The sequence below is a fragment of the Callithrix jacchus genome, chromosome 5, assembly GCF_049354715.1.
Source record: "Callithrix jacchus isolate 240 chromosome 5, calJac240_pri, whole genome shotgun sequence".
NCBI classification, from domain to species: Eukaryota; Metazoa; Chordata; class Mammalia; order Primates; family Cebidae; genus Callithrix; species Callithrix jacchus.
The window spans coordinates 92,982,245-93,053,168 of record NC_133506.1 but is presented as its reverse complement, the minus strand read 5'-3'; the positions used below and the strand labels follow the sequence as shown (position 1 = coordinate 93,053,168).

General features: G+C 44.9%; 1 protein-coding gene across 8 annotated transcripts; it reads left to right on the top strand.

The window, feature by feature from the left end:
- Nucleotides 1-13,637: 13,637 nt before the first annotated feature.
- Nucleotides 13,638-70,136, top strand: WIPF2 (WAS/WASL interacting protein family member 2). Of its 8 annotated transcripts, XM_078373652.1 has the most exons (11): nucleotides 13,638-13,768; nucleotides 15,173-15,265; nucleotides 30,769-30,876; nucleotides 30,977-31,122; nucleotides 42,264-42,395; nucleotides 48,668-48,800; nucleotides 50,298-50,414; nucleotides 51,936-52,592; nucleotides 61,471-61,680; nucleotides 64,660-64,761; nucleotides 65,689-70,136. In XM_078373652.1, the coding sequence occupies exons 5-11, from the start codon at nucleotides 42,333-42,335 to the stop codon at nucleotides 65,727-65,729; spliced, it is 1,323 nt and encodes a 440-aa protein (XP_078229778.1). In that variant the 5' UTR covers nucleotides 13,638-13,768; nucleotides 15,173-15,265; nucleotides 30,769-30,876; nucleotides 30,977-31,122; nucleotides 42,264-42,332; the 3' UTR covers nucleotides 65,730-70,136. The 8 variants fall into 8 exon arrangements, with proteins under 8 accessions (XP_078229778.1, XP_035156494.1, XP_054112048.1 ...); XM_035300603.2 differs by lacking the exons at nucleotides 30,769-30,876; nucleotides 30,977-31,122; XM_054256073.2 differs by lacking the exons at nucleotides 30,769-30,876; nucleotides 30,977-31,122 and having other exon boundaries at nucleotides 13,638-13,793.
- The last annotated feature ends 788 nt before the right edge of the window (nucleotides 70,137-70,924 follow it).

The window sequence follows — 70,924 nt, the reverse complement described above, 5'->3', positions numbered from 1 at the left end:
GAGTGAGACTCTTTCTTAAAAAAAAAAAAAAAAAAGAGAGAAAAGAAAAAAGAAAAAGTTCAAGGACAAAGTTCAAGGCTAAGTTAATCTATGGGGACCGAAGTAAAAATAGTGCCTACTCAATAGGGTAGCAGAAAAGTATTGACCAGAGAGGGGCATAAAGAAGCCCTGTGGGGTGACGGAAACGTTCCATGTCATGATCTGGGGTGGGTACCCAAGTGTGTGTATTTGGCTTGTTGAGTTTATCATGTAAAAATTATACGTTATTCTTTTTTTTTTTTTTCACTTAAATGGAATGATACAGTATGTACTTTTAAGTGTCTGTCTTCTTTCACTTATTGTTATGTCTGTGACTCATCCACATGGTTGGATGCGATGGGAATTTGTTCTTTTTTTTTTATTTTTTTGAGGGAAAAAGAGAAAAAGAAGGGGAAAAAAAGAAAAAGAGGGAAAAAGGAATATTACTTCATTCCTAAAATGGGTTTCAATAATGGCCGATCAATATTTTGAGTGTTTAAAGTGGTTAATGCATATTTTATGTGTTTAAAATGGAGACCTCTATTGTGTTTATTTGTTCTGGCTCTGAGTTCAAGTCCTAGATATCATTATCAATTTGTTGTCTCTTGAATCTAAATCTCATTATGTGTCTTATGTATCTGGGTGTTAAGATCTCTTATTGTTACATTAATCCTTTTACCCTTGTATCCTTGTAGCTTTGAGATCTATTTTATTAAGTGTGAGAATTGCAACTCCTGCTTTTTATTTATTTATTTTTGCTCTCCATTTAGTTGGTGAGTTTTTTTCCATCCCCTTGTCTTGAGTCTTTGTATATCTTTAGATATATCGTTAGATTTTGTGGATAATGTATATTTTGTGTGTTTAAAATGGCGAGCTCTATTGAGTTTATTTGTTCTGGATCTTAGTTCCAGTCCCGGATATCGTTATCAATTTTCTGTCTCGTTGAATCTAAATCTCATTCTGGGTCTTATGTATCTGGGCGTTAAGATCTCTTATTATTACATTAATCCTTTTACCCTTGTATCCTTGTAGCTTTGAAATCTATTTTGTCAAATATGAAAATTGCAACTCCTGCTTTTTATTTATTTATTTTTGCTCTCCATTTGGTTGGTACGTTTTTTTTTTCCAACCCTTTATTTTGAGTCTATGTATATCTTTGGATATACCGTTAGATTTTGTCTGTATCTTTTGATTGGGAGATTTGGTCGATTTAAATTTAGGGTTGCTGCCATTTGATATTAACTGGCTATAAAAATTATACATGTTATTGCAGCTACATTACACTTTAAAGCAATTCAGATTCTGATAGTCCTGTTTTTTTGTTTTTATTTATTTATTTATTTATTTATTTTGAGAGAGTTTTGCTCTTGTTGCCCAGGCTGGAGTGCAATGGCATGATCTCGGCTCATCACAACCTCCACCTCCCAGGTTCAAGCTATTCTCCTGCCTCAGCCTCCCAAGTAGCTGGGATTACAGGCATGCACCACCACACCTGGATAATTTTATATTTTTAGTAGAGATGACATTTCTCCATGTTGGTCAGGCCAGTCTCAAACTCCTGACCTCAGGCAATCCATCTGCCTCAGCCTCCCAAAGTGCTGGGATTACAGGCGTGAGCCACCGTGCCCAGCCAGTCTCCTGCTTTTACTAACAGATTTAAAATAAAAAATTCTTTCTTCCTGGCCAGGCACAGTGGCTCAAGCCTGTAATCCCAGCACTTTGGGAGGCTGAGGCAGGCAGATCACTTGAGGTCAGGAATTCAAGACAAGCCTGACCAACATGGTGAAACCCTGTCTCTACTAAAAATACAAAAATGAGTCGGGCGTGGTGATCGACACCTGTAGTCTCAGCTACTTGGGAGGCTAAAGTAGGAGAATCGCTTAAACCTGGGAGGCAGAGGTGCAATGAGCCAAGATCGTGCCACTGCACTCCAGCCTGGGCAACAGGGCGAGACTCCATCTAAAAAAAATATGATCCCTTCCTGATCCCATCTCCTATTCCTTTTACCCTCACTCACTCCACTCCAGTCATATCTTTTTACTGTTCACATGACACTCATTCTTGTCTCTGAGATTTTTTTTTTTTTTTTGAGACAGAGTTTTGCTGTTGTTACCCAGGCTGGAGGGCAATGGCGCGACCTCGGCTCACCGCAACCTCCGCCTCCTGGGTTCAGGCAATTCTCCTGCCTCAGCCTCCTGAGTAGCTGGGACTACAGGCACATGCCACCATGCCCAACTAATTTTTTTTGCATTTTTAGTAGAGACGGGGTTTCACCATGTTGACAAGGATGGTCTCGATCTCTTGACCTCGTGATCCACCCGCCTTGGCCTCCCAAAGTGCTGGGATTACAGGCTTGAGCCACCCTGCCCGGCCGTCTCTGAGATTTTAAAACCTTTGCTATTCACTGAGCCTTTCCTGACCACTCTGCTGAGAAGACCCCCCCAACCCATACCCCATCCCTCACTCTCTATGGACCATTTCTTCCTTTCTGCCTTCACTTTCTTTCTTTTTTTTTTTAAATTTTTTTTGAGACAGTCTTGCTCTGTTGCCAAGCCTGGAGTGCAGTGGTGAGATCTTGGCTCACCACAACCTCCGTACCCCAGGTTCAAGCGATTCTCCTGCCTCAGCCTCTGATTATAGGCATGTGCCACCATGCCCGGCTAATTTTGTATTTTTAGTAGAGACAGGGTTTCTCCATGTTGGTCAAGCTGATTTCGAATTCCCAACCTCAGGTGATTCCACCTACCTCAGCCTCCCAAAGTGTTGGGATTACAGGCATGAGCCATCGTGCCTGGCATCTGATATCACATATATTTATTTGTGTATTTACCTCCTCCTTGAGAATGTTAGCTCCATGAGTCTGTCTTGTTCACTCTCCAGTACCTGGCACAGAGCAGACACTCAATACCTATTTGTTGAATGAATAAATTAGGTTGGCTGAAATAGAAGCCTTAAGAGTGGGACAAGACACAGGATAGTAAGTGCTCCAGGGATTAATCCAAGGAGATTTACTACTAGTCTGGGGATGGGGTGTGTGCAAAAACGTCTTGGAAGAGATGACCCAGGCCTCAAAGTGGGAATAAGATTATTTATTATTATTATTATTATTATTGCTAGATCTTGCTCTTTTGACCAGGCTGGAATGCAGTGGCACAATCAACTTTCACCTTCTGGGCTTAAGTGATCCTCCCACCTCAACCTCCCAAGTAGCTGGACTACAGGTGCATACCACCCACACTCGGCTGATTTTTTTGTATTTTTTTTGTAGAGATGGGTCTTGCCATATTGATCAAGCTGGTCTCGAACTCTTGGTTTCAAGTGATCTGCCCGCCTCGGATTCCCAAGTTCTGGTATTATAGGTGTAGCCACTGGGCCCGGCCAGGAATAAGTGATGGCCAGCCAAAGAGTGGAAGTGGGACGTCAGGGATGAGGCACTGGGAGGTGCTTGGGAAACAGGCCTTTCTCGGCATGCAGAGCTGCCCCTGCCATTCTGGACTGGTCATTAGGGGAACCGAAGTGCAGAAGCTGGACAGGTTCTACCCTCTTCAAAGGGAGCTGGACACCATGCCTTTGAGCAGCCCTTGTCCCCCTGCCCCAGGAGGGCAAAGGAGGTGCTGGGTTACTTCCCCTCATCCTCATCTCAGCAACCTTCAGACCACCAGCCACCTTCTCAGGGGTGATGCTGTGCTGACCCTCCAGGGAGTGCCTCTTGCCACTCACTGTGCTTGGCTTCCCATGCATTCTCACATTTCAGCTTCCAAATGAATCCATGAGGTTGTTCTATCAGATCCGCTTTCCAGATCAGCAAGTGAGGTGTTGAGAGATTTTGTTTCTTTTTCTGAGATAACGTTTTCATTCTTGTTGCCCAGACTGGAGGGCAGTGGTGCAATCTCAGCTCACTGTAATCTCCCCCTGCCAGTTCGAGCGATTCATGTAGCTGAGATTACAGGCATGTGCCACCACATTCAGCTAATTTTTTTTATTTTTAGTAGAGATGAGGTTTTATCATATTGGTTGGGCTGGTCTTGAACTCCTGACCTCAGGTGATCTGCCTGCACTGGCCTCCCAAAGTGCTGAGATTACAGGCATGAGCCACCACACCTGCCCCCCCGACCTTTGTTTTTTTTTTTTTGAGACAGAGTCTCCCTCTGTTACCCAGGCTAGCATGCAGTGATGTGATCTCAGCTCACTTTGTCTCCTGGATTCAAGTGATTCTCCTGCCTCAGCCTCCCGGGTATCCGGGACTACAGGCACGCACCACCATACCTGGCTAATTTTTGTATTTTTAGTAGAGATGGGGTTTCAACATGTTGGCCAGGCTGGTCTTGAAATCCTGTCAAGTGATCCACCCACCTTGGCCTCCCAAAGTGCTGGGATTACAAGCATGAGCCACTGCGAGACGCAGAGAGGCCAAGTTCCCAACCCTAGATTTCACAGCTAGTGAGGACTTCAACACAGTTATTCTGACTCCAGGGCCAACAGTTCAAGCTCTGCAGACCCTAAGAGTTTGCATAGCTGAGAAACAGCTACCTGGTGTCCTCCCAGGTGACCTGGCTGCAAGTCACCTGACTGTGGCTGTGGAGACCACCTTTTCTGATCTTTTCCTTCACCCCACCTGTGTCAGGATAGCGGCCAAGAGACCCCAAGGAGGTAAAAGAGTTTTGTGGACTCTGGGGTAGAGAGGATGAGTGTACTTGGTAGCATCATGCTTCCTAGGCTGATCTAGCCACAAACAAAAGGGCAAAAATAATCTGGAGTTGTCAGAAGACCAACACAAGGTACCCTCTTGGCCAGGTGCAGTGTGGCTCACGCCTGTAATCCAAGCACTTTGGGAGGCCAAGGTGGGTGGGTCACCTGAGGACAGGAGTTCAAGGCCAGCCTGGTCAACAATCTCATCTCTACTAAAAATACAAAAATTAGCCAGGTGTGGTGATAGGCGCGTGTAGTCCCAGCTACTCAGGAGGCCTGAGGCAGGAGAATTACTCGAACCCTGGAGGCGGAGGTTGTAGTGAGCCGAGATCTCAACAATGCACTCCAGCCTGGGTGACAGAGTGAGTCTGTCTCAAAAAATAATAGATAGGTGTCTTCTTGATGAGGTGTGCTGTGTGCAGTGAAGAATGTAGGCAGTGCCCTTTTGATCCACTAGGTGTCACCACCAAGATTGTTTTCTCAACCTGGGGATCGGGGAGGAGGCTACAGATGAGGAGGATAGGGCCTTGCTTGGGGTAATCTTGAATCCCTCTGAGAGGGTCTATCCCCAGATATAAGCCGTATTTGATGAGAAGAACTTGTTTCTTCGGTCTCTCCCTCTCTCTGAGCTCTTTCTTCTTTAGCATTTAAACCCTCTCAAGTCTCCATTTTTAAAAACACTTTCCTTCTGTAGTCCTAGTGGGAGGATCGCTTGAGCCTAAAAGTTTGAGGCTATAGTGAGCTATGATCACACCACTGCATGCCAGCCTGGGAAACACAGCAAGAACCTGTCTCAAAAATCAAATAAATAGGCTGTGCGTGGTGGCTCATGCCTGTAATCCCAGCACTTTGGGAGGCTGAGGCAGGAGGATTGCTTGAGCTCAGGAGCTCAAGACCAGCCTGGGCAACATAGTGAGACCCCGTCTCTAATAAAAATTAAAAAAAAAAGCCAGGTGTGGTGCACACCTGTAATCTCAGCTACTCGGGAGACTGAGGCATGAGAATCACTTGAACCCGGGAGGCAGAGGTTGCAGTGAGCAGAGATTGCACCACTGAACTCTGGCCTGGGTGACAAAGTAAGACTGTCTCAAAAAAAAAAATCCTAATATTTGGGGAAAAAAGAGAAAAAAATTTTAATGTGTTGTGTAATATTTCAATCATACAAAAAGTTTAAAGACTAACATATGAGCACTCATGTCCCCACCTCCCAGATTAAGAAATGAAACTACCCTCCAGCTGAACCTGGTACCTGTCCCCAGTCATGTCCTCTTCCTTTCTTACCAGAGACAGCCACCTTCCTGAGTGTGGTATTATGGCACAAAGTAGCAAACATAAGAAGCCACTTTTGTTAATTCCGCTTGCCAGCAGAATTTCATCAATTCCCTTGGCTGCAGAATTTCACAAAGCCCCTGACTCAGTATGAGCACAGTCCCCAGCTCAGAAGAATGTCCTGGAGATGATAAGCAGGATAGGGCACAGCTTCCTGTGTCTCTTGCCAAACTCACTGCAATTTCCAAAAATTAAGTTCAATGATCCTGGCCCTTGCTTCCTGTACATAAAATAATGTGACAGAATTAATGATTGTGCCCCTGTAATCTATAACCAGATATATCTTTGCACCCAAATTTTGATGAGATTTTGCTCTAACATAACTTCTGAGCACATATTTACACAACCGCTACCACCTGTGTATACAGTGCTCTGGAGCAGTCTAACTGAAACTCTCCGAAAGTCTCCTCCCAGGCTGGGCGCGGTGGCTCATGCCTGTAATCCCAACACTTTGGGAGGCTGAAGCAGGTGGATCACCTGAGGTCAGGAGTTTGAGACCAGCCTGGCCAATATGGTGAAACCTCAACTCTACTAAAAATACAAAAAAATAGGGTGGGCGCCAGTAATCCCAGCTACTTGGGAGGCTGAGGGAGAATTGCTTGAACCTGGGAGGTGGAGGTTGCAGTGAGCTGAGATTGTGCCATTGCACTCCAGCCTGGGCGACAGAGGAGACTCTGTCTCAAAAAAACAAAAAGGGAAAAGAAAAGAAAAGAAAAGAAAAGAAAAGAAAGGTTTTTTTGACTCACAGTTCCACAGGCCATAAGGAGGCATAGCTGGGGAGGCCTCAGGAAACTTCCAATCATGGCAGAAAGGTAAAGGGGAAGCAAGTACATTTTCACATGGTGGCAAGACAGCGAGAGCAAAAGGGGAGGTGCCACACACTTTGTTTATTTGTTTAATTTATTTGTTTCTTGAAACTCACTCTGTCACCCAGAATGGAGTGCAGTGGTGGGATCTCAGCTCACTGCAACCTCCATCTCTCAAGTGCAAGCATTTCTCCTGCCTCAGCCTCCTGAGTAGCTGGGACTATAGGCATGCGTCACCATGTCTAGCTACATTTTTGTATTTTAAAATTATTATTTATTTTTATGTTTTACATGCTGGTCTATCTACTGTTGTAGATTTTTTGTATCTTTTATAGAGACAGGGTTTGGCCATGTTGCCCAGGCTGATCGTGAACTCTCAGCCTCAAGCAATCTGCTTGCCTCCCAAAGTGCTGGGATTACAGGTGTGAGCCACTGTGCCCAGTCTTATTCTCTTCTTTCTTTCTCTCTTTCTTTCTTTTTCTTTTTTTTTTTGAGATGGAGTTTCGCTGTTGTTACCCAGACTGGAGTGCAATGGCACGATCTCGGCTCACCGCAACCTCCACCTTCTGGGTTAAAGCAATTCTCCTGCCTCAGCCTCCCGAGTAGCTGGGACTACAGGCGCGCACCACCATGCCCAGCTAATTTTTGTATTTTTAGTAGAGACAGGGTTTCACCTTGTTGACCAGGATGGTCTGGATCTCTTGACCTCGTGATCTACCCTTGGCCTCCCAAAGTCTTTTTCTTTTCTTTCTCTTTCTTTCTGACAGGGTCTTGCTATGTAACCCAGGCTGGAGTACAGTGTTTCGATCTCAGCTCACTGCAGCCTCCACCTCCTGGACTCAAGTGATCCTCCCACCTCAGCCTACCAAGTAGCTGGGACCATAGGCACACACCACCATGCACAGCTAATTTTCTTAGATTTTTAGTAGAGACGAGGTTTTTGTCATGTTGCCCAGGCTGGTCTCAAACTCGTGGCCTCAAGCAATCTGCCTGCCTCAGTCGGCCTCCCAAAGCGCTGGAATTACAGGCCTGAGCCACCACGCCTGGGCAATTGCATGTTTTTAGATTTTACATAAATATTACCAGATTGGATGTGGTGTTCAGCAACTCCCCACCCACAGTACTCTGCGTGAGGCGCATCCAGGTCAGCATGTGCAGTCTGGTTTGTTTGGTTTTGCTGCTCTATGTTTCTCTTTGATTCTCAACCCAGTACATCTGGCTTTCTCTGTCATCACTCACTGAAACTGTCCAACTGCCTGGGTCAAGAGCACCAATGACTCCCATGTTACCAAATCCAAGGACACTTATCTTCTTGCTGCATTTGGTATTTCTGATCATTCTTCCTTCTAGAACACTTACCACTGCTTCTAGGAGGCTATGTTCTCAGGTTTTCCAAGTGCTCTGTTCCATAGTCTTCCTCACTGGCCTCTCCCTCAGCCTGGTACTTGTATGTGGAGTGCCTCAGCTCTCTCCTGAGTCCTTCTTTCTTCCCTTCATAATCCTGGGCTTAGATTTCATCATTATATTTGTGTTTGGGAATCTACTGCTGCATAACAAATGATTCCAAACTTAGTAGCTTAAAAACGACAATTTTTTTTTTTTACAGAGTGTTACTCTGTCACCCAGGCTGGAGTGTGGTGGCATAATCTCAGCTCACTGCAACTTCCACTTCCTGGGTTCAAGTGATTTGTCTGCCTCAGCCTCCTGAGTAGTTGGAATTACAGGCATGTGCCGCCATGCCCAGCTAATTTTTGTATTTTTAGTAGAGACAAGCTTTCACTGTGTTGCCCAGGCTGGTCTTGAACTCCTGACCTCAGGTGATCTGCTTGCCTCAGCCTCCTAAAGTGCTAGGATTACAGGTGTGAGCCACCGTGCCCAGCCCAAAAACAATAACCATTTTATAACTTTTCATGATCCTCCAGGCTGATGGGAGCTTAGCTGGATAATTCTTCTGCTCTCATTTGGGGTCTCTCTTGCTGCAGTCAGAAGGCCACTGGAGGGCTGGGCACAGTGGCTCACACCTGTAATCCCAGAACTTTAAGAGGCCAAGATGGGTGGATCACCTGAGGTCAGGAGTTTGAGATCAGCCTGGCCAATATGGGAAAACCCCATCTCTACTAAAAATAAAAAATTAGTCGGGCATGGTCAAGGGCCTGTAATCCCAGCTACTCAGGAGGCTGAGGCAGGAGAATTGCTTGAACCAGGGAGGTGGAGATTGCAGTGAGCTGAGATTGTACCACTGCACTCCAGCCTCCTGGCAAAGCAAGACTCAGTCTCAAAAAAAAAAAAAGAGCGCCATTGGAGCTGGCTAGAATGCTAGCTCACATGACCTGAGCCCTGTTAGGAACATACTGACCACAAGGATGCTTGGACCTTTCTCTCCATGTCCAGGCCTCTCCCTCCAGGTGGTCTCTGCAGCAGAGTAGTTGATTTCTCACATGGGAGATGAGTCCCAAAAGCAAAAAGGTAGAAGCTGTTAAGTCTTTTTAAAATTTAGTCCTAAACCTGGTACAGCCTCGCTTGTGCTGCATTCCACCAGTTAAGAGCAGCCACAGGCCAGCCCCACATTCAGTAAATACCAGGACTCCTAGTTCACTGGGAGCCATCTTGGGAAATTAGCTACCACAGTTTATGAGTCCCAGATTCCTAGGATTACTCTTCTAAGTTTCAGACCCAAATATCCAGTGATCTAAGGAATCTCTCTTCTTGGACATTCCACTGGGCTATTCAGGCTCCTTCACTGCCCCCGAGCCCCTTCTCTTGCTCTGCCACTGTTTCCAGCTAAGTGTTAACATCATCTTCATTCAGGAGTTCAAGTCAGACACTTAACATTCATAGTTGGGTCCTCCCACACTTTGGTCCCACATTCCATTTCTTAAATATCTTTAGACTTACTCCTCTCCATCTCTGCTGCTGATACTCTAATAACAATCATGGCTAAGACTGGTCAGTGGTTTCCATGTGTGTAAACACTTAAGATGCATTCCATTTGGGCTTATCTGCTTATTTTGCAGATGAGGAACCTGAGGCTGGTAGGGATTGGATAATTTGCCCAAGGTCTCACCCTACTCAAGAGTGGGGAGATCTAAGAGGTCTTAGGCTCTGTAGATAGATAGCCCTGCCTTCAGGGGCTTTGTGCCAAGCCAGTGCCCAACAGCCACTCAGTGTAGAACACTGTCATCTCTCAGTTGGCTTTTCATAGCAGTCTCCCGACTGGCATTCCTGCCTCCACCCTGGCCCCATGAATCCATCTGCCATGCTGCAGGCAGAAGTATCTTTCTAGAATACCGCCAGGCGCAGTGGCTCAAGCCTGTAATCCCAGCACTTTGGGAGGCCGAGGCGGGTGGATCACGAGGTCAAGAGATCGAGACCATCCTTGTCAACATGGTGAAACCCCGTCTTTACTAAAAATACAAAAAATTAGCTGGGCATGGTGGCGTGTGCCTGTAGTCCCAACTACTCAGGAGGCTAAGGCAGGAGAATTGCCTGAACCCAGGAGGCGGAGGTTGCAGTGAGCCGAGATTGCGCCATTGCACTCCAGTCTGGGTAACACAGCGAAACTCCATCTCAAAAAAAAAAAGAATACCAAGAATATCTTGGTCTTCTCTGCTGAAGCCTTGCAATGGTTTCTGTTGAGAAAAATCTAACTTTTCCCATTACATAATTAAGACCTTCACAAATTGGCCCCTGTCAGCTTGGCAGCATGGCCTGGGGCAGTAGTTCTTCACAGGACCATTTTGGAAATGTGGTTGTCCATCTATCACAATTATAAGAACATGCTAGGCATTTGATGGGCAGTGGTCAGAGATACTGGAGTGCTGCAATACAAGGGGCACCCAACCAAGAATCATCCTTGGGTTCCACATGACTATTTTTTTTTACTTTTTTTCCAGAGTCTTGTTCTGTCGCCCAGGCTAGAGTGCAGTGGCACAATGGTGGCTCACTGCAACCTCTGCCTCCTGGGTTTAAGCAATTCTCCTGCCTCAGCCTCCAATAGCTGGAATTATAGGTGCCCACCACCACGTCCAGATAATTTTTGTTTTTCATATATATATATATATATATATGAGAGAGAGAGAGAGAGAGAGAGAGACAGAGAGAGACAGAGAGAGAGAGAGAGACAGAGAGAGAGAGAGAGACAGAGAGAGATAGAGACAGAGAGAGAGAGAGACAGAGAGAGACAGAGAGAGAGAGAGAGACAGAGAGAGAGAGACAGAGAGAGACAGAGAGAGACAGAGAGACAGAGAGAGAGAGAGAGAGAGAGAGACAAAGTTTTACTCTTGTCACCCAGGCTGGAGTGCAATGGTGCTATCTTGGCTCACTGCAATCTCCACCTCCCGGGTTCAAGCGATTCTCCTGCCTCAGCCTCCTGAGTAGATGGGATTACAGGCACCTGCCACCATGCCTGGCTAACTTTTGTATTTTTAGACGGGGTTTCACAACGTTGGCCAGGCTGCTCTCGAACTCCTGGACTCAAGTGATCCACCCACTTCGGCCTCCCAAAGTGCTGGGATTATAGGCGTGAGCCACTGCGCCTGGCCCCACATGACTTTTTTTTTTTTTGAGACAGTCTCACTCTGTCACCCAGGCTGGAGTGCAGTGGCGCAATCTCAGCTCACTGCAACCTCCACCTCCCAGGTTCAAACGATTCTCCTGCCTCAGCCACCACAGTAGCTGGGATTACAGGTGCCCGCCACCATGCCTTGCTAACTTTTTGTATTTTGGTAGAGATGCGGTTTCACCATACTGGCCAGGCTGGTCTTGAACTCCTAACCTCAGGTGATCCACCCACCTTGGCCTCCCAAAGTGCTGGGATTACAGGTGTGAACCACTGTGCCCGGCCTATTTGTCTTTTTTATAATCAAGACATCATATTGATTTGTTTTATGAAATTTTGTATCCAGGCATATTATATTATCTGTTAATTTCACAGATAGTAGTGTTGCAAAATATGTGTTATAAAAAAGGAACACTGGGGCCTAGAGAGGTGGATAATGAGGTCAAGAGATCGAGACCATCCTGGCCAACATGGTGAAACCTTGTCTCTACTAAAAATACAAAAATTAGCTGGGCGTGATGGCATCAGTCTGTAGTCCCAGCTACTTGGGAGGCTGAGGCAGGAGAATGACTTGAACCCTAGGGGCAGAGGTTGCAGTCAGCCGAGATGGTGCCACTGCACTCCAGCCTGGCAACAGAGGGAGACGCCATTTAAAAAAAAAAAAAGAAAGAAAAATGAGGAAGAGGCAGAGGATAGGAACTGCTGTATGGGGTACATTGCAGTGATAGAAATCAGGTCCTCATAATGTAAAGTGAGTGAGGAGGGAATAGGCAGGAGATGAGGTTGAAGAGCTGGGAGGCTCTGGGAAGGAGTTTAGACCTGCTGTCTCCCTGGCTCCATCGCCCCACCTATGGGCATGCAGGATGTAGACAGTTGAAAATCTTTACCTTGTGTCCCTGATCCCATGCCTGCAATGTGCTCAGTGCCTTCTCTTATTAGTAATAAAATTCCACTCATCCTTCAAGGTCCAGCTCCAAACCATTTAGGAAACCTCCTTCCATTCTTTGGCAGGAATTAGTCACTCCCTTCTCTGATATCCGACAGCACTAGTCACATGCTGACTTGTATGTCAACTAGCTTGTTTATGCACCAGTCTACCCACCAATGTAGTGAGTTCCCTGAGGGCAGAGACTCTGTCTTAGTCACCTCTGCAGCCATTTCTTGGTGTTTAGCAGGTACTAGACGTGACATTTACTTGACTAGTAGTGGGTGGTGCCTAGTACTACTCATGGCAGAACAGAAGGAAAACAAAAATAATAACTTACGGCCTATTACATCTTTTCCCATTCATTACCTGATTTCAGCCTTCCAGCAACTCTATGAGACAGACGGGACAGGCACTATTAGACCCATTTTACAGATAGGGTAGCTGAGGCCCAAGGGCACACAGCTTGTAAGTAATGGTGACTAAGTCCCAGTCCTGTCCCCTTACTTCGGATTCTGTGCTAGGAACGGAATTAAACCAAAGAGTATTTTGAAGCTATAATGGAAAGCGCTTTTCAGGGTGGACTAGGGAGAGATCCTTAGTCAGCTGTCAGGGGTTAACAGCAGCTCCATCAAGGAGGGCACAGGATTTCTCTCCGTGGCCCAAGCAGCTGGAGGAGTCCATAGCACCATCCGACAGCCCTGGAAGCTGGAGGAAACCCCAGCCCGAGAAAGAAGAGACGAGGGTCAGGTGGCTAAGATGACGTAAAGGATGACTTGTGAGCAGAGGCAGCCGGTTGCTATGCCAACCGGAGCTTGACTGCTTGGACTGTGCAAGGTTGGCTGATGCGGGTTCTTGGTTAACTCGAGATTAGGGAAAGATATTTAGCAGGGAGGGTGTGTGTGTGCGGCGGATTAAAGACGAAAGGAGTATATTAAAAAATGACTGTTTCGCTCAGTGGTTCTCCACTTAGACAACACGTTAGAATCACCTGCACAATTTCCTAATGCCTAGACTGCACCCCGAAATTAAATTAGAATTTCCGGGAGTGGGAACCAGGCATCATAGTTATTTAAATCTTGCCAGGTAATTCCAATTGCAGCTAACGTTGCAAACTCTGTTTTTATCTGGTAAGCGGAACCCTTGCGACCTTCCCAAGATGGCAGCCACTCACCCGCTTCCGCCTGTAACTGCGCCGGCAGGGGGCGAGCTTCCCAGGAGCGCATGCGTCTCGCGTCTCCTCACTCCCTGCTCCCTCCTCCTTTTCCCCCCCGCCTCCATTTTGTTCGCGGATGCTGGGGACGGTGGGAGCAGATCCATTTCCGGGTTGGCAAAAGGGGCGGCGGCGGCGGCGAGAGGGAGAGCTTGCCGGGGGGCGAGCTGTACAAGACGAAGCCGGAGTGTAGGCGGTGAAGGATTCGCTCCCAGAGCAGCTGCGGCCAGGTTGGAAAGAGGCCAGGGCAGCTGGGTCCGTCACTGAAATGACCTGCGGACCTGCCTGGGAGGGAAAGCCGGGGAAGGGGGGCTTGGGGCGGGGCGTGAGGAGAGTGGGGCATTGGAGGAGGGGCTGGAGGGGGAGAAGGGTCTTGGGGGCGGGGCTTGAGGGGCGGGGGCCTAGGGGCTGGATCGGAAGAACCTGGAAGAGAGAGGATGTGGGAAGTCTAGGGAGGAATGGTCGGTTATTGGTCTGGGGCTAGCGCATACTGGGAAAATGGGGAGGAAGGATTTTGAGAGACAGGTAATAGGGCTCCTGACGGATTGGGTGAGGTAAGGAGGCAACTCAGGGCGAGGAACGAGATAATCGTGCGCAAAAAGGGAGACGGGAACGGAGGACCTGTTGGAAACAGCTAATTAGTAGGATGCTGTGGGTGAGGAGCCCAGTGTGACATTTTGGGGATTGAGTTAGGTGAAAGGTAGAGGTTTGGAAGATGGCTAGGGAAACTGCTTACACTGGAGGGAATCTTGAGAGCGTTGGTTGAAAAGGAATCACGATAGAGTTAAAGGTTGGATTGAGAATGTTGAGATGCACATTGGAACGTCTAGAGTTGAGGGTTCATGTTGAAGTGGTGCGAAATGAGGGAAGATGGAATTTTTTTTTTTTTTTTTTGAGATGGAGTCTCGCTCTTGTTGCCCAGTTTGGTCTTGAACTCCTGGGCTCAAGCGATCTTCCCACCTTGCCTCCCACAGTGCTGGGATTACAGGTGTGAGCCACTGCGCCACGCCACGATGGAAATCTTAAAGTGTTCAGCATGGCAGTATGTATGGTCGAGTTTTTGATCAGGAAGGAAAGTTCTTTTTTTTTTTTTGAGGTGGAATCTCGCTCTGTTATCCAGGATGAGGGCAGTGGCACAATCTCGGCTCACCACAACCTCCGCTTCATAGGTTCAGGCGATTCTCCTGCCTCAGTCTCCAGAGTAGCTGGGATTACAGGCATGCACCACCATGCCCAGCTAATTGTATTTTTAGTAGAGATGGGGTTTCAGCATGTTGGTCAGGCTGGTCTCGAACTCTTGACCTCAGGTGATCTGCCCGCCTCGGCCTTCCAAGTGTTGGGATTACAGGCTTGAGCCACCTCGCATGGCTGGAAAGTTCTTAGATATCTTAGATAATATTGGGGCAAGGAGCTGGTATGTGATGGAATTATGATGATTATTTTTTAAGTGACGTGGTCTCACCCTGCTACCCAAGCTAGAGTGCAGTGACATCATCATGGCTCCTTGAAGCCTCGATCTCCCGGGGTCAAGTGATCCTCCCACCTCAGCCTTGCCGGTGGCTGGGACCACAGGTGGGCCCACTACTCCTGCCTAACATATACATATATAATTTTTTTTTTTTTTTTTTTTGTAGAGAAGAAGTCTTGCTCTGTTCCCCAGGCTGGTCTGTGACTCCTGGTCTCAAGTGATCCTCCCACCTCAGCCCCCCAAAGTGCTGGGATTATAGGTATGAGCCACCGTGCCTGGCCCAGAATTTGTATTCTTTAAAGGACTTCAGTAATCTGTGACTGCTTTGGGCTCTCCCAGGGTCTCCATTCCTTTTTCATCGTGTTATTTTTGCCTTACAGTTTTGGTTTTTGACTGTCTTACTGAATGTTTTTGGCTATTCTGTTCTCCTTTTACAAATCAGAAGAGAACCTCAGGGAATAAGGAAGGTTTTGGCCTACCTATGGATTTACCTTCAAGGCAAATCATTAAACTTTTTTTTTTTTTTTTTCCCTTTTGAAATACAGGTCTCATCTGTCCCTCCCTCTAAAAGCTTGTGTTAACACATGGGGTCTTTAAGTGGTTGCATAGAAGTGATCTCTGAAAAACGAGATTGAGATATTAATATTTAGAAGATAGACAATGGTGTACCTGCCTGTAATCCCAGCTTCTTGGGAGGCTAAGGCAAGAGGATTGCCTGAGCCTAAGAGTTTGCCCATTCTGGGCAACATAGCAAGACCCTGTCTTTTAAAGAAAAAGAAGGCTGGAGACAGTAGCTCACTCCGGTAATCCCAGCACTTTGGGAGGCCAAGGCGGGTGGATCTCCTGGGGTCAGGAGTTTGAGACCAGCCTGACCAACATGGTGAAACCCTGTCTCTACTAAAATACAAAAATTAGCTGGATGTGTTGGCAGGTCCCTGTAAATCTCAGCCTCTTGGGAGGCTGAGGCAGGAAGATCATTTGAACCCAGGAGGCAGAGGTTGCAGTGAGCCGACATCATGCCATGCAGTCCAGCCTGGGCAACAAGAGTGAAACTCTGCCTCAAACAGAAACAAAAACAAAAAAAGGAAACATGTCTTTCTGTTTCTTCCTCTCAGCCTTGCTCCTTTGTGTGTGTGCTCACGGGCCGACCAGGGAATAATTGGTTTTGACTTGATGCATATTCAGTGAGTTTTGTGCTTGTTGCCCAGGCTGGAGTGCAGTGGCGCAATCTTGGCTCATCGCAACTTCTACCTCCCAGGTTCAAGTGATTCTCCTGCCTCAGCCTCCCAAGTAGCTGGGACTACAGGAACGCACCACCATGCCTGGCTGATTTTTTGTATTAGCAGAGATGCGGTTTCACCATGTTGGTCAGGCTGGTCTTGAACTCCTGACCTCAAGTGATCTGCATACCTTGGCCTCCCAAAGTGCTGGGATTACAGGTGTGAGCCACCACACCCAGCCCTTGTGGTGGCTTGACAGACACTGACTTTCTTCATGGATTCTTTGAGAATTCACTGAAAAATAGTATTTTGGACAGTTGAGCCTTATGCTTAGGTCTAGTTGCTGTGTCCTTGTCAGTTGGTAGAGATCAGTGTGTTTGTGGACAATTTTAAATTATTTTTAATCCTTTGAAACCCCGACTTTTAGCTTTTTCTTTGGGTATAATACGCTGAACACTTTGCTCATAAGTGAACTTGTTTAGCTTAGAAGAAGTGTGCCTGAAAGTCTTGGGAATTTTTTCCTTCTAAGAGATAGATCTCACTCTGTTGCCCAGACGGCAGTGCAGTGGTGCGATCATATCGTAGCTCACTGCAATCTTGAACTCCTGGGCCCAAGTGGTCCTCCCGCCTCAGCCTCTTTGAGTAGCTAGGAGTTTTGGCATTTCTAAGGTTGTGGATTTGCTAAAAAGGGGGCATTTCTAATTCTTTTTTTCCTTGAGACAGAGTCTCGCTCTTGAGTGCAGTGGTGCAATTTTAACTCACTGCAACCTCCGCATCCCAGGTTCAATCGATTCTCTGCCTCAGCCTCCCAAGTAGCTGGGATTGCAGGCACCTGCCACCATGCCTGGCTAATTTTTGTATTTTTAGTGGAGACAGGTTTTACCATGTTGGCCAGGCTGGTCATTTCTAATTCTGTCTCACACTTGATACCAGAGTAGTGTTTACCCTAGCTGGTAGTGATAAGTTACGTGATACTGGTACAAAGGTGAAAGGCAGGGGAGGTGTGAACATTGGAGTTTTCAGGTTTTACTGATGGCTTTTACGAAGGGAAGATTCTAGACCCTCTAGGTGTTTTTAGAAAAAAAAAAAAAAGGGCAAGAGGAAAGTCTTGTTCTGTTGAAGAGGAAATTATTAAATGTTCTTTACTTGGGCTCTCTGATTGGGAGAGTAACCTGGTATACTTCAGTCTGTTTTCCTGCTCAGAATAAAATTCATGAGCTGTTGCTTCAGGCAGTGTCAGCAAATGTCCTTTTACAACCCCGCAGGCTACAAAATATATGTACTATTTGGGAGTAAAAACCTGCTTAATATTATGCTATTTCAACCTACAGCATACCTTTTTGGTTTGTGTTTTAAGGGGATTTTGAGATAACTTATGGAGGCTCAGTGCTCTTGGCTAGGCTTTTGGTACAGCCTGCTTCTTTGATGTAATGATTTTCCATTTTTCCTGTCCTGTTACAGTTTTCCATTGCTCTTCTTGAGCCAGTCCTAAGTAGAAATTGGCAAATTACACATTTTTTCTCTCCTTTTAGTCTGTGGTGGACACCTTGTCTGTGTCACAGTTTGATACTACCAAATTGAAAAGATTCTTCACTGCTTCAGATGGGGAGGGTGACAGAAGCTGAGCTGTTTCCTGGGTCAGAAATGGACTCTGTCAAAGCAAAGAATAGTTGTAGAGACACAAACTGGGCCCTTGAAGCTGTGACTAACATTTTGGCAGCATGCATCTCTTTGCCAAATAACTTCTTTTCTTCTTGAGTGTGATTGTTGATCTCCCTCTCAAAGTAGGCTCTTGTTGCTACTGTTCTTCACACAACTCCCAGGCAAAAGTTGGCAGAGTTCTGGTTGACTGACTGTGTCTTGAGGGAGATGCCCCGGATTAGAGTGGATGGGGCGTTCCATGTCAAAATAAGGTTCATTGGCAGATCCCGAGAGCTGTTCTGCAAAGACATAGAGGCGCAGTACTCTTTACTGAATGTTCTTGCAGTCTTTCATCTTTCTTCTAAATTCAAATCTGTTTCTTATTCATCTGGTGATTAAATGCAGAATCATTGCCTTTGCCTAGCTTTAAAAGTCCAGGGCATCGTAGAAGAGAAGATAGTATTTCCAACATTTTTTTTTCCTTTTATCACTCTCAAGCCATTGAGCCATTGAGCTTATAGTTGCTGAGGAACTATAAGCTAAATGTATGAGCACTTCTTGATATTATCTATGGAGGGCTGCTTAAAAAATGCTAAATAGACCTTTATGAGAAAACAATGTTAATAGGGAAAAAGGGTGATATGTTTGCTAATGTCTGTGTAAGTCTTAACTGTCTAAAGATTTTGGCTTAGTTTGCAGAAAGAGCCTGTGGAAGTATGTAAGTTATCAAATAGGGGAGCCAAGAATTGGTTTCTTCCTTGCCATTTAGGCGTGGCAAACTTAGAGCAATCTGCAATGGCTAACAATGTTCTATTTAGTAAATACTTTCTTTTTCTCAGGGCATAGTTAGCTAAGGTAGGGTTATCTCCAATATGTTTTGGGATGGATTGTGAAGATCATTCCCTGTTTATTTTGAGACAGGGTCGCTCTCTGTTCCCCAGGCTGGAGTGCAGTGGTGCGATCTGTAGCCTTGACCTCCCCCAGCTCAGGCTCAGGTATTCTTCCCACTTTAGCCTCCTGTGTAGCTGGGACTACAGGCGAATGCAACCATGCCTCCCTAATGTTTTTTTTTGGAGAGATGGGGTTTCATCATGTTGCCCAGCCTGGTCTTGAACTTCTGGACTCAAGCAATTTGCCTGCTTCCTCAGCCTCCCAAAGTGCTGGGATTATAGGTGTGAGCCACTGGGCTCAGCCATTGTAATTGATTTTCTTTTTTTTTTTTTTTTTTGAGACGGAGTTTCGTTCTTGTTACCCAGACTGTAGTGCAATGGCACCATCTCGGCTCACCGCAACCTCCACCTCCTGGGTTCAAGCAATTCTCCTGCCTCAGCCTCCCGAGTAGCTGGGATTACAGGCGCGCACCACCATGCCTGGCTAAGTTTTGTATTTTTAGTAGAGACAGGGTTTCACCTTGTTGACCAGGATGGTCTTGATCTCTTGACCTCATGATCCACCCACCTCGGCCTCCCAAAGTGCTGGGATTACAGGCCACCGTGCCCGGCCAATTTTCAAAAAATTTTTAGTTTTTTAAGCCTCATGGATTCAAATTGAGTGCCATTTGGATTTTGAGGCCCCTCAGTGGAAATAATTTGTTTTTTTTGCAAGTATTTATAAATTTTGAAAGTACAAATCCACTGACCTACTTTCTGTGCTTCTGGAAATACTGAATCTAATAATCCTTTTTTTTTTCCTACCAGTAATCTCTCTTACTGTGAAAACATTCTCCATATGTATTGAGATGGGGATAGTTGGTTTAAAAAATAGATTATTCTTCTAAGGTAGTACACTCTAGTATGGGATGCAATGTCTGAGATTTGTGGATAAGTGAGTTTTCCTTCTGCCATTTCTGCCCTCCCAGTGCTCAGCCAGAAGGCAGTATGTTTATCATCTTAAGGGCCAGGTGTGAGACATTTAAACTCTTCCTCTGTCTTAGAAATAAGGACAGAACTGTTTTTAGGAAATTAATAGATAATACAAAATTTAAAATACAGAAAAGCTAATAAGCAGGATGGTGGCCATGGAAGTCAGAATCCACTAAGGAGTATGTATCAACTCACCTGCAAGGAAAAAAATGTACATAGTGAATGCCCTTGGAAACATCTACGTTTGTCTTCCTATCAATCTGGTTCATCTTCCCAGAGGCAACTAATATTACTATTTTCTTAAGATCTGTTCCAGGCTGGACATGGTGGCTCACACCTATAATCCCAGCACTTTGGGAGGCTGAAACATAGGTACATAGTTTATTTGTCTATTAGTATAGGAGAGTACCAAGTATGTTCCAGTGAAGAAGCATGTATATTTGGCTCTTTGCATGTACGACTGTATCTGTAGGGTAAAATCTTAGAAATAGAATTCTTGAAGCTGATTTTCTTTGTTGTTTGTTATTCATTTATTCAACAAGAATTTTTGGACTCCTACTGTGTGCCAAGTACTGTGGTAGGGGATGCAGATAGGGCAGTGAACAAATGGACACGGTCTTTTTTTTTTTTTTTTGAGACAGAGTCTCACTCTGGAATTTAGTGGTGCACACATGGTTCATTGTAGCCTTGATCTTCTGGGCTCAAGCAGTGCTCCCACCTTAGCTTCCTCTGTAGCTGGGACCTCAGGTGTGTGTACCATACTTGACTAATTTTTAAATTTTTGTTTATTTGTTTGTTTGTTTTTGAGATGGAGTCTTAATCTGTTGCCAGCCTGGAGTGCAGTGGCACGATCTCGCCTCACTGCAACGTCTACCTCCCGGGTTCAAGTGATTCTCCTGCTTCAGCCTCCTGAGTAGCTGGGACTAAGGCTTGCACCACCATGCCCGCTAGTTTTTGTATTTTTAATAGAGACGGAGTTTTACCATGTTGGCCCGGATGGTCTCAATCTCTTGACCTTGCGATCCTCCTGCCTTGGCCTCCCAAAGTAGTGGGATTACAGGCATGAGCCACCGTGCCCCGCCACTATTTTTTAAATTTTTTGTAGACATGAGGTCTCACATTGTTGTCCAGGCTGATCTTGAACTCCTGGGCTTAAGCAGCCCTCCCACCTCAAAGTGCTGTAATTACAGGCATGAGCCACCACACCTGGCCCTGACTTGGTCTTGCCCTTATTGCAGTTATGATCTAGTGGGGAAGATTTTTTTTTTTTTTTTTTTGAGATGGAGTTTCGCTCTTGTTGCCCAGGCTGGAGTGCAAAGGCGCGATCTCGGCTCACCGCAACCTCCGCCTCCTGGGTTCAGGCAGTTCTCCTGCCTCAGCCTCCTGAGTAGCTGGGATTACAGGCACGCGCCACCATGCCCAGCTAGTTTTTTGTATTTTTAGTAGAGATGGGGTTTCACCATGTTGACCAGGATGGTCTCGATCTCTTGACCTCGTGATCCACCCGCCTCGGCCTCCCAGAGTGCTGGGATTACAGGCATGAGCCACTGCGCCTGGCCTGACTTTTTTTTTAAGATAGGGTTTCACTCCCATTTCAGCTCACTGAAGCCTCCATCCACCTCCTGGGCTCAAGCAATTCTTCTGCCTTAGCCTCCCAGATAGCTGGGACTACAGGTGCACACTATTGTGCCTGGCTAATTTTTGTATTTTTTGTAGAGGTAGGGCTTTGCCATGTTGCCCAGGGTGGTCTTAAACTCCTGGGCTCAAGTGATCCAGCTGTGTTGGCCTCCCAAAGTGTTGGGACTACAGGTGTGAGCCACTGCACCTGGCCAAAGACTTTTTTTTTTTGAGATGGAATCTAACTCTGTCACCCAGACTGGAGTGCAGTGGCGTGATCTCGGCTCACTGCAACCTCTACTTCCTGTGTTTAAGCCATTCTCCTGGTCTCGGCCTCCCAAGTAGCTGGGACTAACAGGCGCACGCCACCATCACTGGCTAATTTTTTTGTATTTTTAGTAGAGATGGGGGTTTTTCTATGTTGGCCAGGCTAGTCTCAAGCTCCTGACCTCAAATGATCTGCCCACCTTGGCCTCCGAAAGTGCTGGGATTACAGGCATGAGCCACTGCGCCCAGCCCCTAAAGTTTATTAAACAAATAATTATTACCATTGCTGTAAATGCTGTGGAGACAGCAAATGGTTAGCCCAGCCCAGGTAGATTGAGAGGAAGGGCAGTCAGAGAAGATCTTTGAGAAACTGGTTTTTATGTCTGAAACCTAAGAATGAAGGGAGGACAAAAGACTGATCTGGGTAGAGGAGATGGCTTAGGTGAACGTCCTGAGGAGGGAAAGAATGTTTATATTTTGAGGAATTGAAAGAAATTCCAGTGTGACTGGAGCTTAGGGAGTGAAAAGCAGAGAGGTGGGAGGCAAGGCTTCAGAATGTGGGCTGTCCTAAAACATGGGTAAATAGGCTGCGTGGTGGCTTACGCCTGTAATACCAACACTTTGGGAGACCAAGGTTGGAGGGTCACTTGAGCCCAGGAGTTCAAAACCAACCTGGGCAACATAGGGAGACCCCCATCTCTACAGAAAATTAAAAAATTAGGTGGGCGTGTGACGAACACCTGTGGTTCCAGCTATTCAGGAGGCTGAAGTAGGAGGATCACTTGAGACCAGGAGAGGGAGGCTGCATTGAGCCGTTGCAGCACCATGCCACTCTAGCCTTGAGACAGAGTGAGACCCTGTTTCAAAAAAACAACAAAAAAAGCAATAGCATAGGGAATTTTGAGGTCAGCCTCTGAAGCAGAGATTTTTTTTCCTGTCAGTTCTGTAATTTACTGGTGTTGATGATGAGACCATCAGTAAGGTAAAGAAGTCTGATGTTTATGCAGTAACAGGTTTTGCAAGAACTTTTCTGGATAAAACCTATTCTTTTAGTCTTGTTTTCTCATAGTTCCTACAAATCCACCTTGGTTGGCTGGATTAGCTCTTAAAATTTTAGGATCTTAGAAATTGTTTTGGAGATTAGGATTATTGGGGAATAATTCGTATATTATGGGGGATGTTGGAATTGTTAGTTTACCAGACCTACTATTTAGTAAACAGAAAACCAGGGAGGAGTGTTTTTTTTTTAAAAAAAAAAAAAAGAAAAAGAAAAAAGGCCCGGCGCGGTGGCTCACGCCTAAAATCCCAGCACTTTGGGAGGCTGAGGTGGGTGGATCACGAGGTCAAGAGATTGAGACCATTCTGGTCAACAAGGTGAAACCCCGTCTCTACTAAAAATACAAAACTTAGCTGGGCATGGTGGTGTGCGCCTGTAGTCCCAGCTACTCGGGAGGCTGAGGCAGGAGAATTGCTTGAACCCAGGAGGTGGAGGTTGCGGTGAGCTCAGACCGTGCCATTGCACTCCAGTCTGGGTAACAACAGCGAAACTCCGTCTCAAAAAAGAAAAGGAAAAGAAAAAGAAAACCTATTACTGTTAGGGAATGATGGCTGTTTTTAAAATAATCTTCATGGGCTAGGGAGAGAACAGATGTTTTATTTTGAACTGATGAATATAGTATTCTGTCACACTCATCATCTAGACCATATGTCTTAGCATGACACATAAGTCTTGTTGGATGCACAGGGTAGCCCAAGGGCCATTATAATTCTGAATATAAAGAATTTTTATCTGTAAGTATATTGACTTTTGTTCAGAAATCATAGTACTCAAAACCCAAATGGTCCTGTTTGATTGAGTTACCTTTCTTGTTTAATTGTATCAGCTTGCCCTGTTTTTATAACTTAAAGTAGACTCTTGACTTAGCAGCCTATCACTGGTGATCAAGGGACGAAAATGTGCAAATTTTTCCAGCATTTCAGCAAGGAGCATCTGTGTTTCTGATGGCTTAAGGGTATTAGAATGCAAGAGGAGAGACTCCTTGGCAATGAAATTCACAGCTTTGTCATTAGATTATCCGTGGTGAGTTGGGACTTAATATATTATCTTTGAAATGAGGCATGACACTTCTCTCCATGTGAGGTCTGGATCATCATTTTATGGAGCATCTGCTTAAGTCTTCTTTCAGGCCTTTTCTTAGTGGAGACTGTCATCACTGGATTTTCCTTCTGACTGTTCTCTGTCTGTGATTTTCTACTTTTATATATGGAGTGTGCAGATGAATACTGGCTCCTGGAAGTTGGGAGCTAGTAATATGAGATATGGCTAGCTTAAAATCGGAGAAGAGTTGTTTTTTTTGTCATCAATGAATAGGTTGTAGCCTGCCTTGTAATTGCATTTTAAATCTAACAGTTTCTTAGAACATCTAAAGATTCTTTGAAAACAGATGTTTAATTTTTTTTTAAGCAATTAGTGGCATTAAGTTGAAAACAAGACCTAAAAAGAGAGTTAAGGTAATGGATTTACTTTTTTTTTTTGAGATAGGGTCAGGCTGTGTAACCTAGGCTGGAGTGCAGTGGTGCTCACTGCTCACTACAACCTCCGCTTCCTGGGCTCAAGCGATCTTCCCACCTCAGCCTCCTGAATAGCTGGGATTGCAGGCACATGCCACCATATCTGGCTAATTTTTTTTTTTTGAGACAGAATCTTGCTCTCTAGCCCAGACCAGAGTGCAGTGGTACAATCTCAGCTCACTGCAGCCTCTGGCTCCTGGGGTCAAACAATTCTCATGCCTCAGCCTCTGGAGTAGTTGGGATCACAGGTGCATGCCACCATACCCAGCTAATTTTTGTCCTTTTAATAGAGACAGTGTTTCGCCATGTTGGCCAGGCTGGTCTCCAACTCCTGACCTCAAGCAGTCCACCCGCCTTGGCCTCCCAAAGTGCTGGGATTACAGGCATAAGCCACCATGCCTGGCCTAATTTTTGTATTTTTTGTAGACAGTTTTACCATGTTGCCCAGGGGGGTCTTGAACTCCTGAGCTCAGGTGATCCACCCACCTTGGCCTCCCAAAGTGATGGGATTACAGGTATGAGCCACCGTGCCTGGCCAGTAATGGATTTTAAGATTCATTTCTCTATTTTTGTGCCTACCTTTCGATTAATTTTGGTTATGATTTCCTAAGGTAGAATGGAAGTTGCTCACATATTTGCCCTCTATTAAGAGTAAGCTGTGGGGTTGTTGATCACTGTGTGGTTACCAGAGATTCAGGTCACATTAGCTAACCTGCTGCCATTTGAGTTGTCAAGATAATGTTCTAGAATTGGGCTTAATTAAGTCTTTTACCTTTTTTTTTTGGTTTGTTTGGATTTTTCTATTCTCCGTAACTGCATTGGTAACAGATCTAGCATTGATCTTGAAATTTTGGTCAGTTTGTATATGTGGTGGTTTTGCTTATACAGTATTAGGGTTTTTTGGTTTTTGGTAATGTTTGTTTTTTTGTCAGAATAGTAAGAATTCATAAATTTAGAATCACATAGTACTCTAAGGCTTATAATTAGAACAAAATACTCGTTGCTTTATTTCTGCTTGTCTTTAACCACTTTTGCAATGTGTGTGGTTTTTTCCCCCTGATGTATATTATCCATATTTCTATATAGTATGTTTAGGCTGTTTTTCCTCTTTCTTTTTTATAGATGAATTCTTGCTGTGTTTTTCCAGGCTGGCCTCGAACTCCTAGGCTCAAGCATTCCTCCTGCCTTAGTGGGGACTACAGATGTGCAGCACTACACCTAGCTATACAGTTCTTTCTTATTTTTCTGTTCTTAGATATTATCTGTTGAGGCCAGAGGTGATGGCTCAAGCCTGTAATCCCAGCACTTTGGGAGGCCAATGCAGGTAGATCACTTGAGGTTGGGAGTCCAAGACCAGCTTGGCCAAGAAGGTGAAACCCCATCTCTATCAAAAATAAAAAATTAGCCGGGCGTGGTGACACATGCCTGTAATCCCAGCTACTCAGGAGGCTGAGACAGGAGACTCACTTGAACTCGGGAGGCGGAGGTTGCAATGAGCCAAGATCGTGCCATTGCATTCTAGCCTGGGCAACAAGAGCAAAACTCCGTCTCCAAAAAAAAAACCAAAAACCCAAAATTATCTGGGTGTGGTGGCATGTGCTTATAGACCCAGCTATTTGGGAGGCTGAGAGGTAGGAGGATCTCTTGAGCTGGGAGGGGGTCAGGGGTGCAGTAAGCCACGATCACACCACTGCACTTCAGCCTGGGTGACAGAGTGAGACCCTTTCTTCAAAAAGAAAAAAGAAAAGAAAAACCATTTTTGTTGTTTCAAAGAGGATATTAGATGCTTACAAGACCATTGGAAGTCTGGAAGAGCGTAGGTCAGGGAAAGCCTTATTGCAGGGATTTCAAGAAATTGCTGCTATTAATAATCTTAGCTGCCTTAAGCACCAGAAACAGGCAGTTTGCAGAACATTGGAAACTGCTGCAAACCACGTCTGCCATGTGTCTGAGGCTACACACCCTCTCATTGCTACTGGAGAAGCAATAATGGCATCTACTCTTCTTCCATTGTGCAAATCTTAAGTGTTGGTAGAATGTAAACCACAATGGCACTGATAAATGTAGTTCCCAGGCCTCCAACTTCTCCCCAACTCTAGATGAATCCAGAAGGAAGTAGAAATGAAAGTTACAAAAAAAAAAAAATTAGCGCCCAGCATGACTGTGTCGTTCAGTTACCTTTACTTCCTTGTACAGTTTTTCTCTAGATAAAAGTAATTGTCATTCTTTTCCTTCCTTTCTTTTTTTGTTTTCTGCTTTGTTTTACTGAAAGTCACTGATTCATCCCTAAACGACGGAGGTGTAAATCTCTTCTTACACCTCCGTCGAGGAAGAGCCGAGCACCTCTTCCAGAGGCTTTATGAAAGGAGTCTTTGCAGAGTGGGACTTTTTGGAGGCCTTGCATATCTGAATTATCTCCTTTCTACCTTTACTCTTGGTAGTTTGACTAGATAAAAAATATTCTTCCTTTTTTTTTTGAGACGGAGTCTTGCTCTGTCACCCAGGCTGGAGTGCAGCGATGTGATCTTGGTTCCCTGCAACCTCTGCCTTCTGGATTCAAGCGATTCTCCTGCCTCAGCCCCCCAAGTTGCTGGGATTACAGATGTCTGCCACCATGCCTGTTTTTGTGTTTTTAGTAGAGACGGAGTTTCACCATCTTGGCCAGGCTGTTGTTGAACTCCTGACCTTGTGATCCACCTGCCTCGGCCTCCCAACGTGCTGGGATTACAGGCATGAGCCACTGTGCTTGGCCTGGTTCAACTTTTCTAATTTGTCTGGCAGCATGGGGAGGGATAGAGGAATCCATTTGGTTATACAGGCTTTCTATTTCTTTTCTTTTCTTTCTTTTTTTTGAGATGGAGTCTTGCTCTGTCGCCCAGGCTGGAGTGCAGTGATGCGATGTTGGCTCACTGCAACCTCCGCCTCCCAGGTTCAAGCAGTTCTCCTGCCTCAGCCTCCCAAGTAACTGGACAGGCATGAGCCACCACACCCGGCTAATTTTTTTTTTTTTTGCATTTTTAGCAGAGATGGGGTTTTGCCAGGTTGGCCAGGCTGTATCTTGAACTCTTGAGCTCAAGTAATCCACCCACCTCGGCTTCCCAAACTGCTTGGATTACAGGCGTGAACCACTGCAGCCGGCCCAGACTTTCAACCAGTCCTCCTTTTTAGCCCCCTCTGCACTGTTACACCCTCTTCCCGAGGTACCAGGTGCCTCTAACTTCTGAGATGTTTCGATTCAGAAGTTCGTCTGTGGTGGGAATCTGCTTGCCTATTCCCACTGCAGTGTTTAGTTTTTCTACTTTCTGTGAAGTTGTTTATCACTAGTGCATTTGGTTTTTACCTTCCAAAATTTTATTGCCATCTGTCTCTGCTGTCTCCTTTCCCAATTTTTTTGTTTTTTGGTTTATGTCTTTATAAAAAAAATCCCTTTGCAGCTGGGCGTGGTGGCTCACGCCTGTAATCCCAGCACTTTTGGAGGCCAAGGCGGGTGTATCAGGAGGTCGAGAGATTGAGACCATCCTGGTCAACATGGTGAAACCCCGTCTCTACTAAAAATACAAAAAATTAGCCGGGCATAGTGGCGCGTGCCTGTAATCCCAGCTACTAAGGAGGCTGAGGCAGGAGAATTGCCTGAACCCAGGAGGCGGAGGTTGCGGTGAGCCGAGATCGCGCCATTGCACTCCAGCCTGGGTAACAAGAGCAAAACTCCATCTCAAAAAAAAGAAAAACAACTCTATGTCAGAGCCAACACGGCCTCCTCAGCTGTATTTTAGTTAATAGCAGCCACGAGAGTTCCAAGAACTGAGAACTAGGGTACCACAGTTAGCCTCTGCAACACAGCTGAGACAAGTACTACTTAGCTCTTAACCTCTAAGCAATTCACAACAACCAGGAGCAGCTGCAAACACATTTCCAGATGCTTTACAGATCGGCAGTAAAACATACAATCCTTTTTCTTTTCTAGGCTTAGGAATCTATAATACAAAAGGGAGAATTGTGTCCTTTCAATGGTAAAGTTAAAAACAAACTTCAAATCACAGTGCTTCAACATCTCCAAAAACGATGCTACAGACACCCAGGGCAGATGATTAGGGCATCTGTTTTCAAAGCCTGAGTCAATTTTCCAAAAATCCAGGAATCAACAAAAACACTGATTCCTGGACTTAGGCAGTGAATTGATGCAGAGTAGCTCAATGCTCATAACTAGTATTCCCTCCCCTATTCATCCCAGAAACCAGTGGGTTTAGAGATGCTAAAAAAAATGAAGACACACAAGGCCAAAGTTATTACCATCAGCCAGCATTTAATACTAAAGAGGGAGTTAATCAGATGAAAGACACATGTGCTAATTGAGAATTCCAGACCAAAGCTAGACAGGCTAAAACAGAGTCTGAATATAAAAGCAATATTAGGGGAAGGCTAAGGAGTTTGCCATGGAGACGTAAGATGGCATTAATGGTTTAAAAAGAATCCTTCTAAAGCAGGGTCTCCAAACTTGCCTGAAGATAAGATACATACATTTAGGTCATTTGTTTAAAAATAAACACATTAAAAAAAAAAAAAAAAGATCCCTGGGCCCTAATCTAGACCAACTAAAATCAGAAGTTTTCCAGGAGAATGATCTAGTAATCTGCATAGTCAACAAGCACTTTAAGTGATTCCCGGTGTTAGAGGAGTCTAGCAAATACTATTCTAGAGGAGTATTAATAATCAACCGCAAAGACATTGTGGTATCTGAATGAACACTGGCAAGGAAAAGCTGATGAATATGTTGAATAACATGTTAAACAGGATAGATTGCACGCATTTATCAATGTTCCATCATAAAACACCATAAAAATTACAGCAAAGAGATTTATTTATTTTGAGGCGGAGTTTCGCTCTTGTTACCCAGGCTGGAGAGCAATGGCGCGATCTCAGCTTACTGCAACCTCTGCCTCCTGAGTTCAAGCAATTCTCCTGCCTGAGCAACATACTGAGACCCTGTCTTTGCAAAAAAATTAAAAAAATTAGTTGAATGTGGTAGTCCCAGCTGCTCAGGAGGCTGAGGTGGGAAGATTGCTTGAGCCTGGGACGTCAAGGCTGTGGTGAGCTGTGATTATGCCACCTGCACTGCAACCTGGGTTGTAGGGCTGTAGGGTGAGACCCTGTCTCAAGGAAGAAAGGAAGAAAATAAAGCAAGAAACAGTTTTTATTTTTATTTATTTATCTATTTATTTATTTTTGGAGATGGAGTCTTGCTCTGTTGCCCAGGCTGGAGTGCTGTGGAGCAATCTCTGCTCACCGCAACCTCTGCCTCCCAGGTTCAGGTGATTCTTCTGCCTCAGCCTCCTGAGCTGGAATTACAGGCTCCTGCCACCATTCTTGGCTATTTTTTGTATTTTTAGTAGAGACGGGGTTTCACCGTGTTGGTCAGATTGGTGTCAAACTCCTAACCTTAGGCAATTCACTCGCCTCAGCCTTCCTAAGTGCTAGGATTATCGGCATGAGCCACTGCACCCAGCCGAGGAACAGTTTTGATGAACAAAGTCACAAAAACAATGCTACATCAAAAGTGTTATTTTCTCAGATCATTGATCACTGGCTGTGTTATAAGGCATTACTTTTTTTTTTTTTGAGATGGAGTTCTGCTGTTGTTACCCAGACTGGAGTGCAATGGCACAATCTCAGCTCACGGGGGCCTCCTGGGTTCAAGCAATTCTCCTGCCTCAGCCTCCCAAGTAGCTGGGACTGCAGGCGCGCACCACCACGCCCAGCTAAGTTTTGTATTTTTAGTAGAGACAGGGTTTCACCATGTTGATCAGGATGGTCTCGATCTCTTGACCTCGTGATCCACCTGCCTCAGCCTCCCAAAGTGCTGGGATTATAGGTGTGAGCCACCGTGCCCAGCCCGTAAGGCATTACTTTGAACTATTATTGATTTACTGCAATTGACTATTTTCTGTACACCTCCCCCTATCTCTCAGTGCTGTATTTCAGTGCTTTCAGGATAATAAGATTTTCTCTTTGCCTTGAGGGGTTGGGAGTGAGGGCATTCCCAGATTTCTGTTGTGGATGATTTTCAGGTATTTAATTTAAATTACATGATTTTTGCGTTACTTATTGCTAGTCATCTTTTTAAATGACGCTTTCTTTGCAGCTGTGGTTATTTAATTGAACACAGGACTAGACTTCTCATTGATTTTTCATCATTTTGGAAGAGAGGACTTAGCTCCTAGGCTGCCCTGTATCTGGGAATAACCCATAGTATCTAATATTTACCACATAAGATAGTATATGAATAAGTAGATTTTCAAATTTACATTGTTAGGGGGTATTTTTTATCTAAATAATCTGGGGCTGGTCTGATGGCAGTGGGTTATCAAAGCTTGTTAACATTAGTGTCACTGCAGTTGGTATACAGACCCCCACTGCTAAATTTGACTGGCTTTAAAAATATTCTGGAGAAACAGGAAAGAGTCACTTTAGTGGGGAAAGCTGCATTTTGGGGATGCATTACGTTTCTGTTCAAGAAAATATGTTTGGAAGAATTTCATCATGCAGTAATTATAGCTTTATTCTTCTTCCTTCATTTTCTCTTTCAGGGAGGAGTAAAACGTCCAGTTTTCTTTTTTTGAGACGAAGTCTTGCTCTGTTGCCCAGGCTGGAGTGCTATGGCTTGACCTCAGCTCACTGCAACCTCCACCTCCCAGGTTCAAGCAATTCTCCTGCCTCAGCCTCCTGAATAGCTGGGATTACAGGCATGCACCACCATGCCCAGCTAATTTTGTGTTTTGTTTTGTTTTGTTTTAGTAGAGGCAGGGTTTCTCCACGTTGGCCAGCTGATCTCAAACTCCTGACCTCAGGTGATCTGCCCACTTCGGCCTCCCAAAGTGCTGGGATTACAGGCATGAGCTGCCACACCCAGCCCAATTTTTCAGTTTTAATATTCATGATGGGTATGTGATTTTTTTTTTATTACTTGTTGGATCAGTCAGATTTGCTGCATAGTTGAATTTCTGTGATCAAAATTTCTGTAGTTCAAAAATTTTCCCTTAAGTAACCTTGGAATTTTAATTAATTCCATCACTACATGTGATAGAAATCTGTTTCACCAGAGGTTTGACTGAATAGAATTTCAAGAGGTGGTAGCACTTTCTCCATTGAGAGGAGAGGGCTGTGAGGTATAGAAAGTCTTTTTTTTTTGGAGTGATGGTGGTAAAATATGTGTAACATGAAAGTTATTCTAGTCTGTTTCCTTGTACTTTAGAGAACCAGAAATGCTTTAGTGGAAACCGTCTGCTATAATCTGTCCTAGAACATATGGAGGCATGTTCTTTTTTTTTTTTTTTTTTGAGACTGTTTTTGTCTCTGTTGCCCAGCCTGGAATGCAGTGGCACGATCTCAGCTCATTGCAACCTCTGGGAGGCATGTTCTTAATTCCTGTTGACTATTCCCTATGTAATACCTTCCTATAGGAAGGTATTTGGCTCCTGCCGTCGTTGTCTCCTGGAGTGGCACGTGAATACTCTTAGGCAGCTCCTGGCTCTTTTCTCATTTTGGGGTTCTTTGGCCTGGGGACTGGATACCATTATGCCATTGTAGTAATGAGCTCCTACCTCCCATACTGGATTGCTTTTCAGGAGCAAAGCTGAAGGACAGGTAAACAGGTGGGCAGATTACCAGCAGGTGACTTTTAACCCTGGAAGGCCTTCAGTTAACTGGGTCTCTAGATATGATTAAGCCAGGAGATAAGTATAGTCTGTCTGTGGGATTAAAGAGATAACCAGTCGAACCTCTGGTTTCAGTGTGAATCTGTTGGTTCGTTTAGGTTTCTTTGGTATTACAGTGTCAGCATTGGACAGAGAAGAGGACTACTTTTGGATTTGGAGGATGGCTTATAAAGCCTCAGCTGTCATCTGTCCTCACTCTGTTCTATCTATCCTGGCGTTTTTACTAGTTCTCTAACACACAACCACATTCCCATGTCAGGATTTTTTCACTTGCTGTTATTTCGTTCTGGAATGCCCTTTCTCCAAATGTTTGCTTGGCTTGCTCCGCTCATGGAGAAACTTCTTGGGAGAGCCAGATACTCTCCCCCATGGCCCTTTCCCTGTGACTCTATCTGTTATTTTATCATTATTGTTACTATGTTGTTGCTGTTAAATTCTCCCAGATCCTGAAGCCTGCAACCCTATCTAAAGGAAGACTCTTAAGCTGGGCACCTGTGGTCCCAGTTACTGGGGAGGCTGAGGCTGGATGATTACTTAAGCCCAGACGTTCAAGACCAGCCTAGGCAACATAGTCTGGCCAACCTGTCTCTGAAAAATAAATAAAACAAATAAAAGAACACTCCAGTCTGTTTCTATACTCTGCGTTTATGATTCTCTAGTTTTTACTCCTTTTATCAGTAATTGTGTTACTGAGATTTTATTTCTTCCCTTATGTCTTATACTAGAATGTAAGCTCCACGATAGTAGACACTTATGTGGCTCATCTTCTAGAACAGTGCTTATCAACCTTAGCACTGTTGACATTGTAGACTAGATAATGCTTTTTTTTTTTTTTTGAGATGCAGTCTCTGTCACCCAGGCTGGAGTGCAGTGGCACGATCTTGGCTTACTGCAACCTCCACCTCCTGGGTTCAAGTGATTCTCCTGCCTTAGCCTCCTGAGTAGCTGATTACAGGCGTAGTAACCCCTGGCTAATTTTTGTATTTTTAGTAGAGTTAGAGTTTTGCCATGTTGGCCAAGCTGGTCTCCAACTCCTTATCTCAGTTAATCTGCCTCCCAAAGTGCTGGGATTACAGATGTCAGCCACCACACCCAGCCTGACCAGATAATTCTTTCTTGTCTTATGTGTTGGAGGATGTTTAGCAGCATCCTTGTTTTCTTTTTCTTTTGTCTTTTTTTGAGGCATATTCTCTCTCTGTCACCAGGCTGGAGTGCAGTGATGTGATCTTGGCTTGCTACAGGCGTGTGCCATTATGCCCAGCTAATCTTTGTATTTTTAGTAGAGACAGGATTTCGCCATGTTGACTAGGATGGTCTCAGTCTCTTGACCTTGTGATCTGCCTGCCTCAGCCTCCCAAAAGGCTGGGATTGCAGGCATGAGCCACTGCACCCAGCTAGGCCCAGGCTACTTTTATATTTACCTTTGTTCTATTCAGTGAGTGACTCCTGAGCAGCTATGGTATGCTGTAGAATAATGAGAGAGAGTCCTAGAAAGAACCTGTGCCTGGCCTGTGCTCATTTTTTTTTTTTTTTTTTATTTTTGAGATGGAGTTTCTCTCTTGTTACCCAGGCTGGAGTGCAATGGCGCGATCTCGGCTCACCGCAACCTCCGCCTCCTGGGTTCAGGCAATTCTCCTGCCTCAGACTCCTGAGTAGCTGGGATTACAGGCACGCACCACCATGCCCAGCTACTTTTTGTATTTTTAGTAGAGACGGGGTTTCACCATGTTGACCAGGATGGCCTTGATCTCTTGATCTCGTAATCCACCCGCCTCAGCCTCCCAAAGTGCTGGGATTACAGGTGTGAGCCACTGTGCCCGGGTAGGCCCGTGCTACTTTTACATTTACTTTTGTTCTGTTCAATGAGTGACTCCTGAGCAGCTATGGTATGCTGTAGAATAATGATAGAGAACCCTAGAAAGACAAAGTACTGTCTGTGCTTAAGAACTAATTGTTAAAACGGGCATAGGTATATGAAATGTTCCTTCAAATTTAATTTTATTTTACATTATTTTATTTTATTGAGACTGAGTTTTGCTCTTGTTGTCCAGGCTGGAGTGCAATGGTGTGATCTCGGCTCACTGCACCCTCCGCTTTCTCCTAGGTTTAAGTGATTCTCCTGCTTCAGTCTCAGAGTAGCTGGGATTACAGGCATGTGCCACCCACACCCGAGTAATTTTGCATTTTTGGTTTCTCCATGTTGGTCAGACTGGTCTCGAACTCCTGACCTCAGGTGATTTGCCCACCTCAGCCTCCCAAAATGCTGGGATTATAGGCATGAGCCACCATGCCCGGCCTATTTTATTTTATTTATTTGTTTTGAGACAGGGTCTTGCCGTCGCCCAGACTGGAGTGCAGTGGCACAATCTCAGCTCATGGCAACCTCTGCCTCCAGGATTAAAGTGATTCTCCTGCCTCAGCCTCCTGAGTAGCTAGGATAATAGGCAAGTGCCACCACACTTTTGTATATTTTGTAGAGACAGGCTTTTACCATGTTGGCCAGGCTGGTCTTGAACTCCAGACTGCAAATAATCTGCCCACCTTGGCCTCCGGAAGTGCTGGTGCTGGGATTATAGGTGTGAACCACCACACCTAGCCTTTTGTTACTCTTTTTGAGACAGAGTCTCACTGTGTCACCCAGGCTGGAATGCAGTGGTGTGATCTCCACTCACCGCAACCGATACCTCCTGGGTTCAAGTGATTCTTGTTCCTCAGCCTCCTGAGTAGCTGGAATTACAGGTGTGTGCCACCATGCCTGGCTGCTATTTGTATTTTTAGTAGAGATGGAGTTTCACCATCTTGACCAGGCTGATCTCAAACTCCTGACCTCAATCCATTTACCTCCCTTGGCCTCCCAAAGTGCTGGGATTACAGGCTTGAGCCACTGTGCCCAGCCTGAGGGTAATGTTTAAATTGGTACTAATGGGCCACCATAGGATTGAGTTAGTAATTGTTAAGTGCTTATCAGAATGGGTGAAATTTCAGTTGAATTTAGAATCTGATTTTAACAAAACCTACCCATTCAATTTTTACTTATTTTCATTTGTTGCAGTTGCCTTTGGTTTGTTGCTATTAATTCTGTTTTTGACTAAAACCTGGTTGAAAAATATACAAAGTTGACTTGGTTTTTTTTTTTTGTTGAGACAGAGTTTTGCTTTTGTTGCCCAGGCTGGAGTGCAATGGCACGATCTCGGCACACTGCAGCCTCCGCCTCCTGGGTTCAGGCAATTTTCCTGCCTCAGCCTCCTGAGTAGCTGGGATTACAGGCACGCGCCACCATGCCCAGCTAATTTTGTGTGTGTGTGTGTGTGTGTGTGTGTGTTTTTAGTAGAGACAGAGTTTCACCATGTTGACGAGGATGGTCTTGATCTCTTGACCTCATGATCCACCCTCCTCGGCCTCCCGAAGTGCTGGGATTACAGGCTTGAGCCACCGCGCCTGGCCTGACTTGGTTATTTTGAACTTCTTGTTTGATGTGATGTTATTGGGGTTGGTTGTTGTATTAAAAGGTTGTGAACGGCTGATACATCAGTTTAAAAAAAAAAATTAAAAAATTTATTTATTTATTTTATTTTTTTTTAGAGCTGGGGTTTTACCATGTTGGACAGGATGGTTTCCATCTCCTGACCTTGTGATTCACCTTCCTCAGCCTCTCAAAGTGCTGGGATTACAGGTGTGAGCCACCAGCAGTTTGTTGTTGTTGTTTTTTTTTAGATGGAGTTTTGCTCTTGTTACTGAGGCTGGAGTGCAATGGCGTGATCTCAGCTCACCATAACCTCCAGCTCCTGGGTTCAAGCAATTCTCCTGCCTCAGCCTCCTGAGTAGCTGGGACTACAGGCGTGCGCCACAATGCCCAGCTAATTTTTGTATTTTTGGTAGAGACGGGGTTTCACCATGTTGACCAGGATGGTCTCGATGTCTTGACTTTGTGATCCGCCTTGGCCTCCCAAATCACGCTGGGATTGTAGGCATGAGCCACTGTGCCCAGCTGTTTGTTTTTAAGAGGGAGTCTCTCTGTTGCCCAGGCTGAAGTGCCATGGTACAATCTCAGTTCATTGCAACTCCTTCTCCCGTGTTCAACTGATTCTCGAACTTCAGCCTCCCAAGTAGCTGGGATTATAGGCACCTGCCACCACGCACCGCTAATTTTTTTTTTTATTCCATCCCATGGGATATTTTTTTTTATTATTATTTTTAGTAGAGCTGGGGTTTTACCATGTTGGCCAGGCTGGTCTTGAACTCCTGACCTCAAGAGATCCGCCCACCTCAGCCTCCCAAAGTGTTGGGATTACATGTGTGAGCCACTGCACCTGGCCTAAAAATTATTTCTTAGTAAATAGAGACAGGGTCTCACTTTGTTACCCAGGCTAGTCTCTAAGCACAGGTGATCCTCCTGTCTCGGCCTCCCAAAGTGCTGGGATTACAGGCTTGAGTCATAATGCCTGGCCTGACTTTCTCTGATACTGTTAGAGAGATTTCATTTGAACTGTGGGATCAGAAGAATTACTTTAGGGAGCAATATCTGGAATCTTTTTCTTTTGAAGACACAACTATCTTGTTAGATTATCTGGAGATAGAGTAGACAAAGCTATTGTGGTTTTTTCAGAGAGGATCCTGAAATTTGTTTTACCTATCTCTTGTTTCTTTGTATTCAGAAATGGTTTATTAGGATATGAAATAATTTAACATATATTTAAGAAAAAAATGATTTTCTTGTTGATCTCAGATTTCTATTTATAAGACTGATTCTTTTAAGGAAGAACTGGGGACCTTAAGATTTTGCTGAGTGAGGGAGGTGGCCTGTTTATTTAGGTTAGTCTTTTTCCCCTGTGGGATTTTGTTGGGTGGTTTGATACAAAACTGTAATTTACGTTGTAGTCAAAACTGAGATCAAAGGAAAGTACTGTTACCTGAGGCATGAAAATAGAAGATAGCATTAAGATTTAGAATTTTTCTTGATTTTCGTTTCTTTTAAAAATAACTTGCAGTTGAAACCTGAGTTTTAGAGCAGCAGAATGCCATTTGAATAAAGGCCTCTCATTGTAGTGGTAACTAGGATACCTCTTAGATAATTTTAAGTGTACAAGAAAAGAAACAATTAAATTGGATTCTTCATTTATCACATGTAAAAGGTAGTAGTTGTTGTCTTTGTATTAAGGAAGTCTCCTGTTCTTAAAATGTAGGAATATTTGGAGTGAAACATTAGGAAATTGAATAGAAAAATAGACTTTGTCTTTTCTTTTCTTTTTTTTTTTTTACATAAGATGGGGTTTCACCATGATGGCCAGGCTGGTCTTAAACTCCTGACCTCAGGTGATCCACCCACCTGGGCCTCCCAAAGTTAGGATTACAGGCGTGAGCCACTGCACCCGGCCCGCTTTGTCTTTTAAAAAAGGAATAGAAGGAAGCAGTTTTTATTTTTATTATTTTTATTTTGTTTTTTGTTTTGAGATGGAGTTTTGCTCTTGTTACCCAGGCTGGAGTGCAATGGCGCAATCTCAGCTCACTGCAACCTCCTTCTGGGTTCAAGCAATTCTTCTGCCTCAGCCTCCCGAGTAGCTGGGACTACAGGCGCGTGCCACCATGCCCAGCTAATTTTTGTATTTTTAGTAGAGACGGTGTTTCACCTTGTTGACCAGGATGGTCTCGATCTCTTGACCTCGTGATCTACCTGCCTCAGCCTCCCAAAGTGCTGGGATTATAGGCCTGAGCCACCACGCCCAGCCAGGAAGCAGTTTTTCAAAGTACAGTACTTGAATTTTATGAAGACTTATTTCTGAATTATGTGATTAATATCACATCAGGAAATTTTAAAATAATGCTCTCTGGTCTTTATTTTTAAGATATTGACTCCTGAGGATGTGAAAAGCTTATTTTATCATGGTTTTTAAGATGGAAGGGCTTAAGAAAGGAATGAGAATTACTGTGTTGCTGAACTAGAGGCAGCCTTAAGGTGTTTCTGAAAATCAAGGTCTCTGAAGAGCAGTTTGTACTTCTAATTTAATAGATCAGAAAGGAAATACTTAAAATTCTGTAGAGAACCTTCTTTTTCTTTTTAAATTTAATCTCAGATTTAACCTCAAGACCATTAGATTCCTTGCTGTGTGTGGTGGTGCACACTTGCAGTCCTAGCTTCTTGGGAGGCTGAGGCAGGAGGATCACTGGAGTCCAGGAGTTTGAGATTATAGTGAGCACTCCCATCTGGGTAATAACAGCACCTTAGCCTGGGAGACAGAATGAGACCCTGGCTCAAAGAAACAAAAATAAAATGCTACTAGTTTCTTATTATTGCAGTAGACAGTGCTTCCAGAAGGCCCAAATTTGTCCTTTGATTAATCACAGTTGATTAGTGAGATTCGTCTTTCTGTCATCAAATGTTATGAATTGTTTTGGTATATTTATTTTAACTCAAAGTAGTTCTCAAAGCAGACCCTCTGCATTGGATTAGCGATCAATCCTAGTTTGATTTAAACAAAAAAGCTGCTTTTGGGGATTTTTCAGGGAAAGAAAAGTTGTTTTAATTTGAATTCACTTAAATTGGGCTTTTTTGGACACATATAGAGAACTGTTTGTATTCTGTCACTAAGAAATTTGGAGTGAGTTAAATTTCATTTGGGGAAAAATAGAAAATTGCTAAACCACACTTATTTCTAGGGGAGTTTTTTGTTTTCTCCATAGTGATTAGTGAAATCAGGCGACCTGGATATGAGACCTAACTCTGCACTTTACTCCTGAGTGATCTTAGGCAGTTGCCCTTTGATGAGTCAGTTTTTCTCATGTACATGTAGGCACTCCCACTCTGGGGACTTCAGTGTCCTCACCCGTAAAATGGGAACGATAATACTCTAGTACATCATTATGTAATAAATGTCACTGATAGGAGTGTGTCATGCATACAATCCTTGTGGAGCCAGAAAAAAGGTTGAAAACCACTTTTGGTACTCAGCAGTAAAAAGTCAGTCACTTGATAAAGGTGATTTTTTTAAATTTAATTTTTTTATGTATTTAATTTTTTTAAGAGACTGTGTTTACCATGTTGGCCGGGCTGGTCTTGAACTCCTGACCTCAGGTGATCCACCCGCCTCGGCCTCCCAAAGTGCTGGGATTACAGGCGTGAGCCACCGTGCCTGGCCATATGTATTTAATTTTTTAAGGGGTCTTGGTATGTTGCCCAGCTGGACTTAAACTCAGAGGCTCAAGTGATCCTCCCCTCAGCCCCTATATAATGAATAGCTGGAATTATAGGCAGGCACCACTGATGAATCTATTTTTTCCATCTCAAAAAAAAACCCAAAAAACAAAATTCCATCTCTACTAAAAATACAAAAATTAGCCCAGTGTGGTGGCACACGACTGTAATCCCAGCTACTCGGAGGCTGAGGCAGGGGAATTGCTTGAACTTGTGAGGTAGAGGTTGCAGTAAGCCGAGATGGTGCCGCTCTACTCCAGCCTGGGCAACAGAGTGGGACTCTGTCTCAAAAAAAAAAAAAGAGCTAGAAACCCCCTCAAAGGCAGGACTTCTGGTGACTGGAATTAGTTGAAAATGTTTGTTTCTGAATCAACTGTTATTTTCCCTGTTGTTTCGTACTAGCTTTCTTTGATGACGATGTGGGCACTTTGAAGTTGGAATGAATGGTCACAGTAAACCCAGGGGATTTAAGAGAAGAAAGGTTTTAGGCCGGGCGCGGTGGCTCACGCCTATAATCCCAGCACTTTGGGAGGTCGAGGTGGGTGGATCACGAGGTCAGGAGATCGAGACCATCCTGGTCAAAAAGGTGAAACCCTGTCTCTACTAAAAATACAAAAATTAGCTGGGCATGGTGGTGCATGCCTGTAGTCCCGGCTACTCGGGAGGCTGAGGCAGGAGAATTGCCTGAACCCAGAAGGCGGAGGTGGCAGTGAGCCGAGATCGTGCCATTGCACTCCAGTCTGGGTAATAACAGCGAAACTCCGTCTCAAAAAAAAAAAAGGAAAGGTTTTTTTTTTCCCCCCTACCTCTTGTTTTTTTTTAAATTTTAAATTCCTTCCCCCCTACCTGGTGAAAGATGTTCTGCTAATGATTTATGGTTTTGATTAATTTTTAAAGCCTCCTATGTTAAATGTCTGGCAAAGAAAGCAGAAATGGGAAGATATTCCCTTGGAGGGAATTTATCCACTTATTTCTTGAAGTGAGTGCAGACGCCATTCCCCATGGGAACCACCTAGCCCGTACTGTCCAGTTGTTTGCAGTTAGAGCAGATAGCTCTATTTGGCAGCCTGTTTATAGTGGCATCACCCTGGCAGGAGTTGGGACTTTCATGGTCTTATTTCTGATCAAATTCTACTCTCCAGCAGTGGTTTTTGGTGTTATAGAACTTTTGGAAGATATTCCCTTTCCTTTCATCATTCCCAGAGCATCTAGAGAAGTATTAAATTACTCCACTATTTACAGAGAGGTTTTGCTCACCCATATAAGGAGTTCAGAACCAGGCTTTCCCAGTGGGTTGCCATGCTGGTTTGATTTTTTTTTTTTTTGGAGAGAGTCTCACTCTGTCCCCCAGGCTGGAGTGCAGTGGTGTGATCTTGATTCACTGCAACATCTGCCTCCTGGGTTCAAGCAATTCTCCTGCCTCAGCCTCCCAAGTAGCTGAGATTATGGGTGTGGTGCAACCATGCTGGGCTAATTTTTGTATTTTTAGTGGAGATGGGATTTCATCATGTTGGCCAGGCTGGTCTCGAACTCTTGACCTCAAGTGATCCACTCCTTGGCCTCCCAAAGTGCTGGGATTACAGGTGTGAGCCACCATGCTCAGCCCCTGTTGATTTGATTTTTAGACTTGGCTTGATATACATGGCCTTCCATCTGTGCTGGGGTGGCTACCTGTGAATTCTTTCATGTCCTAATCTTTTTGCTTATATGTATGTATATATGTATGAATGAATAAATGGACAGGGTCTCTGTTGCCCAGGCTGGAGTGCAGTGGTATGATCACAGCTCACTTCAGCCTTGGCCTCCCCTGGCTCAGATGATCCTCCCACCTCAGCCTCCTGAGTAGCTGAGATTATAAGCACATGCTTCCATAGTTGGCTAATTTTTAAATTTTTTCTAGAGATAGGGTCTCGCCATGTGTTGCCCAGGCTGAACTTGAACAGTTGAACTCCTGGGCTCAAGCCATTTTCCTGTCTAAGCCTCCCAAAAGTGTTGGAATTACAGGCATGAGCCTGGGTCTCCTAATTTTATTAATCACCTTGCTTAGAAGCAGTTCTTCCATGGATTGATTGGTGGTGAGGTTGGTTACCCTCTTGAACCTTTCTTGTCATCTGTAAGTTGTATTCATGGTGGCCATGTTATTTTGGCTTCCATTTTTGGGGGGAAGGGGGTCAAAAATGGGATTTCCTTAAAATGGCTTTGTGGGAGTAGTTACTGTTCTTTTTTGTTGTTGTTATTGTTCTTGAGTTCTGGTTTTAGTATGATCTGTAAAATGAGGATACAGACTATAATTGAGGGACGACTATATAGTTTTTGAGTGTGAAGTGTTTGGTGACATGATAAAATGGCTGTCAGATTCCAGGGATCTGACTATACCAGGTGTTGGTAAACTATGGCCCATAAGTCAGATCTCCTCTACAGCCTGTTTTTGTATTGTCCATAAACTAAGAATGATTTTTTACATTTTTAAGAGGTTATAAAAATCAAGAAAATGAAAGACAAGCTGCAGACTGCAGAAGACATATCTGTTAAAGGACTGTTATCCAGAATATACAAATAGCTCTTAAAACTCAACAATAAAAAAGCAAAAACAACCCAATTAAAAATATGGGCCAGCCAGGTATGATGGCTCACACCTGTAATCCCAGCTAGACAGCTGAGGTGGGAGGATTGCTTGAGGCCAAGTGTTGAAGACAAGCCTGGGCAATATAGTGAGAACTCATGTCTAAAAAATTTTTTAATTAGCTGGGCATAATGGCGTTCACAACTGTAGTCCCTGCTCCTCGAGAGGCTGAGGTGGGAGAATCGCTTGAGCTCAGGAGTTCTAGGCTGCAGTGAGCCATGAGTGTGCCACTGTGCTCCAGCCTGGGCAATGGGGAGAGACCCAATCTTTAAAGAAAAAAAAGGACTGAAGGCCTAAATAGACACCTTACCAGAGAAGATAAACAGATGACAAGTAAGGACATGAAAAGATGTTCAGCATCATAAGTCATTAGGAAATTGCAAATTAAAACAATTGATTTAAACAGGTTTACCAAGGCCTGGACTATATCACAGTAGAACTGGAAGATGAGGTGTTCAGCCTCTCTCAGTTACCATGCCCAGTTCTCTATTTCTCCTGGGCACTTGTTGTCTCTAATGGTAAAAATGTTTTTATGAATTTCTGTTTCATTTGCAGGTATATGAATGACCTAAAGCTACAAATAAAGACGGAGAGAGAGCAGTGCCAACTGGGAGCAGGGCAAGAATGCCAATTCCTCCTCCCCCACCACCCCCTCCTGGTCCTCCTCCACCTCCCACATTTAATCAGGTAGGTAGTCCTTCCATCAGGCTACCTCAAAACCTTTGAGTAAATAGTTTGATGGACCTCACATACTGTTTTTTTTTTAACCCCTTTTGATTAAAATTTCTAGATTTTCCTATCCAGAGCATTCCTATCCTTTAATTCTGTTTTTAACATTCCAGATTTTTATTCCTGGTATTAAAGGACACATAGGGCGTCCTTATACAGGACATAGTGTATAATCAAGGACATGTGGTATAGGAAGGTGGAGAATAAACCAGCCCATCTTTATCAGCTGGTTCTGATTCCTGAGAGGTCCTCTTAGGATCATGATGGTGTGTCTGGTTTCCTTATCCCAGTTTATTCTAAATGGAGATTTGGACAGGTGGCATTGGAGTAAGAGCTAATGTTTTCGGGGCCAGGAGCGGTGGCTCAAGCCTGTAATCCCAGCACTTTGGGAGGCTCAAGCCTGTAATCCCAGCACTTTGGGAGGCCAGGGCGGGTGGATCACGAGGTCAAGAGATCGAGACCATCCTGGTCAACAAAGTGAAACCCCGTCTCTACTAAAAATACAAAAAATTAGCTGGGCATGGTGGTGCGTGCCTGTAATCCCAGCTACTCAGGAGGCTGAGGCAGGAGAATTGCCTGAACCCAGGAGGTGGAGGTTGCGGTGAGCCGAGATCGCGCCATTGCACTCCAGCCTGGGTAACAAGAGCGAAACTCCGTCTCAAAAAAAAAAAAAAAGCTAATGTTTTCCCTTAAATCTATTTGCTGTATAAAAGTGAGTATGTTGTTGCTTTGGCATTTTTGAGAAAAGGGCTGAGGATTCTTAGTGGTTGTTTCTTGCTACCACTTCATCTCTTCTACTCAAAATCAGTTCCTTTTAAAGCCAAGTCCATTAGCTCTAACACCTTACCAAGAAAGAAAGGAGTTTTGGGAATGTTTTGGTTAGAAGACTGAAAGATTTAGTAATAGGAAAAAAAAAAGCAATGTGATTTTTTAACCAAGCAGGCACTGCACTCTAGCCTTGGCAACAGAGCAAGACTCTGTCTCAAAAATAAAAATAAAGCAGTCTGGGTATAGTGGGGGTAGAGAGAGGAGGCAGTCAATGAAGGCTTCTAGGTAGGTGGTGATACTTGAGCTGAGTCTTAAACCTTGAGGAGAGTTTAGCCAAAAAGAGAGGAGGAAGGGAGGGCACTTGAAGCTGAGGAACCAGAGTGTGGAAAGGTACTGATGTGGAATTAATTAATTAATTTATTTATTAATGAGACAGAGTCTCACTCTGTTGCCCAGGCTGGAGTGCAATGGTTGTGATCATAACTCACTGCAACCTCTAATTCCTGGGCTCAAGTGATCCGCTTGCTTCAGACTCCCAAGCAGTGAGGACTACATGGGTGTGGCACTGCACATAGCTAATTAAAAAGAATTTTTTTTAAAAAATAAAGGCAGAGTCTCACTTTGTTGCCTAGGCTGGTCTTGAACTCCTGGCTTCAAGTGATCCTCTTGTCTGAGCCTCCAAAAGTGCTGGGATTACAGATGTGAGCCAATGTGCCAGCCTCGTGCTGATTTGTAAGAAAGCATATAGAAGTTTAGATTATTGCTTGAGGGGATGTGGTAGCAGATGCAGCTGGAGATGTAGGCTGAGGGTTTAGATTTTTCTTCTGGTGATCATGAGGAGTTGTTGAAATATTTTCAGCAGCAAGAGTAATCTGTTTGTGCACCTTTGAAATACAAATACAGTTTGGGAGATTGGGGCTTGGGGTTGAACCTGGAGACAGAAGTCTGTTGCCATTGAAAGTTTAGGTCTGGCTGCCCATGGTGGCTCATGCCTGTAATCCCAGCACTTGCCGAGGTGGGTGGATCACGAGGTCAGGAGATCAAGGCCAGCCTGACCAACATGGTGAAACCCTGTATCTACTAAAAGTACAAAAATTAGCCAGGCATGGTGGCACATGCCTGTAATCCCAGCTACTCAGGAGGCTGAGGCGGGAGCATCGCTTCAACCTGGGAGGCGGGGGTTGCAGTGAGCCAAGATTGTGCCACTGCACTCCAGCCTGGGAAACAGAACAAGACTCTCTCTAAAAAAATAAAATAAAATGTAGGTCTAAGGCTGGGCACAGTAGCTCATTCCCAGACTTTGGCAGGCCACGGAGGGTGGATCACCTGAGGTTGGGAGTTCAAGACCAGCCTGGCCAACATGGTGAAACCCTGTCTCTACAAAAATACAAAAAAAATTAGCCAGGCATGATGGCGGGTGCCTGTATCCCAGCTACTTGGGAGGCTGAGGCAGGAGAATTGCTTGAACCCAGGAGGTGGAGGTTGCAGTAAGCGGAGATTGAGCTATTCCACTTCAGCCTGGGCGACAGAGCAAGACTCCCATCTCAAAAAAAAGAACGTTTAGGTCTAGACTAAAGCAATGAGCCTGGACAGTGGAGTCAAGATACTTAGGAAGTGAATCTTTCTCTTTTTAATTTTTTTTTTTTGTAATGTCAGTGTACGTTATGAAATCTTTGTTTTTTTTTTGAGACAGAGTCTCACTCTGTCACCCAGGCTGGAGTATAGTGGCGTGATTGTGGCTCGCTGTAGCCTCCACCTCCTGGGTTCAAGTGATTCTTATGCCTCAGCCACCTGAGTGGCTGGGACTTCAGGTTTGCGCCACCATCCCCAGCCAACTTTTGTATTTTTAGTAGAGACAGGGTTTCACCAAGTTGGCCAGGCTAGTCTCGAATCCCTGACCTCAGGTGATCTACCTGCCTCAGTTTTCCAGAGTACTGGGATTACAGGCATGAGCCACCACACCAAGTCATATGTATTGTTTTTTAAAATGTTTTACTTGCCGGGCACGGTGGCTCACGCCTGTAATCCCAGCACTTTGGGAGGCCGAAGCAGGTAGATCACAAGGTCAAGAGATCGAGACCATCCTGGTCAACATGGTGAAACCCTGTCTCTACTAAAAATACAAAAAATTAGCTGGACATGGTGGTGCGTGCCTGTAATCCCAGCTACTCAGGAGGCTGAGGCAGGAGAATTACCTGAACCCAGGAGGCAGAGGTTGCTGTGAGCTGAGATCGCGCCATTGCACTCCAGCCTGGGTAACAAGAGTGAAACTCCGTCTCAAAAAAAAATGTTTTACTTGACGAGGCCAGGTGCAGTGGCCACACTTTGGGAAGCCAAGGCAGGTGGATCACTTGAGGTCAGGAGTTTGAGACCAGCCTGATCAACATGGCAAAACCCTGTCTTTACTAAAAATACAACAGAAATTAGCCGTGTGTGGTGGCAGACACCTGTAGTCACAGCTGCTTGGGAGGTGAGGGACAAGAATCTCTTGAACCTGGGAGGCGGAGGTTGCGTAAGTTGAGATCACACCACTGTACTCTAGCCTCGGCAAGAAAGGGAGACTCTGTCTCAAAAAAAAAAAAAAGTTTTACTTGATTATGTCAAACATTACTGCTGTAAAAAGATGCTGACTTTTAAATGTTTGAGAGCTTCATTGGCATCCCCTTGTATGCTTATATTATCATTGTTCCTTTCAATTTAACTTTTAGATTATTTTCAGTTTTATGCTATTAGAAATAGTTTTTTGCCGTTATTAGTGTCATTGCACACAGTTGTTTTAAGATGAATTCCTGGAAGTAGAATTCTTGTGCCAGACATTTTTTTTTAATTTTTTGTTTAAAATTTTTTCTTTAAAAAATAATTTTTAAAAAAACATTCTTTTTCTAAGAATGGGTTTCATTCACCATGATGGCCAGGCTGGTCTTGAACTCCCGACCTCAGGTGATCCACCCACCTCTGCCTCCCAAAGTGCTAGGATTACAGGCGTGAGCCACCGCACCTGGCGCCAGACATTTTTAAGGCTTTTTTTTTTTTTGAGATGGAGTTTTGCTTTTATAGCCCAGGCTATAAAAGCATGCAATGGCATCAGCTCACTCTAGCCTTTACCTCCTGAGTTCAAGCGACTCTCCTATCTCAGCCTCCTGAGTAGCTAGGACTACAGGCGTGGGCCACTATGCCTGGCTAATTTTATTTATATTTTTAATAGTAATGGGGTTTCACTATGTTAGCAAGGCTGGTCTCAAACTCCTGACTTCGGGTGATCTACCTGCCTCATCCTCCCAAAATGCAGGGATTACAAGCATGAGCCACCGTGCCTCGCCTGGACGTGTTTTTTTTTTTTTTTTTAATTTAATTTAATTTAATTTAATTTAATTTATTTATTTATTTTTGAGATGGAGTTTTGCTCTTGTTACCCAGGCTGGAGTGCAATGGTGTGATCTCGGCTCACCGCAACCTCCGCCTCCTGGTTTCAGGCAATTCTCCTCCCTCAGCCTCCTGAGTAGCTGGGACTACAGGCACGCGCCACCATGCCCAGCTAATTTTTTGTATTTTTAGTAGAGACGGGGTTTCACCATATTGACCAGGATGGTCTCGATCTCTTGTTCTCGTGATCCACCCGCCTCAGCCTCCCACAGTGCTGGGATTACAGGTGTAAGCCACCGCGCCTGGCTTTAATTTTATTTTTTTTGAGACGGAGTCTCACTCTGGTCGCCAGGCTGGAGTGCAGTGGTGTGATCTCGGCTCACTGCAACCTCCACCTCCTGGGTTCAAGCGATTCACCTGCCTCTACCTCCTGAGTAGCTGGTACTACAGGCGCATGCCACAATGCCCAGCTAAGTTTTTGTATTCATTAGTTCGTTCATTTATTTTTTCCAGACAGCGTCTTGCTCTGTTACCAGGCTGGAGTGTAGTCACGCAGTCCCTCAGCTCACTGCAACCTCCACCTCCTGGGTTCAAGCGATTCTCCTGCTTCAGCTTCCCAAGTAGTTGGGACTACAGGCTTGCACCACCATGCCTGGCCAATTTTTTTATTTTTAGTCGAGATGGGGTTTCACCATGTTGGCCAGGATGGTCTTGATCTCTTGACCTTGTGATCTGCCCACCTCGGCCTCCCAAAGTGGTGGGATTACAGGTGTGAGCCACTGTGCCTGGCCCTATTTTTATTTTTGAGATGCGCTCTGTCGCCCAGGCTGGAGTGCAGTGGCGCAATCTCGGCTCATTGCAACCTCCACTTTCTGGGTTCGAGCAGTTCTCTGCCTCAGCCTCCTGAGTAGCTGGAATTACAGGTGCCCACCACCACGCCTGGCTAATTTTTTGTATTTTTAGTAGAGATGGAGTTTTGCCATCTTGGCGAGGCTGGTCTTGAACTCCTGACCTTGTGATCCACCTGCCTCGGCCTCCCAAAGTGCTGGAATTACAGGCATATGCCACCTTGCCTGACCTTTTCTATTTTTAGTAGAGATAGGGTTTCACCATGTTGGCCAGATGGTCTTGATCTCTTGACCTCATCCTCCGCCTGCCTTGGCCTCCCAAAATGCTGAGATTACAGTGGCATGAGCCACTGTGTCTGGCCCCAGCCTGGACATTTTTAAGGCTTTTGATACATATTGTTAAATTGCTTTTTAGAAAGATTATACCAATTTATCTTCTTCTAGGTAGTATAAAAGTGCCCTTTTCCCTGATTCCTTATAACTACCATAGAGTAGTTTTTAACCTCATGCATTGTTTGAGCTTCCTCAGTGTGCCAGAGACTCTATAGCAGTGAGCAGTGGTCCCTGCCTTCATGAACCCTGCTATCAAGAAGTTTTTGCAGTTTTCAATTAAAAAAAATTTTTTTTTTTTTGAGCTGGAGTTTCGCTCTTGTTAGCCAGACTGGAGTGCAATGGCACGATCTCAGCTCACCGCAATCTCTGCCTCCTGGGTTCAAGCAGTTCTTCCACCTCAGCCTCCCAAGTAGCTGGGACTACAGGCGTGCGCCACCATGCCCAGTTAATTTTTGTATTTTTGGTAGAGACGGGGTTTCACCATGTTGACCAGGATGGTCTTGATCTCTTGACCTCGTGATCCGTGATCCACCCGCATCAGCCTCCAAAGTGCTGGGATTATAGGCGTGAGCTACCGGCATTTTTTTTTTTTTTTTTTAAATGGAGTCTTACTCTGTCACCCAGGCTGGAGTGCAGTGGCCCGATATCGGCTCACTGCAACCTCTGACTCCTGGTTTCAAGTGATTCTCCTGTCTCAGCCTCCCAAGTAGCTGGGATTACAGGCATGTGCCACCATGCTTGGCTAATTTTTTGTATTTTTAGTAGAGACGGGGTTTGCCAGGCTAGTCTTGAACTCCTGACCTCAAGTGAGCTGTCTTCCTTGGCCTCCCAAAGAGCTGGGGTTAGAGGCGTGAGTCACCATAGCCAGCCGATAAAGGAAACTATTTAGGGTGAATTTACATTTCTCTTATCTTCCAGGCAAACACAGAGCAGCCCAAGCTGAGTAGAGATGAGCAGCGGGGTCGAGGTGCCCTCTTACAGGACATTTGCAAAGGGACCAAGCTGAAGAAGGTGACCAATATTAATGATCGGAGTGCTCCCATCCTCGAGAGTGAGTCTGAGCTTCATTTCATAGTAGGATCCCAGGAGTGACTTGGAGACTTGGCTGGGTTGTTATTTTTTGTGGGGGCTTGAGTGGGAGAGTTTTGTCTTGGAATGTGCTTTCGATCTCTTCTCATTCATTCTTGACCCTTGGAGACCATTCAACCTTGACCCTTGGAGAGCATTCAGGATGAAGGTTACCGTCTCACCCGACATGGTGGCTCATGCCTGTAACCCCAGTACTTTGGGAGGCCAAAGTGGAAAGATCACGTGAGCCCAAGAGTTTGAGGCTGCAGTGATCACGTCACTGGGCCACTGCACTCCAGCCTGGGCAACAGAGCAAGACCTAATCTCTCTAAAAGAAAAAAAGAATTTAAAAAAAGAAGGCTGCCATCTCTTATTGTAACTAATGCTCATCAGGGCACATCCTTGACTGTCCTGAGGACACTGCCACATTCCTAGAAACCTCTGAACTGAAACCAAGGTTGGTTTTATCATGGCTACAAGTATCCATTCCTGTAGGCCTCTGGAGAGTGCTCACATATTGGTCCCTGATCCCTTAGCCTTCTATCTTTCATCTGAGATGTGGAGAGGAGAGCCCAGATAACTATGCTGAACATTTCTTTCTTTTTTTTAATACTGAGTTTCACTCTTGTTGCCCAGGCTGGAGTGCAGTGGCATGGTCTTAGCTTACTGTGTAACCTCTGCCTCCTGGGTTCAAGCAATTCTCATGCCTCAGCCTCCCAAGTAACTGGAATTGCATGCCACCACACCTGGCTAATTTTTTGTATTTTTATTAGAGATGGGGTTTCACTATGTTGGCGAGGCTGGTCTTGAACTCCTGACCTCAGGTGATCCACCTGCCTTGGCCTCCCAAAGTGCTGAGATTACAGGCATGAGCCACTGCACCTGGCCCCTAAACATTTATTTAACCCACTTATTCCTTTGCCCTAAATAAAGGAAGATTGAACACTTGTTTCTTTTGTTCTTTCTCTTTCATCACAACAAAGAGTTTCATCTCTATACAAAGCTGTGGAGCAGAGAGGCCTAGCTTTTTTTTCTTTTCTTTTTTTTGTTTTTGAGACAGGGTCTCACTCTGTTGCTCAGGCTGGAATGCAGTGGTACAATCATAGCTCACTGCAGCCTCAACCTCCCAGGCTCAAATGATCCTCCCATCTCAGCCTCTTGAGTAGCTGAGACTATATAGGCATGCATCACCATGCCTGGGAAATTTCTGAAATTTTTTGTAGAGACAGGGTCTTACTATATTGCCCAGGCTGCTCTGAAACTTCTGAGTTTAAGTAATCCTCCCGTCTTGGCTTCCCAAAATGCTGGGATTCTAGGCATGAGCCCCTGCGCCAAGCCTGCCTTTTTAAATAGAAGGGCAAAAGCAAGACTGGTTTGTTTGCAACCAATAGCCCAGATAGAGGAGGGGTTTCCCCTCATGATTGACTTGGTCACCAGCTCAGAGCATATGAAATGAAAACTCTACTGGTATGCTTTCCAGAGCCCAAAGGAAGCAGTGGTGGCTATGGCTCTGGAGCAGCTGCCCTGCAGCCCAAGGGAGGTCTCTTCCAAGGAGGAGTGCCGAAGCTTCGACCTGTGGGAGCCAAGGACAGTTCAGGTATCTGATGAGTCCTTTCGTGGGATATTTCCCTGGTGTGTTAATTCTGAATTGTCCGAGGTGGGCCATCTCAGGTTGAGGAGTGTGGTAGAGGTGGGGGGTGGGGGGAGAAAGACGGGAGCAAGCGGGGAGTTATAGAGTAGAATACAGCAAAATCTGAGGGATTAAATGAAAGTGTACTCAATTTGGATAAAGAAAAATGTGGTATATATACACTAGAATATTATTCAGTCTTAAAAAAGAAGGAAACTTCTGTCATTTCTGATAATACGGATGAACTTGGGGGGACAGTATGCTAAGTGAAATAAGCCAGGCACAAAAAGACAAATATTACATGATCTTGTTTATATGTGGGATCGGAAACAGTTGAATTCATTCACAGAAGTAGAAAGTGAAATGTTGGTTACTAGAGGCTGGGCAGTAGGAGTTGGGATGGGGAAAGGGGAGATTTTGGTCAAAGGTTACAAAGTTTCAGTTAAGATAGGAGGGGTAAGTTTTAGTGATCCATTGCAGTAGTCCTCAGTCTTTTTGGTGCCAGGGACTGGTTTCATGGGAGACAATTTTTCCATGGATACTGGGTAGGGGATGGTTTCTGGATGAAACCGTTCCACCTCAGATTGTCAGGCATTAGATTCTCATAAGGGGCACACAATATAGATCTCTCACATGTGCTGTTTACAGTAGGATTCGCCCTCCTGTGAGAATTGAATCCACCTGCTGGTCTGACAGGAGGCAGAGCTCAGGCAGTAATGCTTCTTGCTCACCTCCTGCTGTGTGCTTGGTTCTGAAAAGGTCGCTGACCTATACAGGTGCACGTCCCAGGGCTTGGCGACCCCTGATCTGTTGCACAGCCTGGTGACTATACTTAATGTATATTTCAAAATTGCTAAAAGAGTAGATTTTATTTCCTTTTTTTTTTTCTGAGACGGAGTCTTGCTCTGTTTGCCAGGCTGGAGTACAGTGGTGTGATCTTAGCTCACTGCAACTTCTGCCTCCCAGGTTCAAGCCATTCTCCTGCCTCAGCCTCCTGAGTAGCTGGGATTACAGGTGCAGGCTACCATGCCTGGCTAATTTTGTATTTTTATAGAGAAGGGGTTTCTCCATGTTGGCCAGGCTAGTCTCAAATGATCCGCCTGCCTCGGCCTCCCAAAGTGCTGGGATTTCAGGCATGGGCCACCGCACCTGGCGTAGAGTAGATTTTAAGTGTTTTCACCATAAAAAAACGAATATGTGAGATGATGGATATATTAATTATTTAATTTTGATTTAATCATTCCACAGTGTATACATGTAACAAGACATTGTACCCCATAAATACATACAATTATTACTTGGCAAAAATAAAGTAAAAATTTAAAATAAATAACAATGTATCCTGGGCCTGAAACCATGTTAAAACCCAGAACTATGTAAGTCCTTTCCCTGCTGCCATGCAGGTTGCACTGAGGAGCTGGATAAGGTAGAGATACTGACCAGTATCTTTATAGCTCTGTTGACCTTGTGTTGTCTGTATATTTGTAGAGAATCTAGCTGGTAAGCCAGCCCTACAGGTCCCCAGTTCTCGAGCTGCTGCCCCAAGGCCTCCAGTGTCTGCAGCCAGCGGGCGTCCTCAGGATGATACGGACAGCAGCCGGGCCTCGCTCCCAGAACTGCCCCGGATGCAGAGACCCTCTTTACCGGACCTCTCTCGGCCCAATACCAGCAGCAGTACGGGCATGAAGCACAGCTCCTCTGCCCCTCCCCCACCACCCCCAGGACGGCGTGCCAATGCACCCCCCACACCTCTGCCTATGCACAGCAACAAAGCCCCCGCCTACAACAGAGAGAAACCCTTGCCGCCGACACCTGGACAAAGGCTTCACCCTGGTCGAGAGGGACCTCCTGCTCCACCCTCAGTCAAACCACCTCCTTCCCCTGTGAATATCAGAACGGGACCAAGTGGCCAGTCTCTGGCTCCTCCTCCTCCGCCTTACCGCCAGCCTCCTGGGGTCCCTAATGGACCCTCTAGCCCCACTAATGAGTCAGCCCCTGAGCTGCCACAGAGACACAATTCTTTGCATAGGAAGACACCAGGGCCTGTCAGAGGCCTAGCACCTCCTCCACCCACCTCAGCCTCCCCCTCTTTACTGAGTAATAGGCCACCTCCCCCAGCCCGAGACCCTCCCAGTCGGGGAGCAGGTAAGTGCTTGGAAGCACCTTTTTCCCTGTCATGCTGCGAATTTATTTTATCTTTCCCCAGAGCACTCCTAGAAGACAATGATTTATTTATTCATTCAACTGATTTTTTATTTGTCAGATTTGTTGATAGGGAAACAGTAATAAATAGAAAAGACAATTCCTGTTTTGGACAGTCAAACTAGTGAAATATATAAATACCTAGTATATAGTATGCTTTAGAGAATTATAAAGCAGAGGGGAAGAATAAGATATACTGGGTGGGAGGTTGGATGATGATGTCTTAAATTGGAGGAGTGGGGAGAGAGTCAGGACGGTCCTTACTGATAGGGTGAAAATTTGACAAAGTAAGAAAGCGTAGTACGTAAGATTGATTGCCAAAAAGAAAAAGAAAATAAAATTTGACAAAGATCTGAAGAAAGTGATGAGTAAACTTAGTAGTTATCGAGGAGAACAGCTGTTGCAGGCAGTGGGAACAACAAACACAAAGGCTCTAAGGCAGAAGTATTCTTGAAACCTTTTGGGGACAGCAAGGGGACCACTGTGATAAGACTAGAAAGAGAGAGGGGAGGGAAGAGTGGTGGGATGTGGAGGTTGGGAAGCTGGAGCTGTAGGGGAGAACACTGTAGGACTTTGCAGAGACCTTGGATTTAGCTGTGTGTGAAATGGAAAGCCACTGGAGGGTTTTAAACAGAGAAGTAGTATGATTTGATTCACCCTTTAAAAAGATCACTAGCTCCTGTGTTGAGAACAAACTGCACGAGGACAGAGGTGACAAAAGGAGACCAGTTGCTGTGCTGTTGCAATAAATGGCCAGATGCTTAGGACTACTGCAATTCTGTGGGAAGATAGGTGTTCAGTTTGGGACCAGTTTGAGATAACCTGCTAGCTACTCAAGAGATAATTAAGTGGTAATTGGCTATCAGACTCCAAAGTTGAGGGGAGAGGTCTTGGCTAGAGAGATATATTTGAATGGTATCAAAGACCACATTCTGGATGAAGTCACTTAAGGAGTGAGTATAGATAAGAAGAGGCCTAGGAGGCTGAGGCAGGAGAATCGCTTGGGCTGAGGCCTCACCTTCCTACATTAGAGGCAAGAGAGATGAAGAATACCTAATAGAGGAAATAGAAAACTTTTAGTGAGGGGCCAGGCACGGTGGCTCAAGCCTGTAATCCCAGCACTTTGGGAGGCCGAGGCGGGTGGATCACAAGGTCAACAGCTCAAGACCATCCTGGTCAACATGATGAAACCCCGTCTTTACTAAAAATTACAAAAAATTTAGCTGGGCATGGTGGCGCGTGCCTGTAATCCCAGCTACTCAGGAGGCTGAGGCAGGAGAATTGCCTGAACCCAGGGGGCGGAGGTTGCAGTGAGCCAAGATCGCGCCATTGCGCTCCAGCCTGGGTAACGAGCGAAACTCCGTCTCAAAAAAAAAAAAAGAAAACTTTTAGTGAAGATGGAAGGAGAAAAACCAAGAGTGTGATAGAAAAACTCCAAGGTAGAGTAAGTGGTCCACTGTGTCCAGTGCTGCAGATGGGTCAGGTAAGTCAAAGACCGAGAACTGGCATTGGTGTTAGTATCATGGGACCCTTTTGAGTAGTTGTGTGGAGTGGCGAAGGGTAAAAGTGAAAGCTTAATTGGAGTGGGTTCAAGAATACAGGAATAGGAGGAAAGGAATTGGAGATAGCAATATAGAAATCTCTTAAGGAGTTTGCTGTAAAGTCCAGGAGAGAGGGCTGAAGATAAGTGGAGTGATTGTTGGAGGAAGATGTTGGGTTCAAAGTTGGTTTTTTCCCCATCCCAAGATGGGAGACCTATTTGTATGCTGATGGAATGAGTAGCATGAAACTTAGTAGAGAGGGAAAAAATTGAATCAGGAGAGAGAGAACAAATTGCCTTAATCGTGACCTTGAGGCCAGAGGAGAAGGAATGTGATCCATAGGTAAGGGGTTGGCTTTAGATAGGAACATAGTTCTTCCATAGTTATAGGAGGGGAGGCAGAGTGTATAGGCTTAGAAGCAAGTGGTTAGTTAGGTGGGTGTAGTGGTAGAAGCATGTAGAAAGTTTCTTCTAATTTGCTTCTGTTTTCTCAGTGAAATGGAAAGCAAGAGCATCAGCTGTGACTGAGGCGAGGGAAGGAGGAGAGTTGAGGAGAGAGAAGAGGCTTGAAATGGTCATCTGGAGCGTGGGAGAGTGGGTGGACAAGGGAAATGTGCTCAGATAGGCAACCACGTGAAGGGCCCACTTGAGACTATGGGCCATACATTTCACATGAGATTAATTAGTGTCATGTGTGTTCAGCTGTAATTTTCAGGTACAAAATAAGAGTAGAGCTGTATTTAACCAGTGTTAGCATTTTTTAGGCATGTGCGACTATAGGAGAGAGTGGGGTAGGAAGTGAAGGGTGTTATGTGAGGGAGTGATTGCAATAATGGAGCCTAAGCTGTCTGAGGAGGGAATTTAGAAACCCTGGAAAAAGTAGAAGAGATTGTGTAATCTCCTTATAAAATAGCATAACTGAAATTTCAGAGTGAGGGAGACCATGACAGCTCTCTGGGGCCTAATTGGACCTAGGAATTTTGGCTCCTATATCCTTATATCATTAGACTTTAAGCCATACCCTCCACAAACAGCTTCTTAGCTTTTCTTTATTTACTTGTTTGTGTTTTGAGACAGTCTTGCTCTGTCACCTAGGCTGGAAGGCAGTGGTGCAATCTCTGCTCACTGCAACCTCTGCCTCCCAGGTTCAAGCAATTCTTGTTTCTTAGCCTCCCAAGTAGCTGGAATTACAGGCACGTACCATCATACCCAGCTAATTTTTGTATTTTTAGTAGATACGAGGTTTTACCGTGTTAGCCAGGCTGTCTCAAACTCTGGACCTCAAGTGAGCCACCATGCCCAGCCCTTAGCTTTTATTCTAAAGTCACTTTCTACAGGTATAGAACGAATAAGAAATTATTTCATGGAGTCCAGGCATGGTGGCTCATGCCTGTAATCCCAGCACTTTGGGAGGCCGAGGCGGATTGCTTAAGTCCAGAAGTTCGAGACCAGCCTGGGCAACATGGGAAAACCCTGTCTCTACAAAAATATAATTAAAAAAAAAATTAGCCTGGCATAGTAGTGCATGCCTGTAGTCCCAGCTACTCGAGAGGCTGAGGTGGGAAGATCACTTGAACCTGGGAGGTGGAGGTTGCAGTAAGCCACGTTGGTGCCACTGCACTTCAGCTTGGGAAACAGAGCAAGACTGTGTTTCAAAAAAAAAAAGGTTATATCATCAAATAGCAAGTATTAAAAGCCCATCAGCCTATGTGCAGCTGCTTGGTTAGTTACATATAGATTTGTACTCTGGCAGCTGGCCATCTAACATAGGGGAGCCAAACAGTGGCCTGCTGCATTCCTGATCCCATATCTCCCTAGCTTTAGCCATAAGGAGGTAGTTCTAAGGTGGCTCTTGATTCTATAAAGTTCAGGTTTGACAGTTGTTTTTTTTTTTTAACTTAGGTGACTGAGCAAAGCTCATATCTTTCTGACCTCATCCAGGAATAAAAGAAGAGAAAAAATGCAATTTCCATGGATTGAGCTGAGTACTTTTAAATGTCTGCGGACTTTCTTGCTTCCCACTTCTCCGTTCTTCCTCCGTGGTAGCTAAGACTGCAGGGTCGTTCCACCATATCTGGCTCATTAAAGGACAGTCTCGCTCTGTCACCCAGGCTGGAGTACAGTGGCGCAATCTCAGCTCACTGCAACCTCCACCTTCCGGGTTTAGGCAGTTCTCTGCCTCAGCCTCCTGAGTAGCTGGGATTACAGGCATGTGCCACCATGCCCAGCTAATTTTTGGTATTTTTAGTAGAGACGGGGTTTCTCCATCTTGGCCAGGCTGGTCTTGAACTCCTGACCTTGTGATCCACCTGCCTCAGCTTCCCAAGGTGCTGGGATTGCAGGCATGAGCCACCACGCGCAGCCCCCCAATTTTTTTTTTTTTTTTTAAGATGAGGTCTCACTGTGTTGCCCAGGTTGGACTCAAACTCTTGGTCTCAAGCCATCCTCCTACCTTGGCCTCCCGAAGCCCTGGGATTACAGGTGTGAGCAGTTGTACCCGGCTAGAGCAGCAGTTCTTAAGAGTGACAAACTAGAAAAAAATTGAGATATTTTCGTCAGTGATCACTTGAGCATTGCCTCGGTTTGTTGTGTGACATTGGACAGATCACTGATTCTTTTTCTCATTTGTAAAATAAACATTTGAAAAGTACAGTGGGGGTAAAGCACAGTGGCTTACACCAGTAATCCCAGTGCTTTGGGAGGAGGATCGCTTGAGACTGGGAGTTCAAGACCAGCATGAGCAATATGGCGAAACCTTATTTTTACAAAAAATAAAAAAAACTAGGCTGGGCACAGTGGCTCACTCCTATAATCCTAGCACTTTGGGAGGCTGAGGTGGGCGGATCATCTGAGGTCAGGAGTTTAAGACCAGCCTGGCCAACATGATGAAACCCCATCTCTACTAAAACACAAAAATTAGCCAGGCATTGATGGTGGGTGCCTGTAATCCCAGCTACTGGGGAGGCTGAGACAGGAGAATTGCTTGAACCTGGGAAACAGTGGTTGCGGTGAGCCGAGATCACACCACTGCACTCCAGCCTAGGAGCTGAGTAAGACTCCATCAATTAATCAGTCAATCAAGCCAGGCATGGCAGTGTGTGCCTGTGGTCCTAGCTACTTGGGAGGCTGGGATGGGAGGATCACTTGAGCCCAGGAGGCAGAGGCTGCAGAGCTGAGATCATGCCACTGCACTCCAGCCTAGGCAACAGAGCAAGACCCTTCCTCAAAAAAACCGCCGAAAACTAGCTTTATTGATTAATATAATTTGTTTCAATAATTTTTCCTTTTCAGAGTAAAACTTTTTTTTTTTTTGAGACAGAGCCTTGCTCTGTTGCCAGGCTGGATGGAGTGCAGTGGCATGATCTCAGCTCACTGCAACCTCTCACTCCCGGGTTCAAGTGATTCTCCTGCCTCAGCCTCCCGAGTAGCTGGGACTACAGGCGCATACCACTAAACCCAGCTAATTTTTGTATTTTTAGTAGAGACAGTGCTTTACCATGTTGGCCAGGATGGTCTTGATCTCCTGACGTCGTGATCTGCCTGCCTTGCCTCCCAAAGCAGTGGGATTATAGGCATGAGCCACCGTGCCCGACCTTTAACACTGTTCATTTTTAAGAGAATTTAAAAACACCTGAAACCATCATGATTTTTTCAAAATGAGGGTTAATATTGGATTATAAAAGGCTGTCTCTCATCCTAGGACTTCTTTTGCAAATCGTATTTTAGGGACTGGAGTTCTGGCTCTGCCACTTGAAACAGTCTTAAAACTGGATCTGAGAGCCCAGAAGCTTATTGGAGGAACCTGGCTGGGATGGGGGAAGGAGCTGGAGGAACCAAACAGATCACTCTTGTCCTCCTCTATTTTTGCCATTCTGGGTCGTCTCATTGCTGTCACCTGCCGTCTGGCTGGTGTCGGTGTTCTTGTGAACCTGGCTAACCCTATCTACCTTGCTGCCCTGGTCTAGGAGTAGATATAAATTCTCAGGGCCTTGAGGAATCTGGGTTTTAGGGAATATTTTTGAGGACTTAAAGAAGCTTCTGTTCTTAAAGAGCTTTGGTTTGAGTAGGTTTGGAATGAAAACAAGGCTCAGATCTGCTGGTAGGTATAAGATTTCCCTTTAATTATTGTGTCTAGTGGCCCCTGTTTCTACTTGAACAAAGCTGGGAGAGTGAGGAAGAATTGACATTCTGAGTGTGTCTTATGGGAAGCAAAAACATTTATTGGGCTTGTTATGTCAGATCGTGTGTGTATGTGTGTGTGTTTATATATGTTATTCCATTACTGTATCACATGCTTAACTATAGTCACTACAGAAATTCTGACAGTAAGCAGGAGGAATAAGTATATGTTATTCCATTTGTGTAGGGGGCTGTATGTGTGTATATGTTATTCCATTATTGTATTACATGCTTAACTATAGTCACTACAGAAATTCTGACAGTAAGCAGGAAGAATAAGAAGATCATCTTTTTTTTGAGACAGAGTCTTGCTGTCACCAGGCTGGAATTCAGTGGTGCGATGTTGGCTTATTGCAACCTCTGCCTCCTAGGTTCAAGTGATCCTCCCACCTGGGGCTCCAGAATATCTGGTACTGTAGGTGTGCACCACCATGCGTGGCTAATTTTTGTATTTTTTGTTTATTAGAGGTGGAGTTTCATCATGTTGTCCAAGCTGATCTCAAACTCCTGGCTTCAAGTGATCTGCCTGCCTTGGCCTCCCAGAGTGCCGAGATTACAGGCTTGAGCCACTATGCCTGGCCAAGATACCGTTTTATTACTAAAAAACGTTTTGTCTGTTAGCTGAGTAGCCTCTTCATGTACTGTTTAGGTAACAACTATTTGTTGGGCCATGTGCTATTGCACATGCCTGTAGTCCCATCCCAGCCTTTTGCTTAGGTGGGAGCATTACTTGAGCCCAGGAGTTTGAGGCTACAATGAGCTATGATCTCACCACTGCACTTTAACCTGGGTGACAGAGTGAGACCCTGTCTCTAAAAAAGAAAAAAAAAAAAAAAATTGAACGTGACCTAGATACCAAAAGATGCATTTCCAACACTCTGGATTGTAAATCTGGTTGGGAAGATACTGTGCAGAATACTGGGAGTTTCAAAAAGCAGTGTGGGGGAGTGGAAAGAGCAGACATGTGCCAAGCCTATTTTTATTTGATCTTCGACCTTAAACAAGTAACTCCAGTCCCAGTTTTCTCGTTTGTGAAATGGGGATAATATTAAATACTTTGCAGGTGTGGCTGTAAGACTTTTTAAATATTTAATACACCTAAAATGCTTGGAATATAATAGATACCCAAGAAATGGTAGCTACTATTATTGTTAGTACAGAGCATAGGAGTAAGACAGTTTAAACCCATGAGAATCTGTTATATTTGGGCTGGGTGTGGTGGCTCACGACTGTAATCCCAGCACTTTGGGAGGCCAAGGTGGGTGGATTACCTGAGGTCAGGAGTTTGAGACCAGCCTGACCAACATAGTAAACCCTGTCTCTACTGAAAGTGCAAAAATTAGCCAGCCATGGTAGTTCATGCCTGTAATCCCAGCTACTCAGGAGGCTGAGGTGCAAGAACTGCTTAAACCCAGGAGGTGAAGGTTGCAGTGAGCTGAGGTTGTGCCACTGCACTCCAGCCTGGGCAACAGAGTGAGACGCCATCTCAAAAAAAAAAACCATAAAAACAACAAAAAAATAAGCTGTTATGCTCCAGTCATATTGCCATTTCTTCACACATGCTTTTGACATTACCTTTTACTTGGCAAATTTTCATCTTTTAAGAGTGAATTTAACTTTTGGAAATGACCAAAAAGTAGATTCAGACATAGGTATGAATATTTTCATTGGTGGTGGTGGCGGGGCGACCTCAGAAATGAAATGTGACCATCATATAATAGTGTTTATAGCTCTGTCTGATAAACTTGATTTGGAGGCAGTTCCAAAAGAGGTGTTTGCATTGTTTGAGCAATGAGACTGTTACTGGACATATGTAACTTCCCACGATGAATCTGCTGTACATACTTTGAAAATAGCTCGTTGATATTAAAATAAGTGACATAGCCTATATATGCCGTGGGATAGCAAAGGTGGAGGGACTCAGAAGAAAATGGATTGCTTTGGGAAAGCCTTGAGACGATGGGACTTGGATTGAACGTTGAGGATAGGTAGGATTTGGTAGAGGGGAATCACAAGAGCAAAGCATATAATTTGGTTTATTCAGCAAACATTGAGCACCTGCTGTGTGCTGTAAATTTGGCTGAACTTGGGAACCCAGAAGGAGGAACTGCTCTGACGTCGACTATACAGTATACTGGGGAAAAAGCACGTAGAATAAATACTTATCACAGTCTATTAAAGGGGTACATACACATACTGTGTATGTGCAAAACATACTGCAATGGAAGTGCAAAAGAGGGTACCTAACCCAGCCTAGCAATAAGGAGGAAAGAGGAGGAGGCAAGCTCAGGCTGATGGGCATGGTAGAGTACTATGTAAGCAAGGCTTTGAGACTTTATTTATTTATTTGCTTATTTATTGGAGATGCAGTCTTGCTCTGTTGCCCAGGCTGGAGTGCAGTGGCACAATCTGGGCTCAGTGCAACTTCCACTTCCCGGGTTCAAGTTATTCTTGTGCCTCAGCCTCCTGAGTAGCTAGGACTACAGGCATGTGCCACCACACCGGGCCAATTTTTTGTATTTTTAGTAGAGACAGGGTTTCACCATGTTGGCCAGGCTGGTCTCAAACTCCTGAGCTCAGGTAGTCCTCCCTCCTCGGCCTTCCAAAGTGCTAGGATTATAGACATGAGCCATCATGCCCAGGCAGGGTTTGAGACTTTATGATTTAGGCAGTGCAAAACCTTTGAAAAAACTTGATCAAGTTTTTAGGGAGATTAATGATTTGGTGTTATGCAAAATGAATTTGGAGGGGTAAGAGATGAAGCAAAGAGAACATTCGGAAGCTTTTTGCAGTAGAACAGGCTAAATTTAAGAAAGACCTGAATTAGAATTGTGGAGGAAGTCATGGAAAAGCAGGAAAAAAAAATCAAGAACAGATAGGGTTGTTGACTGACTGGTAGGAAATGTAAAAAGGCCATACATTTATTCTGAATGTTGGTATCTGGAAGAATGGTGATGTATTCAAGTAATAAGGATGAGGGGGAACCAGGCACTGTGAGCCTCTTTGGGGCATGTTATCCTTTTAGCTCATGTGTTTCAAATCATTCTATAGACCCTTGCCATCTCCACATCAAAAACTAACTACTTTGGATTTTAATTGCAGCTCCACCACCCCCACCACCTGTGATCCGAAATGGTGCCAGGGATGCTCCCCCTCCCCCACCACCATACCGAATGCATGGGTCAGAACCCCCAAGCCGAGGAAAGCCCCCACCTCCACCCTCAAGGACGCCAGCTGGGCCACCCCCTCCTCCTCCGCCACCCCTGAGGAATGGCCACAGAGATTCTATCACCACTGTCCGGTCTTTCTTGGGTGAGTAGCTAGCTATCTATAGTCTCGTGGTTCCTGCAGTGTCTTCACTCACTCCAGTGCCATGGCTGCCAGATGGCCACCATAGAGTAGGAATGGCCACATGGGCTCTTTTGTTCACAACAGTTCCCCTCCTGACTTTATTCGAAGATGTATGGGCTGTATTCATTGACTTCCTTATCTTTATGTGAATTCTAAGCATGGATGCTTTGAAACATATTGAAGTAAAATCATCAAGTGTGGTGCTAACTCTAAAACCACTCCAAAGATCAGTTTCTGTGGCTAGCTTTTAGGTCAGAGATTCTGTATCTTGAGGATTATTCAGACAGGACTTATGTATCCTCCTAGGAAGGAGAGTTCCTTTCTGGCCCTTCAAAAACAAAACACTTGATTGTTCTTGGAATTCTTTTTTTTTTTTTAATTATTTTTTGTAGACACTAGGTCTCACTCTGTTGCCCAGGCTGCTGTTGAACTCCTGGGCTTAAGCAGTCCTTCAACCTCAGCCAAAGTGCTGGGATTATGCATGTGAGCTATCACACCCAGCCTCTCCTTGGAATTATTGAAAAAATATAAAAAGTCCCATGGTACATTGCCTGGAAAGAAGAAAGAATAACAAAAAATATTAAAGAAAAAAGGATCGGGTGCAGTGGCTCATGCCTGTAATCCCAGCACTTTGGGAGGCCAAGGTAGGAGGATTGCTTTGAGCCCAGGAACTCAAGACCAGCCTTGGCAACATGGTGAAACTTCATCTCTTCATCTCTCTAAAAAATACAAAAATTAGCTGGATATGGTGGCACATGCCTGTGGTCCCAGCCACTGCACCCCAGTCTGGGCAACAGAGCATAACTCTGTTTAAAAAAAAACTCGCTGGGTGCGGTGGCTTACGCCTGTAATCCTGGCACTTTTGGAGGCCAAGGTGGGCAGATCACCGGAGGTCAGGAGTTCAAGACCAGCCTGCCCAACATAGTAAAACCTCATCTTTGCTAAAAATATAAAAAATTAGCTGGGCATAGTGGCACACATCTGTAATCCCAGCTACTTGGGAGACTGAGGCAGGAGAATCGCTTGAACCTGAGAGGTGGAGGTTGTAGTGAGACAAGATCGTAGCACTGCATTCCAGCCTGGGCGACTACGCCTCAAAAAAGAGCAAGACTGCCGGGCACGGTGGCTCACGCCTATAATCCCAGCTCTTTGGGAGGTCGAGGCGGGTGGATCATGAGGTCAAGAGATCGAGACCATCCTGGTCAACAAGGTGAAACCCTGTCTCTACTAAAAATACAAAAATTACCTGGGCATGGTGGTGCATGCCTGTATTCCCAGCTACTCAGGAGGCTGAGGCAGGAGAATTGCTTGAACCCAGAAGGTGGAGATTGTGGTGAGCCGTTGCACTTCAGTCTGGGTAACAACAGCGAAACTCTGTCTCAAAAAAAATAAAAAAGTAAAAAAAAAAAAGCAGGACTACGTCTCAAAAAAAAAGCAAAAGCAAAACCCAAAACATTACACAACATTAATCAGAAGCCACTAACTAACTAATTGTGTTATTTTGAGGATATCACATCACTTCTCTGGGTCTCACTTCCCTTATTTGTAAAATGAGGTTGACTGGAACAGAGGTGTATCAGATTAACTTTCCAAGATTATAAATTTTGGGGGCCCTACCTAAGAGATTCTGATTGCTTAGTTCTGGGACATAACCCTAAGTAAAGGTTGTCCAGGGGCTACTGTTAGACCCCACTGTTGAGGACCTCTGGAAAAATCTCTGAAAGGTCCCTTGCAGCCTTGACACTCTAGATTTTTTTTTGAGACAGCATCTTGCGTTGTCGTCCAGAGTGTAGTGTAGTAGTGCACAGCTCACTTCAGCCTCGACCTCCCAAGCTCAACAAATCCTCTTGCCTCTCCCTTCCAAGTATCTGGGACTGGAGGTGTGTGCCACCATGCCTGGCTAATTTTTTTTTTTTTTTTTTTTGGAGAGATGAGGTTTCACTATGTTGTCCAGGCTGGTCTTGAACTCCTGGGCTCAAGCCGCTTGCCCACCTCAAAATCCCAAAGTGCTGGGCTTATAGGCATGAGCCACCATGCCCAGCCTCTAGATTCTTTAATGGTTGCTGTCCTTACCTACCCCGTCCTTCATGTTCTAGTCTATTCCTTTTAGGTAGACCAGGGTTTTTGATTTAAAGATAAATCCTTATTGTAGAAACCTTTGGGATGTGATCAAGCCACACTTAGAGAAAATTTGAGCCTTCTTATGGAGAGGCCATAGAAGGTAGGAGTAGAAGCCATGAGATGGCTGCCCTAGCTATAAAAGTGAAGGTAACATGGGCTGACAGGGAATTATCTGGTCAAATCTCTCACTAGCTGGAGATGAATATTCCCATTTTAAATTAATTTCTACCAATTTCTGGATTTAGTTCAGTTGTTTTCCCAATGACAGCCCCTAAGTTGTTATTAAAACAGAATTATATTTCTTTCTGCTACTGTGCAAATAGCTGGGCTCCTTTCCTGTTCTGTGCCTGACTTGGTGGAAAGGTTTAAAGATTCAGCTCAGGCCAGGCATAGTGGCTCACACCTGTAATCCCAGCACTTTGGGAGGTCAGGTGGGCAGACTGCCTGAAGTCAGGACTTTTGAGACCAGCCTGGCCAAGATGGCGAAACCGCATCTCAACTAAAAATACAAAAAACTAGCCCCATGAGGTGGTGGGCACCACTGCACTCCAGCCTGGGTGACAGAGACTCCATCTCTTTAAAAGAGAATGAGCTCAAGCACTACTTAGTACAGAGAAGTTTAGAATACATGCCCTGTGCATGCAAGGCACATGGGTGCTGCTGCTGCTATTCTCAGGGTTGTTGGTTTGGTGGTGCAGTAGGTCCTCATAGTACCTCAGAATGCCTGAGAGATTAGTAAGTGGGGAGGGTTGAAGTGGTCAGAGGCCTGTGGGAGCACAAGCAAGGATGATAGGAATTCATACTCTCTTCTTTTCACAGATGATTTTGAGTCAAAGTATTCCTTCCATCCGGTGGAAGACTTTCCTGCTCCAGAAGAATATAAACACTTTCAGAGGATATATCCCAGCAAAACAAACCGAGGTGAGAAGGGTAGTAGAAAGGTTTTCCCATAATTGAATAGAATGTAGAATCTGTGTGTTTTCTTAGGTTAAAATTTGCTTCTTGGCTGGGCACGGTGGCTCAAGCCTGTAATCCCAGCACTTTGGGAGGCCAAGGCGGGTGGATCACGAGGTCAGGAGTTCAAGACTAGTTTGACCAACATGGTGAAACCCCATCTCTACTAAAAATAAAAAAATTAGCCAGGCGTGGTGGTGCATGCCTGTAATCCCAGCTGCTCAGGAGGCTGAGGCAGGAGAACTGCTTGAACCTGGGAGGCAGAGGGTGCAGTGAGCCGAGATCACACCACTGCACTCCAGCCTGGGTGACAGAGCGAGACTCTGTCTCAAAAAAAAAAAAAAATTACTTCTTATCATCTTCATTGTCAGCTCACTCCAACCTCTGCCTCCCAGGATCAAGTGATTCTCCTGCCTAAGCCTCCTGAGTAGCTAGGATTACAGCTGTGTGCCACCATGCCCTGATAATTTTTGTAATTTTAGTAGAGACTGGGTTTTGCCTTGTTGGCCAGGCTGGTCTCAAACTCCTGACCTCAGGTAATCGGCCCACCTCCCAAAGTGCTGGGATTATAGGCATGAGCTACCATGCCCTGGCCTCTCATCTTCATTTTCTTAAGCAAAACAATAAAACCTAGTCCCCAGATTTTAAAGGTTAGCTTAAAGAACCTGTCTCTTGGCCGGGCGTGGTGGCTCACGCTTGTAATCCAAGCACTTTGGAGGCCAAGGCGGGTGGATCACCTGAGGTTTGGAGTTCAAGACCAGCCTGACCAACATGGTGAAACCCCGTCTTTAAAAAAGGAAAAAAAAACCTGTCTCTCATTTTAGGAATGTGTGGGTTGTTCAGAGTCTGGTGGGTGACCTGTATATGTGTGGTTTTTATTTTGTTTTTTTTCAGCTGCTCGTGGAGCCCCACCTCTGCCACCCATTCTCAGGTGAAGCCTGGCTTGGTTCTGTTCCTCAGGAAAAGGATGGACCTTCTCTTTTTCTCAGATGGTCCCTTCCATTCCCCTGAAACCTGCATGAGAGCTTCTAACATGTTTCTCCAGTGCAACCAACCCCTAGACTCCAAGTGTCCTCCCAGCTCACCTCCATCTATGCATCTCGTCTCTGGATTTGGTGATCGAACTCTTTATATTGACAATAGGATCTCAAACCCTGCATCCATCCTTCCTCCAGCTAGCCCTGCTAGCCACGAGGAGCAAGTTTCCATGTCTCCTGCTTTTCTCTTGGGGAAAGGTGCCTTGTTGTGACAAATTAACTCATTGGGGCAGGGTGGAAAATGGTACCCCTTCCTTCTCCTGTCCACTGTGGGGGACGCTTGGTCGGTATATTATATTTCATCATTTAGGAGGCTGGCATGACCAGGACTTATGGGTGGGAGGGGAGCATTTTTAGCGAAGCAAGAAAGGAGTTTGCCGAGAAGTGATCTGTTTTAAAGGTCAAATTTGGAGAAAGGGCAAGGAAATGGGTCTGCTTTATTTTTAGAAGTATTTTGTTTTTGTTTTCACCTGTCGTCCCCACCCCCCGCCCCCCACAGGGATAAGTTGGGTATAAACACTAAATACTAATCAGTCAAACTTAACATTTAATAAAAAGAGAGGGTGAAATAAACTGAGGACCATTTTAGAACTAGTCACTTCTCTGCAGCAAAGGGACCAGGAGCCATTTGAACCCTCTGGGACCCTGCTGCCCCACTGCCTCAGGATGCTTGGCTGAGGGATGTTTTTCCTCCCGCTTACCACCCATGCCCTGGAAAGAAAAGTCACATTTTGTGGAGGGCATCATTCATTCCTGATTCACAAACCCCAAAAACCTCTGATGGGAGATAGGAAGATAGGGCGTGAGCCTGGCTTTACCTCAGTCTTGAGTCTGCTTCAGTCTTTTGTCTGGCCCTAAAGTGGTTGGTGGCCCTTTCTGTCCTTTAGCCCCTGGAAGGTGCTCCAGGATAACACATAAGGGCAGTTAGAAGCCCCTCATGGAAGGAGCTGGCTTTGTGGGGATGCAAAGGACTTCAAGTCCTGCCTGTACTGTTCACAGCCCACCTGAATGAGCAGACTCTTCCTGTTCCTTTCTCTACCACCCTTGCCTTCCCAGGAATGCACAGTTTAACACAGCAGAGTACAGAAGGGTGAGGAAGTAAGCAGAGGCGTTTGAGGATATTCAGGTATTCCTCTATGCCAGGAAGCACAGACTTCGTTGATGTTTGCCTCAGTACAGTAGATCTTCCCTGGCAGCCAGCCATAGGTTGTTTCTTTGTCTTCCAGGTCCTAGTTAAAGAGCACAGAGAAAGTGGAAGTCCCCAGTCTAGGTAGGAATTAGACTACCTAGACTAATTGGATGATTGGACGAGGACTTCTTTGTATCCAACAACAGGATAGGGCTCCTGGGCTCAAAACACCAGATGCTTTGGTTTGCTAGAACTGTTGCTACATGTAAGGCTGCTTAGAGTGTGGCATGCAAACAAGGAGATCATGGCTACTCTTTGAAATGGATGGGGAAAATTAACTTAAAAATTTAATCACACACATCACAGGCTTAAACTGTCTTAGGGACCTTTCCAGTTGACCAGATCACAGGCTAGGGATCTGTGCATGGTGCCAGGTGGAATCTAAGTCTTCCCAGCGCTAGGTGAGGGAGGGCTCAACGGGGGTATTGTGTATGGGGTCTGCTGTCCTTTACCATCCCCTGGACCACATTAACTCTGGGACAGACCATGTTTATGTCTGTCATCAGACTTTTCCTAATCATTCTTTATGTGTCATTCTTCTTTCTAATCTGTTAGCAATCATCTCCCAGAAGTATCCCTAGCATCCTGAAGTAAACAGAACTGCCAGGTATGGTGGCTCATGCCTGTAATCTCAGCACTTTGGGAGGCCAAGGTGGGCAGATCACTTGAGGTTAGAAGTTCAAGCAAGATCAACCTGTCCAACATGGCGAAACCTCGTCTCTACTAAAAATACAAAAATTAGCTGGGTGTGGTGGCATGCACCTGTAGTCCCAGCTACTGGGGAGGCTGAGGCATGAGAATCGCTTGAACCTAGGTGGCGGAGGTTACAGTGAGTGGAGATGGCGCCACTGCATTCCAGCCTGGGTGACAGAGTGAAACTCCATCTCAAAAAACAAATTTAAAAACCCTAACAGAACTGAGAGAGGGGATGCTAGTAGAGGGAAAAGAGAGTACACGAGTTGATACTGCACAGAGTTCCAGGGCAGAAACTGACAAGTGACTGAACTTTGACTGTGAAGTCTTCCCATTTATTTTTTAAATGGGAGTCAATGCCTTTTGTACAATATTATCAGAGTGTGTCTTTTTTTTTCCTCCTTTTACTCAGACATAGAGCATCACAATATCATAAGTAAAGCCAAACCCCAGCTTTTCACTGGGGCTGATATCATCCTCCCCATGACCTGCTGCCCCTCATATTCCCCAGTACTTGGACTGTCACATGGGTATTGATGGTATACTTGTCTTGGCCTCATGCAAAAAGGCCTGGGTCTAGATCTAGTCAGATGGATTTTCTTTTTCAGAGCATGTTGATGAGACAACACCTGTTTAAATGTTTTTGCCTTATACATTATTTGGTCCCACTGTTAATAATAGATTTATTACCATGTATATTTACTATTGAAGATGGGAATGTGATCTGCATAGATATCGGTCTATTTTGTATGTTGTAAAAAGCTTCTAGGTTTAAGGTGGGCTGGCTACAAGAGCACTAAAACTCCTCACCAGTTAAACTGCTCTTTTTATCTGCTAGTGGGAATGTTGTCTCTTCTGTGGAAGATTGGGTGGTCTCATGTTGAGGCTGTTGCCCAGTCCAATTAACTCCCTTGTCCCCTTCCAGAAGGAAGAGACATTGCCCAACTAAGCACTAGGAAGCTGTGTTAAAAGCCCGTGTATGGGTTTGGTTTAGTGATGTTTTTCCCTAATGGGTAAAACTTTATAGTTGTTTCTTACTGCCCTGACTGGGAAGCTGGGCGGTGGCCTCCAGGTTTTTAAATGAGCTAGATGCCTCTCTTCCCCTTCTCTGGTCACCGAACCTGGACCAAAGCACTTTGATATTCCAGGTGATTTTCTCTGTCGTGGGGATTTGCTCCAGCTGCAGAGCCCCATCATTTTCACAGCGTAGGCTACCCTGTTTGATGGATGAGAGTGAGAACCTAGGGCTACCCTGTTTGATGGATGTGCAGCTGCTGTCTCCAGGAGCTCATCCCAGCCCTCCTAGCTGGCAGCGGCAAGGAGACTCGTCACCAGCCATTGCACTGGGGAACTCCCTCACCGCATGGCTTCCCAACTTAAAACCCAGATTTACCTCCAGGGAGAGGTGAGAAGAAAATTGTAAATAGACTTGCTACAGAGCAACTCAGGGTTGGGGTGTGTTTTAATTCTCCTGATCACTTGAAATAATCTGTAGGCCAAGTGCTTATGGGAGTGGGGGAGAAGTGCAACTCCAGGGTCCTTCCCTTCTGTGAAGCTCTGGGGGTGGAGTGTGGGCATCTGAGGCCCTATGATGGCACTACACTGAGCTGTCTGTCCTTCCGGAAACCCACCCTGAAATCAACTGCGAATCAAATTCTTCACATTCCAGTTACAGTCTTTCTTCCCCATTGAATCTCAGTCCCTGCTGGCCCTGTGGTCTAGGTGGCTTTCTGTTAAGCTACCCGAATTTAGGGAATGGGAGGGGAGGAAGGAGGGCCATTACAACTCTGCCTTCAAGACTCATCTCTTAAAACGAAACGAAACTACAACCACCATCAAAACCACACGCAAGAAAAAAAAAAAGGATAACTTTAACCGAAGGAAGGGTTTAGTTCCATTCAACTCCACATTCATTGTGCCTTTACTTGTATTAGATTTCTGTGCTTTCTTCCTCTCCCTCTTTGAAGCAATTAAACTCGTCCTTGACAATTGCTGTTTCTTTCTACTCTTGTGTCTGGCAACTTAGTGGGTTCCTTCTCTAATTGTCTTAAATTTTATTCCACTGGTGGCAAGTGGGGCCTAGCCGCCTTTTCTCATGTCTAATCTTTGTCCTTTCTCATGGTGCCCTGCATGGAAGTCACAGTCAACACTGAATAAATGACTAGAATGACACATGTGCGTGTGTATGTGTGTATGTGTGTGTTCATCTGTCTGCATGTGGAGGATCTATTTCTTTTAAAAGATAATTTATTGTATGATTTATTTTGGAGTTATATTCTGATTACAGTGCTCCCTCTCCCAAATAGCATTGATTTTTTTCCCCCTCTAAAATGTATAAAATCTGGTCTCAGGTTGGATTCTTTAGTACATTTCTTTCTTCTGGATGCCGTGCAGTTTAATTAAACCTTGCTTAAAAACAAAAAGTGAAAATCGTGTACTCTTGTCTGGGATGCTGCCTCAAGTGGTGGCACAGAGAGGGGAGAAAACCTTTGCTTCATAATTTGGGTAAATGCAGTCGTTTGATTCCAGGTCTCTTAAAAAAATAGATCTGCTGACTTGGGCAGACTCATCTACAGCTTCCTCAGGGTCTTCTCTCCTCCCCTCCTGCTGTATTTTGAAAATTACAGTTCTAGTTGGCCATGCTTGATGGCTGACCACTGTAATCCCAGCACTTTGGGAGGCCAAGGCAGGTGGATCACTTGGGGTCAGGAGTTTAAGACGAGCCTGGCAAACATGGCGAATCTGCATCTCTACTAAAAATACAAAATTAGCCGGTGTTGTGCTACTCAGGAAGCTGAGGTAGTGGAATCGCTTTGTGATATAGCTGGCCTAGAGTTAGAACCTGAACAATGACATTTTATAAAAGACAAAACTTTTTAAAATAAGTTGTGAAGGTTGCTCCATTCTCACAGTGACTGCTAACCTTGGCTTCTGTGAAACTGCTAGTTTACCTTGCAGAATGCAAAGAGGTAAAGCTGCTCACCTTCTCTTATCAGTAACTGCCAGAATTGCTGGCCTTTGTTTACCGGAATAAGCAGCCCAGGATAATTCCATCCTGGCTCCTACAACTCCTAATAAGTAACTAGAAAATCTGTGGACCCCACCCCTACTCAGACAATGTGTAAACCAATGCTAACCTTAGCTTTTATGAACCACTTAAGTAACAATCAGAATGTCAAATAGTCCCCTGGCCCTCGGAATGTCCGGAAAC

What these genes read in the sequence shown, in the direction of transcription:
- WIPF2 (XM_035300601.2), top strand. Translation starts at nt 42,333, where the DNA reads ATGCCAATTCCTCCTCCCCCACCACCCCCTCCTGGTCCTCCTCCACCT. An exon ending in GAGTGCTCCCATCCTCGAGA is followed by an intron (nt 48,801 to 50,297) that starts GTGAGTCTGAGC and finishes TATGCTTTCCAG; the next exon opens with AGCCCAAAGGAAGCAGTGGT. An exon ending in CACTGTCCGGTCTTTCTTGG is followed by an intron (nt 61,681 to 64,659) that starts GTGAGTAGCTAG and finishes TTCTTTTCACAG; the next exon opens with ATGATTTTGAGTCAAAGTAT.